At 41.1% G+C, this 60,948-nt stretch overlaps 3 protein-coding genes and 1 long non-coding RNA gene across 6 annotated transcripts; 2 read left to right on the forward strand and 2 right to left on the reverse strand.

Annotated features, from left to right (window-relative positions):
• Positions 1 to 21,152: 21,152 nt before the first annotated feature.
• Positions 21,153 to 22,956, forward strand: C1GALT1C1 (C1GALT1 specific chaperone 1). 2 transcript variants are annotated; one of them, XM_040572402.1, is made up of 2 exons: positions 21,153 to 21,297; positions 21,574 to 22,956. In XM_040572402.1, the coding sequence occupies exon 2, from the start codon at positions 21,579 to 21,581 to the stop codon at positions 22,533 to 22,535; it is 957 nt and encodes a 318-aa protein (XP_040428336.1). In that variant the 5' UTR covers positions 21,153 to 21,297; positions 21,574 to 21,578; the 3' UTR covers positions 22,536 to 22,956. The 2 variants fall into 2 exon arrangements, with proteins under 2 accessions (XP_040428336.1, XP_040428337.1); XM_040572403.1 differs by lacking the exon at positions 21,153 to 21,297 and adding an exon at positions 21,442 to 21,460.
• A 2,834-nt stretch (positions 22,957 to 25,790) lies between these two features.
• Positions 25,791 to 32,788, reverse strand: MCTS1 (MCTS1 re-initiation and release factor). 2 transcript variants are annotated; one of them, XM_040572404.1, is made up of 6 exons: positions 32,580 to 32,788; positions 31,222 to 31,374; positions 30,487 to 30,584; positions 29,255 to 29,388; positions 28,151 to 28,218; positions 25,791 to 26,013 (listed from the first exon to the last, which is right to left on the reverse strand). In XM_040572404.1, the coding sequence occupies exons 1-6, from the start codon at positions 32,771 to 32,773 to the stop codon at positions 25,932 to 25,934; spliced, it is 729 nt and encodes a 242-aa protein (XP_040428338.1). In that variant the 5' UTR covers positions 32,774 to 32,788; the 3' UTR covers positions 25,791 to 25,931. The 2 variants fall into 2 exon arrangements, with proteins under 2 accessions (XP_040428338.1, XP_040428339.1); XM_040572405.1 differs by lacking the exon at positions 32,580 to 32,788 and adding an exon at positions 31,799 to 31,957.
• On the reverse strand, positions 28,263 to 29,247 carry LOC121077289. The gene is made up of 2 exons (XR_005823972.1): positions 29,096 to 29,247; positions 28,263 to 29,016 (listed from the first exon to the last, which is right to left on the reverse strand). It is a non-coding gene; the product is annotated as an uncharacterized LOC121077289 (long non-coding RNA).
• Positions 32,789 to 33,013: 225 nt separating the features above from the next.
• Positions 33,014 to 56,537, forward strand: CUL4B (cullin 4B). Its single transcript, XM_040572390.1, has 20 exons — positions 33,014 to 34,342; positions 36,881 to 36,996; positions 41,298 to 41,401; positions 42,324 to 42,393; positions 42,886 to 42,959; positions 43,899 to 44,061; positions 44,156 to 44,245; positions 44,516 to 44,598; positions 45,184 to 45,251; positions 46,369 to 46,487; positions 47,038 to 47,230; positions 47,505 to 47,609; positions 47,915 to 48,025; positions 48,772 to 48,857; positions 49,717 to 49,824; positions 50,006 to 50,119; positions 50,690 to 50,795; positions 50,870 to 51,042; positions 51,561 to 51,713; positions 52,882 to 56,537. Exons 1-20 carry the CDS (start codon positions 33,817 to 33,819, stop codon positions 52,975 to 52,977), a joined length of 2,658 nt encoding a protein of 885 aa, XP_040428324.1. The 5' UTR covers positions 33,014 to 33,816; the 3' UTR covers positions 52,978 to 56,537.
• Positions 56,538 to 60,948: the final 4,411 nt, after the last annotated feature.

Below are 60,948 nucleotides of genomic sequence, written 5' to 3' on the forward strand. Positions count from 1 at the left end.
ATTATAATAATATTTTGTTTTAGAAACAAAACTATAAGAAGTTACTAAAACAACTTCAGTAAAAAATAATCAGGAGTATGCAATAGGAGGGAATAGACTAGATGACTCTTTTAATGCTGCAGTAAAAGAAGCTAGTTTGAAACGCATGATCCTGACTATACAAGAGCTATGAAGGGACATCAGAAGGCTCATTAGAGAAAAATGCCATTAAAATGATGGCTTACCAGGGGAATTTGAACTATGGGACACCACTGATCGGCTCTAAGGGACAGCTCCTTCCTTTGTGATCTAGGCAGGGCTCAGAGTGGAAATAAATGAGGATATATATACAGCCCACCATCCATTCCCTCAGATGTGAGAAAATTTAAAAAATTTCAATAAATTTAAAAAAAAAAAAAAGGAATGAAAAAAAATTATCAAGTCTTTCATTACAATGAAAGAAGAAAAATTTTACTGTATCCCAAATTGGCCCTTGGGTCTAGTGCTGTGAGCCAACACCTGAGCAAATGCTGGAATCCCAGCAGCCATATGAATACAGACAAGTCACTTAATCAAGCTGTGCTTCCATCTCCTTGTGGGAATAATGCACAGCTACTTCACTGGGGTAATGCAAAGCTGATTTCATTAGCATTCACAAACTGCTTTCTGCCCAGCAGAGGAAAGTATTAGGGAAATCTAAAAATCTCTACTGCTGGGCTTCTCTTCTAAAACTAGCTCTTTTCATAAGTTATTTCCTACCAAGCATGCAAAAAATTTTTAGAACCTTCTTAATCAAGAAAGCAAACATATCCTCATTTGCCAAACACAGGCTTGTAATTATGTGGGAATGAGGCAGAAACAGCGCTTGCATGCATTAAAATTGACGTGATCAAGAGATAACAGCACCATTAATACATCCTCTTGGAAATGACAGTTTGCAACCAGGCAAACAGTTGGAAGATCATGATTGGGGCTCATTACATATTTTATTTTGCAAAATGAATGAAACAAAGAGGAGGCTTAAAGGATGCTGTAGTAACTGAAGGGAGAAAGGGGATAGTGGTGTTTTAGTGCACTAAAAGCTTCTGAACTAACAAACTGAATGGACCCATGGACTTCAGGTATCCAGAGCAGACATTTAATGGACTGCTGGACAGCTGTAAAAAAACAGCTGACCTTGTACAAGCTCCTTCATCTGCTGCAGGCAGAAAAAATCTCAGTCAGAAAAGACAACAAAGCGCAAAGCACATGCTGCTCAGTAATTGATGCTAGCACCCAGAAATGGTTTAGGGTCAGAAAGGTGAGTGGCAGAACTGGGCACAGGAACAGAGCAGTCCATAAAATAGGTTGCCTGAAGGAAAGCACTGGAGAAACATCTAGATCTGTGTTGAAATCCAACATAAACTCAGGGTAAAATACATTCCAGTATCAATCTGTAACACAGAAGCTGCTCTTACTTTTACCATAGCATAGACACGAAAGCAACTTCATACCATGCTGGGTTTTTTGTTTGTTTGTTTGTTTGTTTGTTTTTAATTAGGAGAGGTTTATCTTTCCAGTTATCATTTTTCAGCTCCACAAGTCAGCATACTAAATCCCATTATCCAGCTGTGCTGACTTTGGGAAATACTGCAACAATCCCATGGTTGTTTCTTTACTTCCAGAGTCCATGAAGAACAGCCTGACACATAATGAACCTGGTGCATGATTTTGCTATATATAATGTCAAGTCAAATGCCTTCCAGTTATTTCATCTGCTACAGACAGTCAAGAGATTATATATATGTATATATGTATATATTAGTACTACTAGAGATAACAAACATTAGTTCAGAAGTTACAGATCTAGCTCCAATCTCAAAAATCATAGAGTCACAGAATAATTGAAGCTGGGAGGGACCTTCTGAGGTCCTGCTCGGAGCGGACTGAATTAGAGCAGGTTGTTCTGGGACCCATCCAGCTCAGGCTTAAACATGTCCAAGGACAGAGATCCCATAACCTCTCTGGTCACTATTGTGGTAGAAGAGTTTTTCCTTATAATCAACTGGAACGTCTCATGTTCCAGTGTGCACCCATTGCCTCTTGTCCCATCACTGTGCTCCTCTGAGAAGAGCTTGGACCTTTCTCCTCCATGTTCTCCGGTCAGGCAGCTGCAGACAGCAATAAGGTCTCCCCTGAACCGTATCTTCCTAGTAATAGTTTAGATAGTGAACAGTTATAAGACTTCCAGTGGTTTTTAAATGAAATGAACCTATATGAAAGAGAGTGGATTTCTTATTTTGGAGAGGCCTATAGTGTCCACAACTCCCATATTGTAACCACAAATGACCGTTCTCTTCCAAAAGCTATATATTTGGTAGATTTTCCTCTATGTGACATGCAAGACCCTTTCATTTTAGCAAAGGTTAAGACTGGATTGGGCTAAACAAATGCAAAGCACTTGGATCTTTTTTTCTAAAACAAATTAAGGATGCAATATACTTTATTAGATCTGGGAAATACAGCATATTTCTCTAGACTAAAAGCTATATTGCTTCAGTTCTGTGATATTGCTACAGCTCAGTTGCTCAGACTTTGTATCAGCACCTTCTAATATCTTTAAAGTTCCCACATGTTGTAAAGTAAAGCTTTAATTATCTTCTTGTCATTTTATTGTTGTTGATCTGCTGTTCTCATTGCCATATCAAGTCACAGAACAGAGATGTGACATGGGCAAATACTACTGATGGGGAGTTCTGGAGAAAAAAAAAAGAGAGAGAGAGAAAAAAAAAAGAAAAAGAAAAAATCACCTTAGTTACATTAATAAGCTTTCCCCATAAGGCAAACTCGGCTCAAGCTGCTGCAGTCTTAATTTCTAATTTGTTTGGAATCTGTTTTGATTTTCTGTCTCCTGTTAAATACAATTCTTTTCTAGGCTCTGTTTTATGCATTGATTTTTGCAATTGCATCCATATTACACTGGGACCCAAATCCACAGTTCTCTAATTCAGGTTATACAGAAATGTTTAGACAAATAAAGCCTTTTATATTGTTATTATTTTTATTTAGAGAAATACTTTGCCTCTTTCAACAAGAATGGGACTCAGAGTAGTTACAGTACAATTTGTTCTCACGGTCAAGGGTACGCATCAGGAAGGGATGGGCTGTTGACTTCTAAAGAGTATACTAAAAATACTTCTCTCTGGACTACACTTTCCATTGGAGAAACTTAGAGTTTAATGAAGCCATCAAACTATTATTTTAAGTAGCTCTGCTTCAAAGTAGCCATCAGTGCTGCACTGAGACAGAATAGAGAGAATCTCCTAAAATCTCTTTCCCACAGGCCTCATCGTCAATGCACATGACGACTTTTTCCTCTTAAATAAGACCAAGTGGGTCTGACATTTTTATTTCAAGCAGGGTAATTTTTACTGATTTTTATGGCTAGCGGGTTAGTTTTAGCATGTATTCATCTCAAAAACACATGCAGAGAGCAAAAAGATCATTACCACCACGCAGACTGTGTTTCTATTCCTGGCAAGTCATCTGGGGCTTTCTGGAAAATGCAAGTGCAGACAGAGCACAAGTCTTCTACTCCATGCTAAGGCCATACCTGTGTCAGCACAGTACCATATCCAGCCTAGTCTGGTTGTATCCTCTCTTACAAGATGCCTCTCCAGCTACCCCTGCCTTCACCTGGATCTGTAAGAAGGCAATAGCTCCAAGGATTACAATTCAAAATGAACCTGAGACTGTCCCATTTGTAAGGAGCAAATATCATTAAGTGCATTGGTACTTAACACAATCTGAAGTTACTCAGAGCTTGTAGGGTTTGGAGGGTATTTGGAGGATATGAAACAGAGGATAATATGTAAATGTTCAGAACCATTACAATGGTAGAGATTTTTTTTCCTGTTTTAAATAAAAAAAAAAAAATAAGAAGAATTTTGGCTAGCAGCTGGCAATTTCTACTGCTATAGGAAATGCTGTCTCAAAGGCAGTGAAATCCTTGTACCTAAACAACTTCCTTCATCCCTCTTTATTCACCAGATGTGATAAAATAGTTTTGATCTTCCCTTGCATTCTTCTCAAATAAATATTTGCAATCACAAAGACTTAGTTTACACAGATGACCAGACTATCGTCAAGGAGAAAAGTCTCCCTCCTCTTTCTTTTCTCTCCTCCTGTTTCTTCCTACAGTGAATACACCATAAGATAGAGATGCCCCTGGGACTATTCCACCATTCTAATATAAAGAGATTTGGTTTCCTTTCTCTCAGAAAACAGGCCTAGATGCCTGGTAGGTTGCTTTTTTTCAAAATAACCACAAAATAGCCTGACAGACTTTTGAGAGTTGGTTTTGGTGTGGTTTTTTTTGCGGGGGGGATAAAAGCATGGACTCCCTTCTCATCCCTATTCAAGCAGAACGTAATCTGTGTGCTTTTGTGATATACTGTTCATGGTCTGAGTTTACTCACCACATTGATCAAGGAGCCTGTAGTCAGTTTAAGTACCCTCACTGTGTTCTCATATTCATTTCAGAGATTGCCTTCCCACTGTCATCTCGGATGGAAGAAAGCAGAGCAGTCAGTGTGATGTGCTATCCTATCATTGTGCTGACCAATCACACAGGAAAAGGCACTTCGTACATCTTTTAAGAAGATGGGAGTTTTCTATTGCTCCACCACAGTGATTATTTTTATGTCTCATTATTCCAAACCCTTTCCACTTCATTATAAAAACAACACCATTTGCTAGAGGTGAGGTAACCTGCACAATAGCATTTCAAGGCAGCATGAATTAATCAATACAGCTGAGGAGCACAATGCCACTCTCAATGGCAAGGTGTAGGTTTCATTTCAAGCTCTCCACCCTCCTAATTAAGCACTTTATAACTCATCTTCTACAAAAAGCCTCAGCTCCCAGCTATAAAAACAAACATCTTTGTTTCACAGAGATTGACAGATGTGAATATAACTGGACTCAAGATAAAATAAGCCGTCTGTAGGAGAAAAAGAAATAAAAGAAAAAAAAAGAGTGAAACATGACAGTCCCTTCTCCAGCTAGAATGGTTAGGCTTGACCTATACACACCTGCTATTTCTGTACAGTGTTCCCAAGTATCAGGGTCATTTTTTCAATCTGACAAGAGAAAAGGAAGCAAGGGACAAAAGAGGTTTCCTACCCATCCTTTTCACTGCTTAGCACCCCATCCCATTGCCAAGGAGCATTTGCTCTGGTACTGGTGTGTTGTGAGAGCACAGTGTGCAGCCCAGCACTCAGCAGAGCTCAAAAGACTGAAGCATTTAGGAGGACAGCTTATTTCTAAGACAGCTATTGAGCCAGGAACCTGTTAAGGTTTAAGTCTCATGATGTTATTTCACCATCACTGAGTGATCTGTGTGGGCTCTACATCAAACATTCAGTCCATTAGCTGTACTTACAGAAATCTGACTTTTGTTCTTAAAATAGAATACCATGTCCCACTGCATCTTGTGAACGGAGATAATTTCCACCACCCCCAGCCCATCCAGAGCAAACAAGGTCTTTCAGAAAGTGCTGCAGAGCTAAGAGGTAGGCTAGGAGTGTCACTAGGAGAATGAGTGCTTTGAGTAGGGAAGCTTTGTGCAAATTTTTGTATTTATTTACTTCATGGGAATGCTCTTCACAGACCAAAACTAATATTGTGCCAAGAGCCATATACATACAACCCTGCTGTTTATTTTGTATCACGCTGCTAGTTTCCCAATTTAATTTTAATGCATGGTATTTTATCACCAGTCCTTCAACATCAGATTTCAAGCAGTTGGAATGAAATGACTTACAAGATCCCTTACTGGCAAGAGTTTAGATATGTGCTTGAAGGGCAACTGGAGTTAAAATATGACAGGCAATAGAATAACCCATACCTGAACAAAGGATGAAGCTTTCAGACAGTTCTTTCTCTCCCAAAACACAGCCAGCTCCTTTGGGGTCTGTTTTGCTTGCGTGTTGCAAGGGCTTCTAACAATGCACTCATCCAGCCCATGGGACTGGCTCAGAACAAGCTGTGGTATTGACTAGAAGCTTGGGGAAGAGCAGTACTCTTTTTATTGAGGTGAATCTATCTGTTACCTTCCTGCTTTCAGAAAGAGAGATGCTTAAAAATAAACGCACCTCCTCTCACCATGCTGAGCTGACTGTGCAGCCCTGACACCTGCTAGACAAACAGGCTTTGCTCTGCAAGTGCAGGAGAAGAGCTCCTGCAGCTGAGGAAAATGTGCTTATTGCAGAGCTGAAGTGCCGTAGTCAGGCGCAAACTCTGTGGTTGCTTGCCAGCATGCAGAATGGTTCCTGCGAATGCACGGCCCCTGTCGTGGTTTAACCCTGCTGGGCAGCTGCACTCCACTGCAGCTGCTCTCTCGCTTCCCTCAAAGGGAAAGGGGGAGAAAATATGATGAAAAGGTCTCAAAGGCTGAGACAAGGACAGGGAGATCACTCATCAGTTATTGTCACGGGCAAAACAGACTCAGAGTAGGGAGATTAATAAAATTTATTACCTATCACTAGTGGACTAGCACAGTGAGAAACTGAAAACAAAATAAAACCACCTTCCGTGCCATCCACCCTCTTTTGTGTCCTCCCTGAGCGGCACAGGAGAAGAATGGGGTCAGCCCCTGCTTTGTCTCCACCACTCCTTCACAGTCACTCTCTGCCCCTGCTCCATGTGGGGTTCCTCCCACGGGATGCCGTCCTTCCCGAACTGATCCTACATGGGCTGCCCACAGGCAGCAGCTCTTCAAGAACTGCTCCCACATGGCTCCGTACCACGGGGTCCATCCCCCAGGAGCAAACTGTTCCAGCACGGGTCCCCCACGGGCAGCAGCTCCCCCCAGACCCCTGCTCCTGCATGGGCTCCTCTCCATGGGCTGCAGCTCCGGCCCGGGGCCTGCTCCTGCAGGGGCTCTCCAAGGGCTGCAGCCTCCTCCAGGCCACATCCACCTGCTCCACCGGGGACTCCTCCACGGGCTGCAGCGTGGAGATCTGCTCCATGTGGTACCCATGGGTGCAGGGGGACAGCCTGCTCCACCAGGGGCCTCTCCACAGGCCGCAGGGGAACTTCTGCTGTGTGCCTGGAGCCCTTCTTTCTCACTGCCCTTGGTCTCTGCAGGGCTGGTTCTCACTCCTCACTCTCCCAGATGCTGTTCCCCAGCAGTTTTTTTCCCTTCCCTAAATCTGTTCTCCCAGAGGCCCAACCCAGCCAGCCACAGCAAGCCTTCAAGCTGCAGCCTGAGCACCCCTGCCCTAAAACTGGGACGCACCTCTCTAGCTCATAAGGATGCACAGGCACATGCCAGGCAACAGATCTACCCTGCTAACAGCAGGCTTCCTGGTGCTAGACTGCGTGAGCTACTGAGGTGAAATCCAGTTTTAATCCCCTTGTTGAGCAAGTCCACATGGGTTCAGGAGGGAGCTCTCTATCATTGTTACAGGCCTCATCTCCTGAGACAAGGCAAGGCAAGTAAATCAACAGAAGTATCGTTACTAAACCATAGGAGAAATGGGTGTATTGGGGCTGAGTTAGTATTCCACCTTCAGCTTTGATTCACCTATTCTTCTTTAGCCTGTCTCGTCTGTCAGGCTTTCCGAACCGGTACCATTTCGATGCCTAGCTGAGCCATAAAGCTCTCTTTCAGCTTTAATGTAGCACTCAAGCCTCTGTGCTAAAAACTGTGGTGCCACATGGAGAGAACGGATACATTTAGGTTTAATGCTCACTACAGCTAACAGCCATTTATGTTAACAGACAATTTTGTTTCTTGGAATTAATCTTCCTTTGGGATATTTTTTTTTTTTGGTGACATAAATCAGGACAGATTATTTCCGTTGCGGTTTAGAATACTCTCAGATACTAAGAGCAGAGAAAGACAATAACAAGCAATCAAATTACCATATCCTAATGAACTACCATTTGTCAGCTGAGCTAGAGTGACTATTTCTTTGCATATAGCAGGTAAACATCAGAAAGACTTGAGGAAGGTGATTAAAGCCAGTACGTTTAATTCTGCATTTGCAGGATGCTGAGAGAACGCTGTCAGCTACTCAAAGGTGGTGCTTGCCTTGAAATCTCCATCAGCTCCAATCTCTTATCCTTACCCTACTTCACCCTTTTATTTCAGCCTTTTCCAACCCTCCCAACACTAGCTGCTCTGGCCAGGTCCTGCTGAATTGCCTGCTGACTTCTGAGTGCTGCAGAGAGCCCTGTTCCTGAGCAATACAGGTTTCTGGACCACCATCCAGGGAGGTGGAGAGGCTTGCTGGTGTCCTAGGAAGCCAGAGGGCAGTTCTGTTCTCAGCTCTGCATGAGACATTGTGACATTTCTTATGCCTCCTTTTCCTCTCATCTGAATAGAGAATAACTTTGCAAAATGTCCTCAGACCATCGGTGGGAGAGTAAAATATGTAACACCCTGGGAGAAAGGAGATGCACACAGGTGACATCTTGAATGACTCTGGCATAGACACATTTGAAGCCTCGACTACTTAAAAAAAAAAGAAAAATCATCCTCTCCTGTTCAATAAAGTGTTAAAGGTTCAAAATAAATCGTTTTAGCAATTCAGGGTGCAATATTAGCTCAGATACATGAGTTGAATCCATATGGCATATTAACGATTCCCAGCAAGGAAACAATTTGAGGAGCTATTCATTTAAGCAATAGTTTTCATTCTATCTAAATACTTGAAGCAATAAAGGCTCCTATGCACTCAGTAAAATAGATGAGGAAATGGCAGAGTATGAAAATCAAGAACAGGAGAGAGATGTCAGAGCTCCAAGGAATAGAAGGTAATATTTTTATTTTTTGTACTCTAGCTTTGTGGGCATGAAGGGGCAGCCTGTTTAGGTTTTCAAAGCCATATCCAAAGACAGAAGTTTGTATTCCCTGTGAGGAAAATGCAGGGGGAGAGAGGGGAATGCTTCCAACAGAGGTTGTGATTCAGAGTGCCAAAAGATTGCATGCCTAAAACATGGAAGGGGTGAATAATCCCCTCACCTGTAAAGCAGCTGGACTTGTCTCAGCACTGTCCCTTTAGATGCTCCACCATTGTTTTAAAACTTTGTACCAATCAGGAGAGAATCATGAGATTTTTTCTTAAGCAGATGTGATCATCTGCTCTCACTGATGTCTGTGAAAACAGTGCACAGGTAGCACAACATACTTTGGCAACAAACATTATGGATCTGATCTTTATAGAGATATATATTATAATAGAAAAGTTTGTGAGTGTTTTTGCATCATATTAATAGCAGCTGGATCAAACCCAGGATGAAGGCCAGCATTCCCCACTGAGACAAAGGGCAACAGTGACCTGGAGCCATTTCATTTGATTACTGTCACACCACCTCCCTAGTTACACCGGCACTGCACAGAGACTGAGGGTTTGTCCTGGCTCCTGTCATCCGGCATTTGATTAGACTTAAGCACTGCAATTGCCTTTCCAAAAAGACTGTCACAGGCAGGAATAATCACATCTCTCTTCAGGAGGATGTATGCAGATTGCCAGGGAGTCATAGAGGAGATGCATCCCACTCCTACGGCAGAATCAGCTAAATGCTTTACTTTGTTCAGCTTGCTGTTGAACCCTCCTATTTGGCCGCATCCAGAGGCAGGTACCCAGATGCTGCTACTTAAGGAACGTATATCTACCATCTTTCCTCAAAAGGAACAGTAACAAATCTGCAAATATCAAAAAACTCTAAGGCTTTTGGGAAGCCTATAGTGGTGAATCTGGCATAGTTCTCTGAATGCAGCACTGCTAGTGTTCCGTGTCCTCTACCTTGTCCCATTAGATGTGCTGTGTCCTTACCTGAGCTGTGCTTTGAATACCAGCTACTTCTGGGATCACCTTTGGTATTTTTCTTGTTCAAGCACCTCTGCAGCACTGCTTCCCTCAACAGTATTTCAGCCTTGCCGCAACCTAATCAGACTAAACCAATCAGTGCTCAGTTTCCCCAGGGTCTGTAGAAATGGGGCTTATTCTAAGAAAATGCTAAGGGTCCCTGATAAGGGCTGAAACCTCCTCTGTCACCAACCTCAGGAGGGATTAAAACCATTGAACATCCTGCAGAAATATCTGTCTACATTCACCCATCAAGTTCTGGAGTAGGATGTGCATGTGGTACACAAGAGTCTAATAAATTCACTTGCAGCATCTTTAATGCTGTCATTGCAGGGGGGAAAGAACATTTTATCAGAACATACTACCAGAAGTCTTTTTTTTTTTTTTTTTTTTTTTTAATATTCCCTGCAAATTGACAAAAACAACTACCCACAGCCACTGGAAAGGCTTTCCTTCAGGAGCCATGAAGACCTTTTACTTTTCTTTAAGGCTGAAAAGCTATCTGCAGTGTCACCTTCATGGCCTATTTCTCACCATCTCTACTCTGTCCGCTCCTTCTGGGAGTCTTCCCTGCTTCCCTCCTCCAGATCTGGGCCCTCTTTGAATGGTCTTTCCGGTCTAGCAGTTGGGGGAGGAAAATCACACTCTATTCTTACATTTTCCCCTTCCCCACCAGCAGTGCTCCCATTTGCCCAGCAAAGTACCGATGTGGAGCTGCCCTGCATGTCTGGGAAGAGCTGCTCCTGTACCTGGTGCTGGTGGGAGAGGAGACAGGAGACCAGCCCTCCCTTGTGGGGCTGCACTCACTTACCTCCAGCACAAGGCGGGTCTCAAAGAGTGTGTCCTGGCACCTCAGCAAAGGAGAGCAGCAGGGGCTGGGGGCAGCTAAGGAAAAGGAACATATAGACACCCTGTCTGGTGAGCAGGGTCATCCATACTAGTGAGATGGTGTTGTTTTCATGGCAAGTTCAGCTGGCATCACCTTGCAGTGAATGAGTAGCTCAAATGCGCACACACTTGCTGCTCTATACGCACCGTTTGCGATTCTGCAGCACACAACAACCAGGAAGAATGGGCAAACAAGGAAAATTAAGACTGACTCCCTTGCTGACTCTATAATGGTGTTCTTAACGCTGTGGTTATGCTCCCAGGTCTTCCAGATTTAACTACATATGAGGCACGCTCTGTCATGCTGACGTGAGACATACGGGCCTAGCAAACAGACTTAAGAGTCTCCAGAGCAAAGGCTACCTCTACAGCAGTGCTGATTTCTCTGTGCAGGTTTCTGTTCCTAGCTGACAGTTACAGGGATGTTGTCAGTATATTCAGGCCATGAAAGCAAAAAAAGAGAGAGAGAGAGAGAGAGAGAGAGAGAGAGAGAGAGAGAGAGAGATATTTTTTAATTTTATTTTTTTTTAGTTGGGTTTTATTAAATATTGTACAATAAACCCAGTGTAGACTTACTGCCTCATACTGAAAGTTTTGCCTAAGCTTTAGAGATCCTATTGACAAATACAGCAAATGTGTTCAGGCAGCAGAGAGTTAGGTGTTGTCGAGAAGAACATCACCTTCTAAGAAACTTGTACCCATAGGACTTGATATTAGTGGGGTTAAAAGGCATCACAGGCTCTTGTGTCCTTGGTTACTTCCTTTGAGCCAAGTCATGCATGGTGACACAGCACTGAGCATGTTCGGTTCCATGAAACTCACTGGCTTGATTATATTTCTTGCTGAATTGAGTCATTTCTCAGAATTGTTAGAATTTCACAGGAACCCTGGGCACAGGGTTGAAGGGACCCCGTGGACCACTGAATCCAGCCTCCTCTTCTTGAAACTCTGCCACAGGAGCTCACACGAATTGCAAATTCAGGCTGTAGAGTAGCAAGGTAGTTTGTTCCCCATGCTCTGTGGATACATCTTTTCAATATAGTGTTCTGATGGTTAACTGGTTCTGCTGTGTTTTTTTAGGAAGTTTTATATAGCATTTACTCTCTTTACAGCTCTACCTGCAAAATACTTGAAAAGATTCTCTGTTAAGGCTGCCACAGTAAACCTGCTGACTCCATAATACAAATTCAAAGTAATTCCAGGTCAAACCTTTAATCAAAGAGACCTCTCTAAGCTTCTCCTCACCCTTATTAAAGAGATTTACAAAACTGTAAAGGAGGTTGGAGAGTTAACGATGTGCCATTTTAAAAAGCTCCATTAAGATTTGGGTATTTTTATCTTTTAGAAAAAAAGCATTTGCAGATTGTAACTCTAAGGAGACAATTATAAGAGCATTCTGAGAGTCTTTTCACATGATCTATAAGGGGGAGAGATAGTACAGCAGGATATAGGAAAGAAAATACACTGCCTAAGCCTTTTTCTTGAATAGGATCCTAACTAGCCATGTTGCAGCTGCACTGAAGCGTCTTATGTTCCTGTGATTTATTACTTTAAGGGCCACATCATCTGCCAAAGTGTGCTTGTAAGAAATTAAATGGTTTCCAAAGGAAACATTAGAGTAAGACAGATTTTAGATTTTCATTTTTACCCTGATTAGTGTCTGTGAAGTTCTTTTGAAAACTTTTGTATCAAACACAAATAGGAAATTATTGCCCAATTCAGTTTGAATTTGGGAAGGCTTCAGAAAGGAAGCCCAGTTACACACAAAAAGGGGTGAGGAGACTGTTTAAAAGGAGTGAGAATGCAGAAGAGCACTGAAAAAGAAAGGAAGTGGCAATCTTCCAACATGCTGTGCCTTGGGCCAAATTAGTTTCTGTCTAACATGATGAGTTGTTCACAGGCATGAATTATTCCCTTAACCTTTTAGCTTAACCTTGGACACTAAGCTTCAAATCAAATGTAAGTAACAAATTAAGGGCTTGATCCTGTATTCCAACCTACCTTTCACTTCAAATCGAGGAGGGGGAATGACGTTGGGACCTATATTCACGTTGATCATGGTGGTATTCCTGATGGACTTCCAACCAGAAAAATCACCAGAGAGGAGAAGTCCTACAATTAGCCTAGCTACCCCGACAGACAATTTGGGATCATAGAAGATGAAAAGGCAACATATCCATTGATCCCAATAACATCCGTGAACCTCAGAGTCAGACTTGCAAGATGGTTACTTGCATTATAAGCATTTCTGTCAACTTATAGCAATTTCTCAATTTCAAAGGGAAAGGAATTCTATCTCACAGTATTTTTTCACAGTTAAAAGACTGCTCTGCTGTGCTGCTGAAAGTCAGGAAAATTGAGTACCACTGTAAAGGAGGTCCTGATACTTCCATCAGAAAGATCTTGGGAACATACAAGATACATCTTTTACATTTTTTGGTCATTAAAGCATGGAAAGAAGCAAAACAAAATACAAATACATGAAAAAAAAAAAAAGTAATAATCCAAATAAGCAAGCTGTAATTGTGGGTATTCTGTTTACTATTACTAACAGGCCTAGCAAGCCTCTTAGTCAGTATCAACTTCAGTCATATTGTTTAAAATCCTAAAATACTACCAGAGTGAAGGGACTGACATCTTGCTGGCTCAAAGCGATGACTTCATTTTCAGATGTGTCACGAAGTTGCTCCTAGCAAATTACTGTTGTCCCAAATAGCACAGCATTGTGGAGTATAACTACTAACTTTAATTTTCCAGGATAGGAATCATAAAGCACAAACAGCTGCCATTAAGCACTGAGAACAAAGCAGCTTTGGTAGTTAATCTCACTGAGCAAAAACCTGCCTGGATCTCCACAGAGTTTATATCCCCTTCAGAGGGGATGGAAAAAAATCCCAGGGAATAATCGGATGCAGCTGCAGCTGGAAATATGGGACTAACCATGAAACGGGACAAGTTTTTTAATTGGGTCATCCCACCATTATCTGGATTCTTCCTAGAGAGTTTTGCAGATTCTTCCTGGGGATTATTCCTGGTTTTGAATTTGCAATAGCAGTTATAACCCAGAGCAGCTCACTATAAGCCATGAATGTCTCCATCCCCACTCACGGAGCCTGAGTTACACCTCAATCCATTTGCTTAAGCACCAGCCTGTAGAAGGGTGAGCCACCAACTGTTGGCAGTCTTCTGCCTGCTTTCCTCTCTCATTCCACAGTCAAAACAAGCACTTCACCTAAACTACAACACATTTCTTTGGGTAGACAGGACCCCATTTTGACAAAGCCCATCAGATCTATGTTAGAGCCATGGATTCGACCACTGCGAATCCTTTCAAGTATATGCTGTAGTTCTCTTCCCATACATTACTCCTACAATCCCATTCCAATTACCACTTTCCAAAGCCTTTTTCTCATACTGTGAAGCCAGATAACACATGAGAATGCACTGAAAATGTTTCTGTTTGATAGATGTTCAAGACCTGCTTTTGACAGTATAATTTTAACTGCTTAGGATTAATGTCTAAAACTGATTCAGCACTAAGAATCCTCTAACTTTGTTCCGATTGGGAAAAATCATGTTCAACTCCAAGATGACTAGTATCATTAAAATTCCATTTCAGAGAACTGCTGTTAAATGATAATTTTGCTCTTCAAATTAGGAGAGAGGATTAATAATTGAATTCAAAGACCTAGTTATGTATTTTGGTAGATTTGTTTCCTAATAGGAAGAACGACTTGAACAGAAATCCATTAAAATTTTTAGTATTCCCATGCTAGTCTGATTCTAAGCTTTTCCATTAAGCAGCAAAGTCTTAATGGCATTAAACCACTTAAGCAGCAAAAACAGCACATAATTATCACTTTTAATTCAATCTTTTAGAGTGTGAATTGATACTGTACATCACTGACAATTCACACTCCTAAACATATTTTTCTTTTCTTCCATAGCAGCCTCACAGCCTCTTGTACTGAGATAACTGACCCAAACATCCATAACTTGTTCTCATGAAAAACTCTTCAGAATAATGGGTAACAAAATTAAGCCCAGGTGAAAGAAGGCATAATAAAGAGCAACTGTGTTATTCTGGCCTTAAGGTAGATGTGTAGATATGAGTGTGAAATTAGGGCACCATCATTCATGACTCAGCTTATCAACAGCTGAAACTATGAGTGTGCTCTCCATGGGCATGTTAAATTATTGAACTTTTTTTTTTTTAAGTCCACATATAGAGGATAAAGTGCAAGTAAGCTATACAGAAACGAGGTGAGAACAGAGCAGACTATGAAGCACGTAGCATCCCCTCCACCAGTGCTCGCTGCTGTCCAAGCTGGCAGTGCTGCAGGGAGCCAGCAGCAGCACCGAGCTGTAGGGTCAGGGATCCCCCAGGCACACTTCTCCCGGTGCCCCCTCCTGTAGGATTAGGCTGTTGGCATGCTGGAGAGATTACCATAGCGCTAAGGAGCAAAGTGGCACCTTTGTATATGGAAAAGGTTTCCAAAAAGGCCGATAAAAGGCAAAGCTCGGGAGTGCTGTGGTTGTTGTTGACAGCAGAGCCTCTGCTAAAGGCTGCAGCACAGAAGCTGCAGTAGCACAAGGCTGTGCAAGTCAGGAGTCTAGAAAAGCTCGTTATTTACAAACCAGACTGAAAGAAACCACACAGCACGCTTGGAGTGGCCAAACTGAGCACCCATGAAGCAACACAGCACTGTCAATATCTGTTTGAAAGGGAAAGAAGCTAAAATCTGACATGACTGATCTCAAATGCAGCAATCTCAGACCCTCTGTGCCCTCCCCTTTTGCCTGCAGTCTGCATTACTCCCTGCTCACATCGCACACTGTTAGCACTGCTTACATCCCTGCTTCACCTGAAAGCATAAAGCATAAAGCTTCTGCATCTGATCACAGTCCCAGAGCAACACAATCCCCTCCTGGACAGAAACAGCTCCCTCTTTTTGGGTCCTCACCTAGCAGGTAAAGATGAAGCAGTTTGTCCCCTAACCCCAGGACCAGGCATATAATGTTCCTGGTACATCTCCCCTTCCCTAAATCACAGATCTACAGCTGCAGAACAGTTGCTGAGTTGCTGTTCTAACATCATGAATAATTCCAGCTTGCTGCAAATACGTGTAGCTAGCAGACACATTTGTTTGGCCTCTGCACATATAGCTCAGGAGTCTCCTCCTTCAACATTGGTATAGGAAAGCAAATGTCTGCTTGGAGAATCTATTTCACAACCTCACTTTCCATGTCAGAAGGAAAGGATGTCAACATTTAGTTCGGGAAAGCATCTCATGGAAGCTATTGACATTCAGGCCTGCTAAAGCTGTTCTATTTTCACCCTTTCTCTTCTTCCTCTTCCCATAATACGATAACATCAACAGAAATTCACAGGTCTTTCCATCTACTAGCAATAACTATTTGCTATTTACTAGACTATATACTAATACTATGCCAGAAACACTTGTGCATCTCCAGGCAACAGGTAACCAAACTGAGGCAAGGTCTACAGGTTTTCTGACCCAGGCCCAGAATTCCTGTAAGCCAAACCACAAACCTACCCCTGTGCTCAGGCACGACGAACTGTCTGTAAATCCTATCAAGGTAGTGCCCAAAGAGCAAAGCTCCCATTCTGGCTTGTCTGTGTGCCACGGGGCTGTCTTTGTCACTGCTGCGCACAACAGGGCTTCTTACCTATGTGATCTTAGCCTGAAAAGCTCTGATGAGACCATTATTTTCTGCAGAGGTATTTTTCCAAGTGCTAGGGGCTCAGACTGGCAAAAGCAAACTCCTTAGGGATGCAGCAAAATAACTTCATCACTGCTTCATGCATTTTATTTTAAAAGACTATTAAGAACCCATTCTTTCTGATAGAATTCTATTTTCGTCATCACTTTTTTCTTTTCTTTGGGAGCTTGAAAAATAAGATTTCTCTGCCTCTGGCTTTTTTTTTTCCCCTGTTTCTATTTGATCAATAATGATTCTTTTTTTCCTGTCCTTCCAAGAGAGATGTCATTAAATGGCTACTTCGTATTCTCTTTCTGTTGTATTTGCACATTGGAGCCATCCACAATGATGTCAGCTCAGCTCTGGGCATTGTCTCTGTTAGTTCAATTCCAGCAGAATTGCTGCAGCTAGCGGGACGTTAGCATTCACTTGATTGATTTAGCATAGCCAGAAAATAAGATGTTTTTTTCCATTCAGCTACACACAGTAAAAACAAGAAACTATATAGCAGTCCAAAGTTGGTAAGTTCCTCTGGAGTCTTTTGCTTCTTATATATCTTCCTCTGCTTGAGGGCATCATTTAAATAACGGCTAGTTCAATGCCAAGACCTTCCTTGACAGTGCTCATGGATGAAAGAGGAGAGAAAAGTGATTTAAAACTATTGTTTAATACAGTTAATCAATTTAAAAGATTTCAAGGCTGAAAGAGTCCATTACGCATTATCTCCTATATAATACAGCCATAAAATTTCAACTGGTAATTCTGGCATTTTGCCCAACACTTGGAGAGAACACGTTTTCAGAGGTAAATACCTCATCATGGAGTTTGAAATTAGTATTAAAAATACGACACAAATCTCTTGTTTGCATTAAAACTTTATTCCATTGTCCAATGCCTACCCCTGTGACAAAGTCTTTGTGTCGAATGTGGCTGTGAACACTCACTGAAGATAGAAATGTCTTACAAAAAGTCCCTGTCCCTCCTTTCCCCCACCTATCTGGCTGGATGCTGCCAATCCTTGGTCTCACCACTTGGAGATACATGAAGTTAAGAGGCTTTCTTGATCTCTTGGCCAGCCAGGGGCTTGCTTAAAACTGACTCACAGCGATCAGGGTCTGTTACCGCATCACTCTTCAGCTCAGCCTGCATGGACTCCATTTGAGTGTGAAATTAAACTGGAGACAAGGATGCAGGGCAAAAATTTCAGAAGAGGGAGCTAAAGTTTGGCTCCGGAACCCATACTCCTCCAAAAGAAATACTGAGCTGGGAAGCTCCCTGTGAAGTGAATGAAAAGATCTGGCTTTTCCTACCTGCTAATTAGAATCTCCACCTAACTATTTTGAGATTTTAAAACAGGGATTCCCAAACCTTTTCCAACAATAGGATCAAAGACCTAAGCACATATGTTTGTTCATTGTGCACTCTACATGCTGAACAAAACTATAGAAAGTACCAGGTGTGTAACAGGACAGTAATAGTTGGTCTCTTCACAAAAGCCCCTCTTTATCTGCACTGGCTCCGTTGGCTTCTGTGGGAGTTCAGATCTTCAAGATGAGAGTTTGTAGGCCTTGCACCATAACCATGTGTGGCCTTCTCTTCTGATGGAGTCAGATGGACTGGTATAACTAGAGGGTATGCCAGTAGCTTCAGCAGCATCATAGAATCACAGAATGGTTTGTGTTGGAATGGACCTTAAAGCCCATCCAGCTCCAAACCCTGCCATGGGCAGGGATGCCACCCACCAGACCAGGTTGCCCAGGGCCTCATCCATCCTGGCCTTGAACACCTCCAGGGCTGGGGCATCCACAGCTTCTCCAGGCAGCCTGTTCAGTGCCTCACCACCCTCCAAGTGAAGAATTTCTTCCTAACATCTCATCTAAATCTCCCCTCTTCTAGTTTGAAATTGTTCCCCCTCGTCCTATCACTAAGGCCACAATGAGGTATCCTTAGAGACATCTCTTCTGCAGGTTGAAGGTCCCCAGCTCTCTCAGCCTTTCTTCATAGGAGAGGTGCTCCAACCCACTGATCATCCTCGTAGCTCTTCTCTGGACCCACTCTAACAGGACCCTTCTTGTGCCGGGGGCCCCAGACCTGGACACAGTGCTCAGGTGGGGCCTCACAAGGGCAGGGCAGAGGAGGACAAAGTTCTCAAGCTTGTCCAGGTCCCTTCAGATGGCATCCCTTCTTTTTGTCGTATCAGTTGCACCACTTAGCTCGGTGTCATCCGCAAACTGGCTGAGGGTGCACTAGATCCCACTGTCTATGTCATTGATAAAGTTATTAAACAGATGGGTGATGTGATGACAAAGTCAGCTGTCCCAGTCCAACCATACCTCTGCACTTCTCGTAATTTCAAGTTTCTTTCCATACAGCCAAGAGCTCATCTGTTGTTTTAACTACCCAGAAACATCCACAATAGCTCATTTCTAGTTTTGGTTACCCTTTCTGAATGTTACCGCACTGCTCTAGCCCGGCCTCTCTACTGCACGCATAGTTAAGAGAGAGACAGATGCCTCTGCTTCCAGGAGAGTGGACAGCAGTCATTTGTGATCATTAACAAGCAGTCACTGTAAAAGATGACAACTCATGTGTCAGCTGAAACATTTCGTGTTAATTGGAACAAAGTTCCTATCAAATATGTTTTGATAATAGCCAATCTCTCATGGACATTTTGCACCACACAAGTGAGAACATAACATCTTGATGTCTTTCCCTGGCGGCAAGAAAGAGCCTCAGAAGACAGTGCAGCTACAGCCAGCGAAGAAAGACAAACAGAACATAGCAGGGGATCAGCTGTCTGTCAAGACAGGCAACGAGCCATGGAGCTCTTCAGCTCTGTCAGCAGTTTAGATCCTGGCACAAGTCACAGGTTTCAAAAGCTGCTATTGTTGGAGAGTGTGGTAAAGATACCACAAATGATCAGAACATCGCAGTGGACAGCAAGCCGGTACTCAAAGCTGAAATCTGGCTGATATTCTGTGGGCACGTGTTTCAATACAAAACTAATGCACATCCATTTGCGGCAGTCTTGGAGGAGCCAGCTCCTGCTTTGGTCCTTGTGGCTCATCATCTCCCTTGGCTTTCCTCCTGTAACCCCCATCTTAGGGCTGTGCCTTGCCTGTTTCTGACATTCGGCTAGTTCCCAGCCCATGGCGGAATGACTTTAAACATTCACCTCCTGCAGTTCTTAAAAACAGCTTCTTGCAGGGATTTGAGGTGGTTTCAAGAGTACGTGTGCGTCTGAATGATCTCTAACATAGCTCCAGAGGAACTAACAATGGCTGCGGTGAGATCTTACGCATTCCTATGCCTTTTTACTCCTTTTAACACCCAGCAACAATTTCAAGCAACATAAGAGCCAGAAGAGTCTTTTCAGGACTATAACATGCTTTATATGCCACTTAAACTTTCTCGTCACTGATCTGCTGTTGGATAAAGGCAATGTTGAAAATATATTAAAGTGACAGGCAAAATCTGTGGCTACATTAGCCATTCTGTCAGAGCCTTGGAAAGAACCTCACTAAAGTCAATCAGGAAAACAATTTATTGAAGCATCAGCTGAAGCAGCAAGTCGCAACTCATTCAAATCTCTCTGAAGAACGTGATCAAGCAAGTGCTGAAGCCCTGAAAGCCACAATGGGTTCTGCAAACAGGAGATGTATAATACAAACTTTGAATTGACCTCCATTTTCTGCTGTGATAAGCACCTGAGAATCGTCCTGCTTATACTTTAAAAGCAGCTGGGTGGGAGAAGATGGGATAAGTGATGTTTCTTTAGTGAGGTAACAGGACTAGGAGAACATGCAAACTGACAGTAGGTCCCTCTCTATCACAGTGTGTAATTGGGGACCAGCTCCACTGAACGGAGCCATTCTGGACATATACTGAACTAGCCAGAATAGCTCTTTTGTATTATTTTTTTACCTGAACCACAGGCACTGGTTCCCCAAGCCCAGAAGAATCAAGCAACCAACATTCTTACGTATCTTTTTGCCAAAGATAACATCTTTAAACCTTGGAGTCTACAGCCAGTGGCCTGTAAAGAAACTTAGCTGAATAGTGAGGCCTTGGTGGATCCCAGCCAGATGCCAGAGAATCCAGAGCAGCTCAGTTGTAAACAGCCTTCAGTAAAACCCACTAAGTTTAGCCAGTCAGGGCTAAAAATGAAATATGTATCTTACAATACAGGGAAAACCCATACGGGACTTTATCCTGATCACTAAGGGTACACTGCCAGCCGCTAATAAAGGGCCTTCAAGTCAGATGTCAATGGTAAACTCTTGAGAGGTGATGTGTACAAAGGGATTCTGACATGCTTCTTTCAACCTGCAGCTCAGCAGCACTTAACCACAAAAGGAAAAAAAAAAGTGGGGGGGGGGGGGGGGGAAGTCTGCCTCTGAAAAATGTTTCTGCTTTTTTTGTTGAATTTTTACAAATCCTGTGTGCCCTGGGCCGGGGGCAGGAAACCAAGCAAACACCGCTCGCAGCACGGGGCATTTGGGGCCGGGCATTCAGTGAGGGGGGCACCACCAGGCTTGATTCTGGGTGTGGGTTGGGGGGTTCCTCCTTTTCCTCCTGGGGCTCGGGAGGTGACCGGGGCGAGGGAAGCAACCCCTCACGGGGGCCGCCTGCATCCAGCCTTCCCCACACGGCGCAAGGCCGCAGCGGGCGGCGGGTCCGACAGGGGGCGGCCCCACAGCGGCGGGCGGCGCCTGGAAGGGCTGCGCCGTGCTTCCGCCGGGGAAGGGGAGGGAAAGGGGAGGGAAGGACAGGAAGAGAAGGAAGGGGAGGGAAGGAAGGGGAGGGAAGGGGTCCGGGGGCTGGGCGCAGGTCGGCAGCGGCGGCAGAGGTGAGTGGAGGCCGGGCCTGAAGCCGCGGCGCGCCCCGGGGAGCGGCGGGGGCTGCCCCGGAGGCACTGCCACGGCTCCCGGCGGCTCCTTGCAGCCCCCCCGGGGGCAGGACCGGGGGTCGGGCATGGAAAGAGCCGGTGGGTTGGGGGCTTGTCCCGCCCGGTACGTGAGGGGAGCGAGGCTGGGCTTGCGGGTGGGAGATGGCAGTGAAAGGACGGGGAGTCTGCGGCGTAAACGTGTTCCCTTCGAGCTGCTGAAGTGTGCTTCTTTTCTAGGGAAAATGATTTCCGAAAGCGGTTCGTTCATGAAAGGTGTGGTGTTAGGAGGAGTCTTCTGCGTGCTGGTTACACTTCTCGGACATTTTAAGATGGGCCATGGGACTAGAGCACATCACCATGAGCACCATCACATCCAGGCTCCCAACAAAGAAGATGTCTTGAATCTTTCGGAAGATGAGCGTCTGGAGCTCAGTCAGAGTATCCGTGTTTATTGTATCATCCTTGTGAAACCTAAGGACCTCGGGCACTGGGCTGCAGTGAAAGAGACGTGGAGCAAGCACTGCGACAAGGCAGAGTTCTACAGCTCCGAGAACATCAAAGTGTTTAATTCGGTAGTCCTCGACACAAACGATATGTGGATGATGATGAGAAAAGCTTACAAGTTAACATATGAGCGCTACAAAGATGAATTCAACTGGTTCTTTCTTGCCTATCCAACAACGTTTGCTATTATTGAAAATCTCAAGTATTTCTTACTGAAGAAAGACCCTGCACAGCCTTTTTACATAGGCCATACTGTGAAATCTGGTGACCTGGAGTATGTAGATAGCGAGGGAGGAATCGTCTTAAGCATCGGATCGCTGAGACGACTTTCCCGTATTTTTGAAGACACTGACAAGTGTCCAGAGCATGGAGGTATGATTTGGAAACTTTCTGAGGATAAACAGCTAGCAGTATGCCTGAAGTATACTGGAGTGATTGCTGAAAATGCCGAAGACTCAGAAGGAAAAGACGTCTTTAATACCAAGTCAGTCAACGCCCTCATCAAAGAAGCAATGGCTAATCACCCTGAGCAGGTGGTAGATGGCTGCTGCTCAGACATGGCCATCACTTTCAACGGACTGACCCCCAACCACATGCACGTGATGATGTATGGTGTTTACAGGCTGAGACCCTATGGCCACACTTACAACGATGCACTCGTCTTCCTGCCACCAGAAGGTTCAGACAATGACTGATGTCTTTCAGAAAGGACACAGAACCAAGGAGTTAACTGTGCTCATTGTACAGACACTCAATTTTCGTATCTGATGGTACTGGTGTACAGTTTTTGCACACAGATTTGGTAAAGCTCTTAATTTTAAAAGTGGAAGGAGAATGTTCTTTCTTAATCTTTTATACAGAAATGATTGAGTTTTTTTTTTTTTTTACAGTGTTAGAAGGAAATAAAGGACTTGTTGATGTTTGTGATAAAAGGAAATTAAGTTTATATGGGTGGGTTGTATTATCCAACTATTTATTAATGAAAACTCAGAAGAGCTTTAGTCTGTTACAAATATATTTTTGCAAGATTTCGATTCTCTCACTTCTTTCAGGCACTTCTCGAACGTCTTTATATCTTTCTAGGACGTACCAATAAAACTGGCCACAGATTCAGTCTCAAAGACTATTAAGTGATTTCCTTTACTCCAAACTGCACATCAGCTTGAGCTACATTGGTTATGCACTGCAAAGGGTGCACCCATCGCTTTATGTGGTCTCCTAACCCAGTAAGAAGCTAGCAGGAAACAAGCCAGCAAGAAACATCTGTTAGGAAGTTCCTGCAGAATAATAAGTGACCTTTGGACTGCCATTCTCAATCACACAAAAGAAAGAGATAACTAAATTTGAATAAGTATTAACACGGTCAGGTAGCCTGTTAGCACAAGAGTAATTGCTCATTTAAAAGTATTTTATAAGCATATTTGAATAAAGGTTCCGTCTAGCAGTTTTCACTGTTAGTAGTGCTAATAGTATTTACAAGGAAGTTGGTTAGCTGTCAATGTAAGTGGAAAGTACAGCTGCATTTACAGGTATTTTTGAACACTAATATGCAGAAAGATCAATGCACCTGTACACTCACCCTTTCTTTGTACATGATACAAAACAGCAATGTGTAGAACTCTCCACTTTAAAAAAAATTAAGTGCACTTGAAATCCCAAGTTTTATACATGCCACCTGGTCACAACTCCATTCCTGCACCAGTCACAGTTACATGGTAATGAAGTGGTAATAAATAATGGTGTTTACGCCATTTAAAAGTCACTTACCTGACCTAGACATTTCAAGATTTAAAGTAGGTATTGCATCTCTGTGCTACATCTAGCACTAGCACAGGCTTTACTGGTACTACAGTTACCTATAAAAGAGCTATTAGGTGAGGACAACTTTCTTTTGACACAGCATTTGGAGTATTTCATCCTATCATTAGCCGCAGTAAAGGAGAAAAGCTGATGTGAAGTAGCTGATGGGTATGAAGTAGCTGTTTCACAACGGGTACTCCAGAGCTCATGAGAGTAGCAACTTCTGTGTGCTGAGCATCATTCAGGTCCTTGATTTTTTGTAAGAATGGGAAGAGAACTGCTCAGACCCCAGGCAAGCTACCACAGCTCAGCTGTTTCAGAAGGCACACCTTACCTCCTGTCAGAGGTCAACTGACAGCAACACAAACATGCACATAATTGCTGCCAAAACCTACATACAACTGAAATTACTGTTTCTGACAGCTTTCGGTATATTTGATATACAATTCAAGCATGACTTAGCTTTTATCTTCTTACAGAAGCACATTCAAAAGGCTGGGTCCACAGTTGGGTATACTCTGAAACAAAGCCTGACAAGGTGAGAAATGAAATTTTGATTTCAAAGATGTTTCTGATATTAGAAACAACTGTGATACCACTACAACAGCAGCAGTCAGAGCAGGTCAAGAAAGAAAATTGGCATTAACAGTCCAAACCAGAATATACCTCATTTATCCCAGATTTGAGAGATGCTGTAGCAGAACAGGGGGAGGAAGGGACAAAGAGAAGAGACAGAAGAGGAAAAAGCAAACCATTGAATTCGGGCTAGCTCACCTCATACCCAGAAGAGCCACTGAGGCACAAACTGATTCCTGTTATAAATATACTAATTTCTTGTTAGTGCTAAGTCTTTGATATGCGTAATAATGTCTGCTATTATTGTGAAGGGACTGTGTGAGATTTGACCAAACTTTGTGCAAAGTGTTAATCATCTTAGTTTTTGTATTCCTACATCAATAGTTTCAGACATACCCTGTCATTTTCAAGAGTAGTCTTTTAAATAACTTTACAGAAGAAATCTAAAAGTAGCACATGTTAAGTAATACGGTTCATCTCTCATGTTGTGTTTTAACTTCTGAATTAGATTGAGAACACCTCTGCCACTATCTGCTGAAAGGTCCCAGAGTGCAGAAATTAAACATGCAGAACAGCACTGAGACAAGGCACTGCATACAAAATTAAGCTCTAGGATTAATAAAATATAAGTGTTAGAATAAAGACTTGAAATATTAATAAATACTTCCAGAGACAGAGTTATGAGCAGTAGACCTTAAAGTTTCCTTAGTTTATTAAATAATTCCATGGCACAGGCTGTTTTCCATCGGCATAGCTTTGGGTATGCAGTCACTAAACAGAGTCAGATTATCCAGGTAAACACCGTGCTCTTTAACCAGTTCTGTAGATGTGTAGATGTACGTGCACGTGGCAGTGCGCACAAGCTGCCATCTCCACCTGAAGAAGCTGCTCCTGGCTACACTGATAACTAGGTTTTGCTACCGTGCCTTTGTTGAACAGTGATTTTGTTCCTGCTCCTAAAATATGAAGGTAAACAGGGAGTAGAGCATCAGGCACCAACTGGCACATGCTCCATTTGAAGTATGCCCACCATCGCTGTAAATTCCACTACAAGGAGTGATATCAAACAGTGTTGTCAGGTAGAAATCGGAACATAATATATATTCTTAAGATATGAACTAGCATAAAAATTTATAGTCCACGTATGACTTTAAGTTCATAAATCCTATACAGATAAATGCATCTTAAAAAGAGAAATTCCTGATGTAAAATATTTAAAGTTAATGCCATTAATAAATTAAGTTTAAAAAAAAGTTAGAAAAGATCTCTCCACATTCAAGAAACAGGTAAGCGAGTGAGACGTTAATCAGAAGAAAAAAATCTGGAGTGTTTGAGAGGTTTTAAAAACCATACTACTTATATTTCATATACACTTTAAATTACTCTTTTAGAAGAGCATAACAATGTAAACATTTCTTGGCTTTTTCCTCCTTGTCATTCAAAATAGTCTACTCACAGTCCATGCAGGATCTCTCCATCAGGTATCTTCAGTGACTGAAGATGAGGGTTTAAGACAAAACAATTAAGAACTGTAATAAAAAGAAATCTAGAAAACTATTGTAGCCTAACAGTACTTTCGCATTCATTTGATTTATTTTAGCATAGCCACAGAACAAAATAATTTGTACATTCAGTCACATTAAAAACAAGGAATTACAAAGCAGTCCACATTTAACCTAAGTGCATTCCCTTGGAGTAACACAGTTCCGTTTGTTTCACTTGTATGTCTTCATATGCCAAAGACCATCATTTAAATAGTGGATATTTTCGATGCCAATCCCTTTGTTGACCTTCTCACTGTTGAAGAATGAAAAGAGTACAAAAGCATTAGGTTAAAGATTAGAGCAGTACTAGACTCCATATGTAAAGTAAAAAAAGTGTACTATTTGTCAATTAAAAGGGGAGACGCTATCATCCACAAGTCATAGACGACATATGGACAGGAAACAGTGTTTGTTATCATTCAGCAATGTGAGTCGTGTAATAATATGACAATATTTGCCTCCCATATTTTGTCAACCACCTTCCACAGTATTTTTAACTGCTTCTTTGTGGGAGACAGTTCCTAAGAAAGTCACCAGAAGGGTTGTATGAATTGCAGCATTTCTCTATCAAAGAAGCACAGGGGCTGTAAATGACTCTTCCCCTTGTAGCACAAGTGGGGGGTGTAACAGGAAACAAGGTAAGAACACAGAGCCTGACATGCTCTGGTTCCAAATATGCCACAGACGATCAAATACAGGTGAGCTGGTTTGCTTCTAGTTGCAGGTCATCTACCCACTTAATAAAGGACTACAAATGCTAAATTAATGTGGAACTTGCAACGCGTTACAGACATCCTGTCCTATATTGTTTGAGTCAAGTCAGCTCTTAAAAGTGGTTGTTTTATACATCTGCACTGGATTTGTGTTCATCTTTTTTCCAGTAGATTAATTCCATAGAAAAAAATCCAGTCTTGTCACAATAAAACAGACAAAACTAATCATTCTAAAACTGAAAAGTTTAATTACCCTGGTGAATATAATTTACCCTCTTTACACCAAGTACTCTATTACTTATAGAACTTGTCCAAACGTAATCAGGAAGGAAAATACTTCTATGTTAATTGCATTAATGCATCGTGTATCATAATCATACCAAGTGACTGAAATCATACTGAATAAAACAGAAAACTGTGAAACAGTATCACAGAAAACAGTATGCTAACATGCTGCATAGATCAATATCAATTAATTTTTCCTCTCCAGTTTATGTCGCTCCTTGTAAGGACAGGACATTCAACTGCAAGGCTGCTGAATTTGAAGTTAGGATTAGGAATACAGATAATCCAGGCTTGCACATAACTGCAGGTGTAGGACTGGGACATAAATAGCTACACATTTCCCTTCTTCCTACATGCTCTCAACCTCTCAAAAACGCTACAGATAATCCTGAGCAGTAATTCCCTACCAGCTAGAGCAGGTGCAAATCCAGGCTGCGGCAGTCCCATTCTACCCCTGTCCATTAGCACACATTGCCACCTCTCCCCCTCATGCTCTCATTACTCCTTATGACTGCACAGTGACTCTACAGAAGATGACCCAGATGAGAATAACCCCACAAGAAAAAGTGGCTTGTTTTCATCAGAATCAGCTTTGTCACCCACACTACTGCTGGATGGGGCTGCAACCAAAGCAACCCAGACCTACTGGGGCTGCTTTGTATGATGCAAGATCATGCTGCTGCCAGGTGCCACAACTTAAAATGGCAAAGTGTTTTAATTCCTCATAATTTAGCATTTATGCTAGGAATAACTAACGCCCATTTTAGTTTTCTGCCTCTTTCTTCTGAAGTAGTTTTCACTTGATGTTTATCCCCAAACGGACCTCCACATTTCACAAGCAGCTTAGCTAAGCTACTAAGCACATCAGTAAGGAATGCTGCACGTGGGTACAAGGCAAAGAAAAAGAGAAGGCCGCAGAGTAAATGCCCAGCTGGTCAGCCAAGTACCAGCAGGACTTTAGTCTCTGTTACTCCTGCAGACAAAATCACTTTAATGATGCCAACCCACACAGATCCAAATTACACTTCTTGCCCAGCCCAGGCAGCAAGTACTGTAACAAATATTTCTTTGTTCGGCAAGATCTTTGAAGAAGTATGATCAGAGCACAAGGAACAGTGACATTCAGAGGCACTACTGCTGTTGTGCATCTTAAAATCCACATTTACATAAATATTTTAATTTCGTAAACAAAAATCTAGGGAAGGGATTCCTTGCCTCCTCTTCCTCTCAACTTAATATTAATTAACAAAAGGACAGCTTGAATAAATGCCATACTTGAAACAAATATGATACAACAGTGATTCAGTAACCATGACAGTGGTGCTTAAATTCCAAACTAACATAGGAATTATGACACGGGACAGGTTACATTTCAATTGTCACAACACTTACATGTCCTCAGCTGACATCTTCATTACTCCCACACATAATGCATGTTGCTTTCCCTCTGCCATTATTGCCTACAAGTTACCACTAAGGAAAACGGATTTTTTTTTTTAAACTATTTCAGAAAAGTAAAAGCAATAACATAAAATCACCTTTCAAAAAGCAACAAACTCCCTAGTTGAACTGTTGCCCCTTTAGTAATTGTAGGGCACTAGCTCTTGAAGATAAGCAGAATCACACACTGCGTTTAACAATTGAATCACAGTGCACAGAACATAAAGCATGTATTTATGAACCTCAAATAGCAATTACAAAATAAAAAGACCTCCCAGCATTACATTCTATTTCTTCCTTTATGCCTAGCACAGAGAGATGACAGTCTCTCCCTTTCTGGAACAAAGCTACAACTATACATGAGGCCATTTCAGATTCCGACGTAGAGAATAACTGGGACAAATCTGAAAAAAATATAAGCACTGAAATCAGACATGGCCTTTTCAAAGTTCAGTAACATGTAATGCCAACTGCTCATCTTTTCCCACAGCTTCTGAATAACAACAAAAGCAGCAGAGGTCGGTATTGTTACCGTTGTATTTGCTCAGTAATACAATTAGCAGAAGTGAATTAGCACACTTTCCTCCTTTCAGATATGCTGAAGTTTGCCAGATGCATGGAGCAAGTCCTGACTACAGCAGAGCTGCTCCTAAACCTCTGTCCAAATGCCCTGAGAACAGGACCACATCCTTCTATAACTGAAGATGAATTGATTAAGAAGGCAGGTTACAAATTAGGCTGTACCTCATCTCCTTCCACAGTTCCAACATCATGAAGGAGCTCCAATTACCTATTAGATTAATGGCAGAGCATCCCACCTAATGGAGCAGAGCAGAATTAATTATGTGGGGGTTTGGAACATCACGGTAAGTGAAAGGAATTAAGAACAATTTTCACCTTGCCAAATAACACGTGAACCCCTGCAGGTCTTTTCAGATTGCTAGTTATTCCATTCCATACCATTCAACTCCAGAGTAATTCAAATTACAATCAGCTGAGAACACATGAATAGAAAATTAACTCAGCAAGCAGTAATCCATAGATGAAGAAGGATACAACAACAGTATCAACCGCAGCAGGGTAAAGTTTGGCTCCAGGAGATGTCAGGCCAGGGCACATTATATTAGCTCCACTTAGTACAAATTTAATGGCTCCTTTATCAACCTGCTGATGTGGTAGAATAAATGGATCTATGAGGGAAAAGATACAGCATTACAATTAATACGTGAGGATGACAACATGAATAGCTCATTACCAAGTCAGTTTAAAAGGGGCAATTCGATGCTTAACATGCTGCAAGGGTAGGAAGGCTGAGAAACAATTATCAGAGCTCCTGCCGGACAGCACTGTCCTGAAAGGACAGGAGGACAGTTTTCCGTGATCAAATATATATATATATATATATATTTTTTTTCCCTCTGAGAAACAGAGGCTGCAACTATCAGAATCAAACACTGGGCCTAAGCCTCCTGCTCACTCACGGAGCCCACATACTGAGCAAGTTTCAACGAGCTTCACCCATGAAAACAATTGCTCAAGTGCCCACATGCTAAGGGACCTTAAATCCCCCAAATAACATGTATAATCTCTTCCGTGAAAAACAAACACTTTAACATTATTGAGACGAAAGAGGCAGAGACAGCCAAAATTAGGAAGGCCGTCAGCTCTCAATGGCATTTTTCAAGCATGTACAACCTCTTGAAACATTTCAAACATTGAGACTTACTGTCACCTAAACTCATCCAATCATAACAGAATTGAGCAGAACAGTAAGAACAGCAATAAAAATAACTTAAGATATGACACTGAAAGAAGTACAAACCAGGCAGCCTAAATACTGAAAGGAGACAAGCATCCATTGCATCATTAAATCCACAATTAAAGACTATTTTTGCAGTAAGAACCTACAAGTATTTGAAGGCAGCAAGAAGGGTTTAAAGAAAGACTTGGAAGAACAAAGACAGGGCAACAGGACTAACAACAAGAAATTTAGACTCTGTGCTAGAGAATTCACTGTAAAGAATTTGTGGGACTTTATGCAATTTATTGTTTAAAAAACAAAGGTTACATTATTTAATATACAGAATTATATTAATTCTGGAGGAATGCAAATCACGTAGGCGACTGCAAAGGCCATGCAATTACAGCTTGGAAGGTATAGGACATTTTAAAGATCTGTTCTGTAACGTGTAGTAGGTTGTGGGTTTTTTTAAACCTATTTATACAGAAGCCCTCTTGAATCACGCACTCACCCCTCTCCCCACCTCCACTGTCCTCAGCGAACTTACATTTGTGAAGCAACCTTAGCGTTGGGTAAAAAATCCCTTCTCTTTGTCTGAAGAACAGCAACTCCCCATTCACGGTGAGGATTTCTATATGCTCATGACTACAAGATAAAAAAAAAATAGAAACATAATTCTAGTAACTCCTTAGCCCTTTTTTTGTTTAAGTTAAATATTTCACTTTGCACATTCTGGTCTACCTTGGCATCTGAGAAGGCAGTCAACTATCAAGAAAGTTTAAAACTAAAAATATTATCTTGTATGCCTTGAACACTGGTCCCATGCATGCTTTCTTCCCCTTAAAGATCCAGAAGCAGCCAACCAGCTGTTCACAACGATTAGCAAGAATATACTACCCTCCAGTTAAAAAAAAAAAAAAGGAAAGTCATCCAAACAATACATGGAAGCCCAATATTAAAAAAAAAATGCTACTGGAACTGTCCAAACAAGTTTGACCTTTCACATTCACAAAGATGAACGTTTCCCTTCAACGAGCTAATTCCCAGAGCCACCGAATATGCTGTACATTCACTACTAGCCAGCACTTTTGTTTTCAGCAAGCATCCTACCAACACACCCTCAAAAGCACAACAAGCACGTGTAAACTTTCTGGTTTGCTGATAACATGCACTATTATCTATAAGAAACGAATCCCCTATGTCCTTCTGCTATGAAAAGTAAAGAGAAGAATGAAGCAATCCAAGCACTTTAGAAGTGGAGGTTAAGAGGAAAGAAACTTACCATCGTACTATTTTGACAGGGTCTTTCTTCGGCATAATTTGGTTCAGCCATGGTTCAATAACAGGAAATTGGTCTATCAGCTGGTTCTTAATACCTTTAATAACTGAAGTCTTCAACTGGATGCAGTTTGATACATTTTCCTTTTCATCAAATCTGCCAAGTGAGAACATTTCAGAAACAGAACCTGCTGCCCAAAAGGTGGCTTATTTGAGAGGCATTATTAAGAAACGGTTGTAAATCGATAGGGGAATTAACAGGGTAACATCTGTACAGCTTTCAGCGTAGGACTTCACGAGGCTTAAACCTAAACCTATCCCCCGGGAACGCCCGGCTGGCGGAGGAGAAAGCTTTCCCAGCAGCAGGCTGGCTTTGTCCCTACGCACCGTGCGTACCCCTGAGACGCCTCTTTGGCGTCCCACAGGCACGCAGGGGTATTCCAGGGACTCGTGGAGCAGATTTTGCTGACGGCACCCCCCCCTCAGGCCTGGCTCCCCCGGAGCAGCGGGCAGGGCCAGACCCGGGGAGCAGCGGGCCCGCGGGCGGCCCCCCTCAGCTTCCCGAGCGCGGCCCCACTCACTTCTTGAACATCCTGGGGGCGGAGGGCGCCGGGCGGCGGCGGCGGGGCCGGGCAGGAGGCGGCGGCGCGGGCAGCCACAGCCTCACACGAGGTGCCGGCCCTGCCCTCCGCGCCAGCCGGAAGCGCCGCACGCTTTACGGCGTGTCGCGCCGCCTCCATGGCAACCCAACGCCGCGCTGGGCGGGACTACAGCTCCCAGGGGGCCGCGCGGAGACTCGGCGCATGCACATAGCGGGGATGCGGGCAGTGCCTGACGGGCCGGGCGGGAAGCGGCTGGGGGCGCTGGAGCTGCAGTGTGCCCAGGTAATAAATACATCGCTTCCAACACGAAACCAGGGTCGTAGCTATGAACGTCAGCCCGTCATAGCTAATGATGCTAAACACAAAATGAAAAAAGTATTGTTTTTTATCTCTGTGAGGAGCAGACGCGAATGGTTTTGCTCTTTATGCAGCTGACTGCTATAAAAGCTTACAGACATAGACAGACAACAGCACAATTTCGTTTTAGAGCAATGGAAATATTACCACAGGCATAAAGAAGACAAAAGGTCATCGTTTATGATAACTACTGAGTTATTTTTCCATACCAAAGGAATTAATGAACTTTGCTACAATAGCTGCTAATTGGAACCTAATACAACGGCAATGCAGCTACACAAAGTAAAATCCAGCTGTTTTACGTGGTATCATTTATTCCTATTGTAAAATACAGAGTCAGGAACACACTAATAGTTAAAAAAGGGACAGGAAAGGGCTGTGGTATCCGAGCTCACGCACTCACTTGGGCGCAAGCAGGAGCCTGCCGCCCTGACAGGCCGTCCCAACTTGTCTCCCATGCTCCCCAGAGCAGTCTGCCGAGCGCTCTGCCGAGCCAGCACCCCCCGCAGCCGCGCCGGCAGTTTGAAACCCAGCGAAACTCCCCCCGCGGCGCCCCGTCGCCGCCGGAGCCCCCCCAACACCCGGGGCACCCCACATCGCCCGCCCGCCGGGACGGGCCCGTGAGCGCCCAGAAGAGCCGCACGCGGTAGCTCAGCTCGCGCGGCCACGTTTAAGGACGGGAACTGCGGGTCCCGCCGGGCACGGCCCCCCCCCCGCCGCCCCTCAGCGCCGCGGCCCCGCCCCCCGGGGACCGCCTGAGGGAGTCGCGGCCCCGCCCCGCCCCCCGCCCGCTCCCGCCACGCGCGGCCGGCCAGCATGATCACTTCCGGTGGGTCAGAGGGCGGCGGGAGGGCGGCGGGAGCGGACGCGTGGGGGATGCGCTCCGGCGGGGCCGGGCCTACAGGGTCGAGGTGCGGCCTGCGGGGCCGGGGCGGGGCCCGCCGCATCCCCGGGCCGCCCCGCGGCGCTTCCGGGCGTCCCCGCCCCAGCATGCAGAGCGAGCGGATGTGCCGCCATCTTTAGGCTCCCTCTCTGCCGTGTATTGACAATAACAAGCCCCGCGCCGGGCCGCCCGCCCCAGGCAGCGCTAGCAGCCCGCAGAGAGGGGCAGGGGGCAGTCCGAGCGGAGCTGGGCCGCGGGGGAAAGGAGCCGGCCGGGCGGCGGAGCGGGAGAGGGAGGCGCGAGGGGCTGGAGGCCCGGCGTGAGGAGCCGCGCTCAGCCCTCCCCGGGGCTGCTCGGTGGAGAGGAGGCGGCGGGGGAGCGGGAGGCAGAGCCCGGGGAGCAGGCGGCCCGGGGGAGGCGGGGGTGCCGGAGAGAAGGACCGGGAGAAGACGGTGGGCGGCAAGAGGCAGGAGCGGAGACACTCCCCTGAGAAGGGAGTGCCGGCAGGAAAACGGAGGCAAACCGCGAGGAGAAGCGAAGCGATAAAGGAAGGGGCGAGCGGGGAGACAGGGCGATCGCTCCGAGGAAGAAGGCGGCGAAGGAGGGGGAACACGGAAGGACTCTGCTGATAAGAGGAGGAGAGAGGAATTAAAAGACTCCTTGAAGAGACCCCGGAGACTGACCCTAAAACTCTCTCCCCCTCTTTGTCCCATCACAAGGATTTGATGCCCCTCAGCCTGTTCACTTCTGTGTGTTCATGTTTCCCACAGGTTTCTCTTCCCCCAACCCCCCAGCTGCAGCTCAGGAGGTCAGACCTGCCACTGATGGTAATAGCAGCAGCTCCTCCTGCAAGAAGAGAAAGTTAAATAACAGTAGCAACAGCAACTCTGAAAGAGAAGAATTTGATTCTATTTCCTCCTGCTCCTCTTCTCCTTCCAAAACCAACTCCTCCTCATCTTCCGCCGTCATCACCGCCTCCTCGTGCTCCTCCTCAGGGGTTGCCTCCTCCAACCATCACCTCCAGAAGAAGCTGCGCTTTGAGGACTCCTTGGATTTTATTGGACTCGATGTGAAGATGGCTGAAGAGTCTTCTTCCTCCTCCTCTCCTGCCTCTTCTCAACAGCAGCACCAACAGCAGCTCAAAAATAAAAGCCTTTTAATTTCTTCAGTGGCTGTAGGGCACCACGCAAATGGCCTGACCAAAGCTGCCTCCTCTACCGTTTCCAGTTTCGCCAACAGTAAACCTGGGTCCGCTAAGAAATTAGTGATCAAGAACTTTAAAGGTAACAGGCCATAATTCCTCACCACCCGTGCGGAGCTGCCACTCAGCTCTCTGTTTTGTTTTCAACATGAAAACCGGTTGGCTTTCAAATAGCTCCAGGTTTTACAGGAAATGCTTTTCTGTGGTAAACATTTCTAGACTTATGTGAAGGGGGCGATAATACTTATCATGCATACTTGCCCAGTCATGCACACGTCCTGAGCTAGTCTTCCCAGTTTGGGATTATTTTTCAGGCTGCTTTCACGCTGTTGGGGAGAAGGCCTTAACCTGCATGTTAAACAAAATATTTTACTACGTAAGAGTGTAAATTGCTTTTGTTAAACTTTTAACGTTTCATGGCCTTTTTTTTAAAATTGGACCTGAATCTATGTCTTGCCCCTATCCATTTTGTCTGTTAGTAGGTTATTCTGCCTGTGCTTAGCTTTAAATGTTGAAACTAAGGTGATTATTGGGCTATTATGGCAGATCTCCTTTCTGCTTCCCCCACTTACATTCAAAGAAGGTAGTTCAGATTTCTGCTGGATACTTTCCGCACAATATCCTTGCTTCAGCTCTTATTGCTTAGCTTTTTAATGTCTTTTTGCTCTCTGAATGTGCTCTTTTTTCAAGTTTACATTATTTTACAGTTTCCCAACAAACGTGTTTGAGCTTTTCCAGCGTTGTTACTTGAGACCAGCTGAAGCAGGGAGATGAAACTTTCTGCTGCAGTGCTGCATAATATTCTAGTAAACAAAATTACAGTAGGTGTAGACAGCTTACTTAAAACTCTGTAGTCTTTATCCTATAAAGATGGGTAAATTGTGAGATTTTTTTTTTCTTCCTGCCTCTTGCAATCTTTTACAACAGTCTGATTAAAAACAACTCGAGAAAGAAACTTCTTTTTCCTCATGTGTTTGAGTGTAGGGGTAGAGGGGCTTAAAGATATTAAGATTAAAACTAATTTTGAAATACACAACCGATGCAGATGTGCTGTAGAGATATCCCAGGAGGTAAGGATCAGGATCATTTTAGTCACTGTAGTGTTCCAGTGTAACTTTTTGTTTTGAGGGCCTTGTAATCCTCAAGAATCTTCTCCACCCATTTCCCCTGGTCACGTTGTCATTGTTTAGTTTGGCTGTTTGAAAATTTATACTTGTGATGCACGATGGTGAAAAAGAAATGTCACTCTTCTGCTGCATGTACCCTGTTGTTATCTTTAAGGAAAGTCAACTTTTTCTGTTCAAAATACTAGCTAAGTGTCATAGATTGCATGGTGCTGCAATCCTCATTGCTTAGGAATTGGTATTCTAGTTGCTGGCTTTAAAAGGATGTCTTGAGAAGCTGCCAGCTTTGCTTTTTATTTACTCTCAGATGCTAAACTGAGCAATAGTCTTGGCGTGCTTTTGTGTGTGATAGCAATAACATCCTTTACAACTTCCCAAAACCCCAAATCTTGGTATTTACTGCTGAGTAGCGTACTCGTTTCTTTCTAGTGAAAGTGGGCAAGTCCTGCTTGTATGAGTTGTCCCTATAGATTCTTACAGCACAGCAATGTTGAGATACTGCCAATACTGTAGGGAAATGTATGAGGAAAAACAAAAAGAGAGAAGTGGGGTTGTTTTCCTTTTATTATTTTTTTCAAAAGAAGTCAAAAAGCTTTGTTTTTTTACCTTTGGATTTGCAGAAGTCCATTTGAATAGAGCGAATACTCTGGATCAGTTCCACTTGTTGGTGGCATGGATGTGCATGTGACTTCCTAATGTTTCTCCTCCTCCTGTTTCCATTTGAGAACTTGTGTATTACAACAAAAAGGGTTGTTTTAACTAGCTTGAGAACACACAGTTTTAAAATAGTTACAGTTTTCTGGGTGTGTGACTTGGCTAATCTTTCTCAGCCTTTTTTAAATGGGAGAAACTTAATGGAAAGCATCAAATCTGCAAAGCTTGAGCTGTATGAACATTAAAAGAGGGCTTCACTCACAAATATTCACTGGCCAAACCCATGAGACATATAAATTGGTTAGTTCAAAGTTGGAAGGTTTTCCTTGTGACTATAAAGCCTTACTTTATAATAAAGTATTTCCGTGTATGTGTCTTGGGGTTTCTTTCCAAGTACTAATACAGAGTAGAATTAATGAACTTGATAAGAAATAATCTATACACAGCTGTTAATCCATCATTTTCAGCTTTTATGTTCAGTTTTTTACTCTTATCTATGATGTTCTTGTACGAAAAGGGAGCGTAATGAAGATGCAGGTCTGTTTTGCTGGGTTTTAGGGTTTCTGCCTATTAAGCTGCTCACGTATGACACATTGTGATTTTTATTTTTTAATAAATCACACATAGAATTTGGGCTACTGATGTTGCAATGTGTATGTGAAGAGTAATGCTGAATTTTTACGATGTGATATCATTTCAAACATAAGGTACTGCTTTTACACTAATGTATAAGTACAACCTAGAGCATCAGCCTATGTCTTCTCTGAGCTATGTCTTTCTGTAAAAAGTAAAATGTTTTACTTAATACTTTCTCAAATTCTATAAAATAATTTCTTTTCAAGATAAACCCAAGTTGCCTGAAAACTACACAGATGAAACCTGGCAAAAACTGAAAGAGGCTGTAGAAGCTATCCAGAACAGTACTTCAATTAAGTACAATTTAGAGGAGCTCTATCAGGTAAGCGCTTTAAGTACAAGCGGTGGGATGGGGTTTTGGTGATTTGGGTTTTTTATTTAAAACAATTTTGAGACAACGTTAGGAATATGATATTTTGGTTGATATTCTCACTCGAAATCTTTTCATAGAACAGTTTCTCGAATCTGAAATTGATCAATACAAATCTCAGGAGACCTAACATTGAACCAAAGCTTTTTTTACTTGCCACAACATAATCCAAGGTGTGGTTTCCCTTGCAACAGTTGACAAGAATTAAATAAGGCAAGGAGCTGTATTTCCTTTACTGTTTGAGGTTTTATGGTGTTGTAGCTGCTAAAGGAGAAATGTGAAATCCTAAGACGTTGGTGTTTAGATATGAAAAAGATGATTTATATTAAGATATAATCCTTTGTCTCAAGACAGTATCTGTGATTGAGGGTTATAAGTAATTCATTTAAACACTGAAACTTTTCGTTTGCCCCTTAAAAAGTAAATAGAATACCATTGTATTATGTTGGTTTGATTGCAGTTGCTTATCATTGAGCGTTATGTCTTAATTGAGAATTAAAACTCATTTATTTCCAGCAACAGCTTTGATTGCTTTGCCCTAAACGTTTTAGGAAGTGATCACACTCGAACTGCATTTCCTAACATGTTTTTCTGTAAACTCAACTTCTGCTTTTTCAGCTCTTTCTCCTCACCTGCCCCCTCCTAACATCCTAGTGCTTGTGGTTTTAGTGGTGTAGTAGCCATGCTGCTCTAGCTGGGTATAAGGAAGCACTCTAATTACTCCTAAAGTTTTTATTACCTCGTTGGTTGGTTAGTTTCTCCATGTGTATATATAAATCCTTCTCTGTCTGTTTTTAGTGTTTCTTCTTCCCCATTCCCTCCCCTTTTCAAAAAAAAAAAAGTCCCATTTGGTTATACTTAATTTCTGTGAAAAGTTAGGGAGAAAAATCCTGTTTGCACAAGGTTTGGGGTCAGATTTAGGGAAAGATAAATTGCCATTCCTTGTAGAACCTGGAACCTCACCGGTTGAGTTCCTTGGTCCAGTGCATTTTTGAGGTTATGATAATTCTTTATAATGTTCAATTAATTTAAAAATAGCTTTTTCTAACAGTTGGTCAAGATGATATATGGTGTTGTTAAAGTAACTACAGTATTGTTAATTCTGCAAAACCTGATGAAATTAATAAATTACAATACACTATATTGGCTGGTATTTTAAATAACTCACTGTAGACTGAACAGCAGAGCAAATAACAGTTAATCAAGTACTTGAGGATATTCAAGATTGTTTAAAGATGCAAAGTTGTATTGAAAACTTTGCCTCTGCTACAAAATCAGCAATGAAAAATTTCTGTTCAGTTTTACCACAGCCTTGCTTTTTAATGGTGTTTATGCTCAGAAAACAAAAGGATAAGATTTTTTTCTAAATCTGTGTTAGCATTATAATAATGTAGCTAGGTTTTAAGAGAATAGAGTGCAATCTAGTATGAAATCTTTGTATTCTTTTTATAAATCTAATAATGTCTTCATTTAAAAATAAGAATAGCAATCAGCGTTTTTAAATGCTTACTTAACTAATGTCGTTTCTGAACAGCTGTTTGGTAAATGGATCTGGTTCCAAATATGCCTTAGCAGACACCATTATCCAAGCACAGAGGGGAATTGCAAAATAACCTGCAAAAGTTCTTGCCACACACTTCAAAATAACATACTTGATAATTGAGTTAAATTTGAATTTGGTTTAACTGTTGTCTGTGTTGGAAAACCTCTCTGAGCAAACATTTTGAGGCTTTATTTCTTTGTGGGCCATAACTTTATTACTTACGTTGTTCCCCACCCACCCCAGCAAGAGAAATAATACACATCTGTGGTCAGCTGAAGTGCTACAGAGTTGACAGTTTCTTTATCAAAACAAGTTTCCTTCTTGTAGTACCAGGAAGAAATCATCTAGGTCTTTGGTACTAGATCCATTGTTAATTTTCCTTTTCTAATCCATCACAGATGTAAGTACTTCTGGGAAGTTCTGTTGTTCTCTCATCAGAGCCCTTTCCAGTTTTTTTCCTAACAGAGACCCTGGTGTGGATGCTGCAATTAAAAATAAAAAAAATGTTACAGAAAAGAAGTACAACACTTTGCTTTCAGGTGTTCTGACCATCCTTAAGACACTGATGTCCTGGCCAAAAAGTTATATTCCACTAATTCTGAACAAAGCAATTTTTTGAACTGTAGCTCCTAAAGTTACCAGGAATTTTCTCTCTATAATACAACTATTGTTTTGTAGCACCAGTAGTTAAATTTGCTGCACATAACATTGCAATATTGTTTTGCTCCACAGAGCAAATCTTAAAGTTTTGTTTGTGTCCTTGGAATGTTTGCCCTCTTAAAAATCAACATAATAACGCCAGTAAGTTGAGCAGAATTCACAAACTAAAACATTATTACAGATGTTCTCAATGAGGATGCAGAAGCTTTGTACCTGTTGTTCAAGCACTCAGATTCTAGCACATACTTGGTGTTTAACATCTAGGAATTTCTGATACACAGATGGAAAAGCACAGCTTTACATGAGCTGTTGAGATGGGGGAGCTGACCGGTAGTTTTTACTGATGAAGTACAGCGAAATGGCTGCTGGTGTCAGGCTGCTAGTTAGAAGTGAGGCTAAGTGGGATTATGCAGGTGACTAACAAGTCGACAGCATTTGTCTTTCCAGCTCTGTTTCTTCTCCAAAATAAGTGGGAGAAGAAGTCTGTTTATTGCACTTACTACAGGTCTAATCAGCCTCTCTAAACTTGGTGTTTAAAGAACTATGAAGTAGATTATCTCCTCCTATCGCATCTTTGTATTTGTTTGGGTTTTCTTAAGTGTTAAGGTTGAGAGTTGAATTTTACTGTGATTTCCAGCTATTAAGATCTGTATACTTTCATGTCTGTGTATGGTGACAATCAATTTCTGGCTTTCCTAATCATGACTCAGATGTCACATACCTGGTTTGTATTTGTGTAGATCAGTGTTCAGAGATGCTGCTTTAGTGTTAATTGGTGTACTCACTCTCTTGCTGTACCTGTCTTTTTATGACAATAAGCTTATGCAGGTTTAGTTTTCTTTTTTGGTTGTGTTGGCTGGGGTTTTGTTTTGTTTTGATTCAACCTCTCTGTCATAGAGCCCACATTACCAGTAGTGCAGTTGCAAGCAAGCTGGTGCTTCCACCCCAGGAACGATGATTGGTTTAGCTGTTTTGATTATTGCTGTGCTTGCAGTGATAGCTGTTAACTGTGAGAAGCTGATGGCTTCTATGTGGACTGTCAGGAAGTATTTGGGGATGTGGGGACTTCAGTGTAATGGAATAGGGATGCTCTGTACACATCTCAACTGTTTTCACTGCCTGGCTGCCCATGGTTGCTGGGGAGCAAACTTGATTTTCCAGTACTTTGTTCCTATGAGTTGGTTGTACTGGCAACTAAAGCACTTTCCATTAAGAAAACAAATAAGATCAGGAAGCATTGGTTGAAAGCCATATATGTTTTTCCTTTCTTGCTTGTACAGATGTTTTCCAGAATATATACACATTGTGACTTTGTCTCTCAAGGAGTTAGAATTGCTCTGTTTCTTGCCAAATCTGGGCAATAGGCATACATTTTGGAAAAGTCTTCATTGTGCTTATGGACTGTAGAATGCTTGTTTCCATAATCAATCTCCTAAGACAAGTCCTCATTAAACTCTTCTCTTCTTGCTATGAAGCACAGGCACAAATCTTGTCATACTTGATTGTGATCTAGAACGTTTGCCACTGTAAACACCTGGAATGTAGTTATACTACCAAAAATTGTGCAGGATTCAAACTAAATATAGCCAATGGGTAAAGGGACGCACGCACACTTAGTTTTGTGGGTAAGGGGAATTTTAATCAAGGAAAGGACAAGCAGTGTGGTTTTTTTTAACCAATATTGGTGTGACTTGCAGAGCATGGCAGTTGATAAAATGAGGACCTTAGTGTCTGCTTTGAAGTATGAAACCCAGCAAGCTGCTTGAATGTACTAAACCAACATCCTTGTTCTTTGTGTTCCTTATTAGCTATCGACACTCCAGCTGAAATTAATAAGCCCTCATGTTCTAAGCTGTTCAGGGCATGGCTCTCATTTTGTCTCATATTGCTGTTAGTGTCATGTCTCTCTCTTGCATGCAGCTGTTAAGTGTTACAATTAAAAGCAGGTAACTTTTGAATGAGAAGCAGAAGAATTCCACATCTTTCTTTCCTTGTAAAACCACGTCAGACTATAAGCAGACTGCTTAGTATCTGTTTCTCTTTACTTCAGGCTGTTGAAAATCTCTGCTCCTACAAGATTTCTGCAAACTTGTACAAGCAGTTGAGACAGATCTGTGAAGACCACATTAAAGCACAAATTCACCAATTCAGAGAATATCCTTTTTATTAAGCTGTTGACAAGCCAGAATGTTTTTACCTGCCAGTGTGTGGCGATCGATTTCTTTCACTAGTTCGTGACATTAGGCCATGGTGATTTGAATTCCTATTTTTTGCATAACTGGGTCTGTTTCCATTTTTTTGGGGACCTCACAAAGAACACTGCTAGTTCCTTTATCTGTAATCATGTGATAACTTCATGAGAAAATGTTCTTGGTATTTATGACACGTTTTGACATCTTGGAGAAGCTCATAAAGTAAGGCTTAAAAACGGCTGTGTTGGCTGCATCAAGTACCAAACCTGCCGTGCTTGGGTAAACAGAAAAATTTTGGAACTAGTTCCTTTTTTTCTATTTGGAAAAGTGCTAGTGGTTTGGAAATGTACGATGGTACCAGTTCTGAGGATCAAAATGGTGTATCTAGAAAAGTTTGGAGTTGCATCAGAATGAGATCTTGTAAAGTGGATGTTAATTAGTACCAGAATTACCCTGTGAACTGAGTACAAGTCAAAATTTGCGAACAAAGTTTTTCTCTTAAGGTTCTCTCTTAACATGACCTGAAATTACAGAATCTATGTAGTGGCAGGCTGTTAGACACATTGTGAATTGTTGGGTTTTGAGGTTTGCTTGTTTCCCATGCAAGCCCCTGCCAGGATGGAGCATTGGACAAAGCATTCAGAAGTGTATTTCCTTTTTTTTAAATAGTTCAAATTGTTTTGGTTTGTCATTATTGAGAACGCTTTGTTTACACCAGGACCCTCATTAAAACTAAACAAGTTGGAAGAAATTAAGTGGTCTTGTTTGGGAGTAGGTGAGTTCGTTGTGCTGTATGTTAAGTGTCTTTCAAATAAAACAAAATGCTGCTTCATTTCGCCGTTAGTGCTGCCTGTTAATCGTAATTTTCTTAATGATTTCTTCATGGATTCATTGGATAGTGTTCTTTTTCTAAAGAAAATAGACAAATGCTGGCAAGACCACTGCAGACAAATGGTAAGTGTTTTTTTTTTCCTTTTAAAGAAAAACAGTTCACTAGTCCAGCTGATACTTTACTTAATTCTGTTCCTTTACAAACACAGTGTGCTTCTGAAATGTTGTCTTAAATTTAATAAGGCTTCTTTGTGAAATGCAACTGTATCTGGTACGTTAGAAATTAAGCCTTGAAAATAATGTAGTATATTTTTTTTTTTAACACATTGGTCTGACCCTGGGGCTGGGTGGGGGTACACCACTTCTGAACAGCTGTTTTTATGCAACCTTTTTTCTGTTCATACCTGTTATGAAAGGAGCTATTTTTTTTCTAGAGAAAAATGCTAAATGTTTACTGAGCAGCTCACCGTAATTGGAGGAGTGTTTTAAATAAATAACAAAGCACTGCCTAAAGCCTGTCACTGGGATTTTTTTGTTGTTGTTGAGCATAATTTGTTTTGCTCTTCAGTTTCAAGAGTAAAATGATTGTGGCTTTTTTTCTTCTTCTCATACCAGATTATGATTAGAAGTATCTTTTTGTTCTTGGATCGAACTTACGTACTTCAGAATTCAATGCTGCCATCTATTTGGTAAGGGCACAAAGGATAAAATTGTGAGGGGACTATTTAAATTATCCCATGTTATCTTACTAGCTGCATTCTAGTGACCTGTAGATTAGATGGTGAATATGTACCTGCTTATTGCAAAGGGAGGTCACATTTTTAATGTACTTACGATGAATTGTAGGATTCTTCTAGAACTGTGATAGCAAATCTCAGCTAAATATATATCAGCCACCAGTTTGCACATTAAAAGGAGAGGACATGTTCAACAACTGAAGTGCCAGGGTTTGGGTTGTCCAGTTATTGCCTTTAGTAATGTAACAGTAACATGTATAGTATTTGAAGTTCTTTGAACATTTTTGAAGGGGAAAAGTTACCTAAAAATAAGAGCAAGTAGTTTTCTTATGAACACAACTCCTCCTTCCCCAGCCCGATTTTAGTCATTAGCAAATGCCCTACAGTGCCTTTGCCATACAACATTTGGCTCTTCACTAGGTGCTAAGCTACCTGGATTACTTTGCCACAGAGATCCTTCTCTTTCAAATCACTGAGATCTTCTGATGTCTGCCTAACACACTTAGATCAGTAAGTGGTGGACTAAAAGGAATATTGTCCAACAGTTTAAACTTGGAATTGGGGCCCAGAATGGCATTCTCCTTTCCTAGTTGAAAGCTATTGTTTATTTAGTTTCAATCAGCCTGTCAACTGAAAAATACTGCAAAAGTTAGGGGGTTATTTAAAAAAAACGTGTTGGTCTTTAAAATCTGTAACTTACAGGTGGTGCTTTGTCATGGCTTATTTTAATATGTATGTGCTTGTTCATCATGAGTGATTTGGGGACAAAGGAGCGAGGAATTCAGAGAATGCAAGTTATTTATTGGGCTCTGTTTGATCTAGATCAAATTTTAATAATATTTGGGGCTGATTCTTATGCGATATATTAAATAGTTTTTATTTTCTTTTTAGGGATATGGGGCTAGAATTGTTCAGAACTCATATAATAAGTGATCAGAAGGTTCAGAACAAAACTATTGATGGCATTCTTCTACTGATTGAGAGGGAAAGAAACGGTGAGGCTATTGATAGGAGCTTACTGCGAAGCCTTTTAAGCATGCTTTCTGACTTGCAGGTGAGTAAGCTTGTTTCAGCTTTCAACCAATAAACCAGCTTATTCTTATTTAGTGCTCATTAAGCTTTACCCTGGATTGTTGTTATTTCCCTAGATATATCAAGATTCTTTCGAACATAGATTCTTGGAAGAGACTAACCGCTTGTATGCAGCAGAGGGCCAGAGGCTTATGCAGGAAAGAGAGGTAGTTTGAATTTTCAGTTATTTTTTTATGCCTAATGACGGAACACTTCTCAAGGAGAGGAACTATTCTGTTGCATTAAATAGTGTATTGGGCAATAATGTGCCTTGTATGTTTTATAGTACTCTGAGAAAGCAAATTCAGATGAGGCTTCCTTCATTCACAGTGTAATGATTTGTGCTTTAAACTGGAGCTGCTGGAGCTGTCAGCCAGCATTGTCATTTTTTTCTCTTTTGATTTTTAAAACATACAAAACTACTCTGGCATTTTCAGGTTCCAGAATATCTTCACCATGTCAACAAGCGCTTGGAAGAAGAAGCAGACAGGATAATCACTTACTTAGATCAGAGTACACAGTAAGCGTAATCTCTCTTTGCTTTGTATCATTAGTGGTTTGGCTCTTTTGTTGAGAGCCATCTAATAGCTACAGTTTATTTCAGTTATTAAACTATCATCAAATGCTTTTCATTTCCCAAAATTCTTTGGTTATGAAGAAGTACTGTCTTGGTTCACACAGCTGATAGCCTTTTCTTGTAAGTCACTATTTTGACGTAAACATTGTTGGGCATCTCTATTTAGAAATACAGGCTGCCACTCCCCGTCCAAACATCTTCCTGAAATGCAAATAATCAGCTGTCATACTACCTGAAAAAAAATAGGACAGAGGATAGAGAATTCTCAAGTAAAAGGCTCTTAATATTTACATATTCTTAATGGGGTGTGGAAAATTGACTAATTTTACTCTTCAGTCTTTTCTACTTAGAGTCAGGATTTCTTCAAAATCAGGTCGAAAAAAGGACAAATGTGTATACTCATTTTACATCTTTGGCCACAGATAATTAGAGCACTCCCAATGCTGATAGTAGTTAGTGTAATCTCAAAATAATTAAAACTGTCAATACTGGGAAAAGGAAAAGTAATTCTAAACATTTTTTCTATAGGAAGCCACTAATTGCAACTGTAGAAAAGCAACTTCTAGGTGAACATTTAACAGCCATTCTTCAGAAAGGTAATCTTTCTTCTTTATAGAAATGTTTCTAATTACTGCTTCGGGGCTTTCAATTCCTCTGCTGAAAAAGAAAGTGACAGATTCAGGTGCTGGGGGATGACACAAGCTACATCATTCTTTAATGCCCTTTGCTACTCAGTTCATGAAATAGCACTGAGCGTTTTGCAAGAGGGCAAGTACCATTCTCCTTGTCAGAGGTAAGAAGCCACAGTGGTGTCTTCAGATACATAACAAAGCAAAATGAAAACTAGAATAGGGGACTCTTCAGCTCAATGTGTTGAGTAGCATTCTGAAAACTTAGAGGTAAGGGAAAAGCCTTTGAATTCTGGCTGCACCAGAAAAGAGAAACACTGATTGCTTGCTGTTCGTAAAATAAAGCTGGCTTTTTTATTTAAAAAATAAAAAAAATGAAAAGTGAAATTTGAGCAGTGATGTACATTAACCTCAGCTCTTCAACAGTCTCTGTGGAGTTAGTGACCATTTGTTACTCTGAGGGATAGCCTGGAGATAAATATGGGTGTAGCAAAAGTTGGATAATAAAATGATCAAATTCTTATCTGTTTTGTCCACAATCTGGCTAGTATGTGAGCATCTTCCTGCACATCTGGAACAGACTGTTTATTGAGAGGAGTATCAGGTTTGCAATATTTACCCATGTACTTTTTAGAACCTTGCTCTAGAGTGTCAGGCCTTCTGCCAGAAAGTTTAAAAAAGCGGAAGGTGAAGATATTTCTTGAAGTTGCTTCCTTCAAACATCTGTAAAATGCATTTTTTTTCAGCTGGAATTTAGACTTAGAGCTCTGTATTGCCAGGGGACCTTTCCTTCTGATCAGTAGAGCATAGACCTCTCAAATTTTTAGGGCAGAGTAGAGCAGAAGTAAGCAAAGCTGTTGTGATTAACATGTTATGTAAAGTAGCCTAAGAACCAGTCCAGATAGCTCTTCTACATTTCACCGGATTTCTGTTAAATCGGGTAGCGTTCCAATTAAAAAAAATACAACCTAACAGATTGATAAGAAATGCTAGTATTGAAGAGGTCCCTTACTGTAGTAATATGCTGTGCTCTCTGGGGATCACTGTATGTTTTCAATTTTTACTGAAATTCTCTCATTTGCAGGTTTAAACCACCTTCTTGATGAAAATCGAATTCAAGACCTGTCTCTTCTGTATCAGTTATTTAGTCGTGTGAGAGGTGGAGTGCAAGTTCTCTTACAACACTGGATTGAGTACATAAAGGTACCATTTCTAGAATTCTGGTATTGATGGGGTTTTATACACAGATATTTAAGTCATCTCTAAAAACTATTGCATTTTTGTAAGAAATATTTGCTTATAAGCATCTAATGAACAGCCTTTGAAACTCTACTGGGAAAAGTACAGTAACTGTTCAGGTCTTATTGAAGAAAATAGCAAATTGTTCAACTGAATTATTGAACTCCAAATAAATTTGGAGTTACCTTGTTTATAGCTAGTTGTGGGAGACAACTATATTTTTTCCAATATGTGTTTTGATAATGACAAAACATTTGTATCATCTCCCTTCTGAAATTTCTTGTCAGAAAAAAGTTCTAAATTTGTTTATCTATTGACAGTTTGGTTTTGAATCAACATACACGGTCTGAGAATGACGGTGTATAATTCCTTTATGATGCTGTTACTTCTGTTGTGTTAGTGGAACTAATAGGAATATCAAAACCAAAACATTGCAAAGATAACTTAAGTTTTAAAAGTGTTTTCATTTAAATTCATTGTTCAGACTAATTGAAAGACATGTTTTATTTTTCAGGCATTTGGTAGCACAATAGTAATTAATCCAGAAAAAGACAAAACCATGGTCCAAGAACTGCTTGATTTTAAAGATAAAGTTGACCATATTATTGATGTTTGCTTTCTCAAGAATGAGAAGTTTGTAAATGCCATGAAAGAAGCCTTTGAAACATTCATTAATAAAAGACCAAATAAGCCAGCTGAACTCATAGGTATTTTCATTTGGTCTCTTCCTATGTGAGAATTTGGGTGGGGGGACAGAAGGGGGTTGCTGATGCAGCTTAAACAGATGTGGTGTGATACGGAATTGTGTGTTGAGATACAACATACACTACATCCTCAATTGTGGTATCTTCTGCGCCTTGTTATGCAGGTGATTTAAACAATTTAGATTTTAACAATATTAAATTTAAAAACAAGTACATCTTTGTTTCCATTGTGATACTAGGCATATGATAAACTTGTTATACCTTAACATTCTTTTAGCTAAATATGTAGATTCAAAGCTCCGTGCAGGCAACAAAGAAGCTACCGATGAAGAACTTGAAAAAATGCTGGATAAAATTATGATCATATTTAGATTCATATATGGTAAGTGATGTTTTTGTGTGTGGATACAGTTGTTTAATCAGCAACATAAAAGTACTTTGAATTCACTTCTGCAATCTTTCTACATTTTTAAGCATTCATTCTCTGTACATGCAGTTTGCTGGTGCAGTGCTGTTTAACTAGTATTTATTAAAATGTCTGTAGTGAGACCTGACTCCAACTCTGTTTAAATCTTAACGTGAAGGTCCTTGCTAGCTTTACTGAATTTTGAATTGGGCCCCTTAATATCAGTAATGTTTATAAGCTCCCAATGACTTGTGATCACTGTAAAATCTCATCTGTTCCAGGAAAAGATGTGTTTGAGGCCTTTTATAAAAAAGATCTAGCGAAGAGGCTATTAGTTGGGAAGAGTGCATCAGTCGATGCTGAAAAATCTATGCTTTCCAAACTCAAACATGGTAAATATCTCTCCCTTTTCCAGCTTCCTTTTGAAAATAGTCATTTTAATGAGACCTCCCAGAAGTGCTGTTTGTATTTCATGCTTTACATGAGGCCAAAAATCTTTGCATGCAATTCTTGAGTGATTGGTGTTTTTTGGGGAAAATCATTTGCTTTTATTTTAGTAACTATAGCAGAAATAGCCAAAACCCAGCAGTTTAAAGTTCACTGTGTCTCGTGGCCTGTGGGATAGAGTTGATGTTCCCTGCAGAATAAATCAGTGATGTGTTCAGAGAACTTGAGGGTGACTTTTCCTCTTGCAATTTACTCTGTATAAGGTCTGAACCATGAAGCTGCCAGTTAGCAGTCTTGTAGTCTGGTCTTCATTGCTTCGTAGTATGGCTTCTTTGGGTGGTAGGAGCAAGATTTTTAGAGCTCAGTGCTGTTCCACCATCAAGAGAGGGTTTGGTAGGCAGCTCATTAAGATTAAGATCAAAGTCTGAGTGACAAGCTGCCAGTGGATTCCTAGGAAGAATAGTCATGTCCACATGGGGGAAAAAAATAGGTAGCAAAATAGCTGCCACATTAAAAACACTTTTCCCCCTCTTGTTTATAACCTTATTATGTTTCATAATTAAGTCCGGGTCTTTATTTGCTGAACATCTACTGAAATAGGTGGTCTTGCTTCAAAGTGCATCCTAATACTTACAATAAATACTCTATGTTGTTGATCTTTTTTTAAAGAATGAAATTTTCTTTTTTATAGAATGTGGAGCTGCTTTCACCAGCAAACTTGAAGGAATGTTTAAAGATATGGAGCTTTCAAAAGACATAATGATACAATTTAAACAGGTAATGCTGGAAAGTCTGCCATGGCTCCTTCACTTACTTGGTTTGTGAATGAGTTATTTTCAAAAAGGCTAATAAGAGAGTGCAGGATGTCTTCAGTTGTAAACATTTCTCTTGTAATTGATTTAAACTCCTTTTGAATTATTCTAGTTGTCTGTAATGTTCTTTCACTACAGAGAAAAGGGCTTTGTTAGTGATCACTTTCAAAGGGAGTGGGCAAAAGCCCTCACTGAAAATCAGTGAGTTTTCTTAATTTGTTTCTCTACTTTTAGAAAAATATGCTGCATTTATTAGTTGTTTTCCTGGAACAAGAAGCTTTAAACAAAAAAAAAAGGAAAGAAAAGAAAACAATAAAAGGAGAATTGTAAACTTCTAAAACATTTCAACACCAGTTAGTAGCACTATATTCTGATGGGACTGGCTCATAAATTTAGTCATTTAGGCAAGTAACGATGCTTCTCAGACAATGCTTTTGGACATCAATTACAGCAGTCCTGTAACTGTTTGACTACAAGTGAAGTGCAACTTAATTTCTTCAATTGATGTATCTTACATGAATTGTGGTGTGAAGATGTACCTAGTTATAAGTACATCTAGTTATAGGATATAACTAGGTACATCTTCACATCAGCTTGCTAAAGCACTTCTTTTGCTGTTTTCTTCCTGAAAAACACCTGTAAAACACCTGAAAGTGCTTTTTCTTATCCTAATTTTCTTTTATGTAGCTCACATTTTACATAACAAAGGCATCACAAGGTTACTTGCCTTCTGTGCTCTAATGTCTGCTCTAGGTAGCTTTTCAGTTCTACCTGAAATGTGTTTAATAAACACTTGTGTATTTCAATTTGTTTTCTTTCTGCAGTATATGCAAAATCAGAATGTACCTGGCAACATTGAACTAACAGTGAATATCTTGACTATGGGTTATTGGCCAACTTATGTGCCTATGGAGGTCCACCTACCCCCAGAGGTAATGAATAGAGAGTCATGTTACACCAAATAGCAGCCTAATAGTAATGTATCTTGATATCAACTGCAACTTGGTTTTATCATCAACTGCTACGTAGTTCGATTGTGGAGTACGAAGGGATGCTTTTAAAGTAGAAATTGTGTATTGGTATGTGCTTTTTTTGTTTTTCTTCCATTTTTAGATGGTAAAACTGCAGGAGATTTTCAAGACCTTTTATTTAGGAAAACACAGTGGTAGGAAACTTCAGTGGCAATCAACACTAGGTCACTGTGTACTAAAAGCAGAATTTAAAGAGGTGAGTCTCTTGTATCTCTTATTTGTGTTGCTTTGTCAGTTCCAAAATGTCAGTTTTAGAGAGCTTCTATTTCCCTTCAGCATTTCTTCATGGTCATGAATATATTTCAAGAAAATTTATCTTGGAATCCAGGAATGTTACCAGTTAGTTGTATTTTTCATAACAATGTTAATGATAAAACAGGAAATATCAAACATGGTTATTGCAAAGATCTTATGGTTGCTGATGCTGTATTTTTAACTAATGCATGTGTTACACTTTGGATTAGAGGTCTTTCAAACTGTGATTTTAAGCGCTTAATGGATTTGAATTTGTCTCAAGTAGATGTATACCTTAGCAAATTTGGTATTTGTTAGTCTAACCTTCTAACCTCTATCTTATTCTGCATTTCATAGTAAAAACAAAAGGTGACCAGTAACTTTTATTCTTTTATATTCCCTAATGAATAAAGGAGCAACTGCATCCTTTAAGTGAAATAATTGATATAGAATTGACATAGAACAGTGACTTGATCGTTTTTTCTCCCCCGAAAAAACACCCTACTGATGTCTGTTGTTTTCCCCGTGACAGGGGAAAAAAGAACTTCAGGTCTCCTTGTTCCAGACACTGGTGCTGCTCATGTTTAATGAAGGAGAGGAGTTCAGTTTAGAGGAGATAAAGCAAGCCACTGGGATAGGTTGGTGTTGAAAACAACTGAGTACTTCCAAGTGTTCTTGACTAAAAATACTAAACAACTTGTTTCTGCTATAGAGGATGGAGAGCTGAGAAGGACACTTCAGTCTCTGGCTTGTGGCAAAGCCAGAGTACTGACTAAAAGCCCCAAAGGAAAAGACGTTGAAGACGGTGATAAATTCACATGCAATGATGATTTCAGACATAAGCTCTTCAGGATAAAAATCAACCAAATTCAGATGAAAGAAACGGTATTTTTGTTGTTTGATTGTTTTTTTGTTTTGTTTTTAATGCTCTGGGGTTTTGATTCTTGGTTAGGTATCTTGTTGCCTGCCCATTTACAAGCTTTTTTCCCTCTCAGTTGTAACATACATACTGGTATCTGTGTGAAACATGCACGTATATTTTGGATGTTAGCACAAACATAGCAATGAGGATTTAAATGTGAGCTTCCAGACTAACTTAGATACCAATGATGCTCTATAAATGAGGTTGATTAGCAAAAGTTCCAATTAGTAACTGTTCTTTTTCACACTTAATCATTCTCTAGGGCTTTACTGATTTGTGAACATAGAAACCAATTCAGTGAATTTACCATCCCTTTTGCAAGTTCTTCTTAAGAGCAGAGTTTCGTCTTTAAAGGATTTATGTCAAATATATGACAGTAAACCTTTTATTGTCATAAACTAAGAATTGTCCTAGATACGAAGATGAATTGATTCAACAGTTCTAGTATTCTCTTTAAAACTCTTTTAAATGGATCCATCAGGTAGAGGAACAGGCAAGCACTACAGAGAGAGTATTCCAGGACCGGCAATACCAGATTGACGCTGCAATTGTACGAATCATGAAGATGCGCAAAACGTTGAGTCATAACTTGCTTGTGTCAGAGGTCTACAACCAGCTTAAATTCCCAGTAAAGGTGTAGTACTGATTTTTTTCTCTAAAAATGTGTTACTGCTTGTTACATTCCCTGGCCTGTCCTCAGTTAAACAGTGTTTCTGTCTAAAATGTGCCTTTTTTTTAACTGTTAGGAGAGACAAATAGTTAATTTCAGAAATTTTTTTAAGTGCCAGTTGCATTCATTCATTCATCTGAATATTGCCTCTGGCTTTTGGTAAGTTAATAAAACATTAATAATGGTTCTCAGAACTGTGAGTTTGCTAGTACTAATTGGAAGCTAAGCCGTCTTTGTTTACACATGGATGTTCTTGCATTGCTTATGTCTTCTGGCAATGCTGTTTTAGGGGTGAGAGAAAAATGGTTCAGATATGCAGAAGTGTTTTTGATTCTTGACTTGATTTGATAATTTTTAATAAATTAGTAGCCAATAAATGTACAATGTTTTTTCTAGACAGATTATATTAGCTGATATATACAAATATCTATGGAATGAAAATTAGGTATTGGTGAATGTCTCAAAGCTAAAGCAGCCCACAGTTGCAATATATGAATGAATAGCTTATTGTGTACAAATGCCAAATGGATTTTCAAATAGACAGTGATGTATCTGTGTTTGAGTTCAAATATACAGTGCATTCTATCAATGGGAATTTAAAATTAAAGGTATTGCCATGTTACTCTGTTCTGTTAACATGTTAAGCTACTGCAGGCCTGTAAGTTTTACATAAACTGTAGCTGAGCTTGCTTTTCCCCACTCCTCCATCTTGAGACGTTTGATATAAGTTCTTCACTGAACAAAGTCGTAGGGCACCCAAACTCTTGCAAAACTTATTTGCATCAAGATAAAATGACTTACACCATCTAGGTAAAAGTCACAGATAAAACCGCTTCGATATGAAATGTATGAATTGCAGTTGTTCATAGTAGAGTTCAGTTTAAACAGCAGCAGATATCTTTCTCTGCTGTAAAAAGACTATGCTTAGTTGCGAGTAACAAGCTAATTTTGTAACTTTCTCTTCAGTCAGTTATACACTGAAAATTTAAGAATCTTTAATGCTCTAAGGGATTTAAGTGATGATATTTGTTTCCTTAGTCATTTTGAACAGCATGGTATTTGGCTTATGTAGAAAGAGTTAGAGAAACATTGACCACAAAATCATAATACTGACATCTGCTTTATTTTACAGCCTGCTGACCTTAAGAAGAGAATAGAATCCTTAATTGACAGGGACTACATGGAAAGAGATAAAGAAAACCCAAATCAGTACAACTATATTGCATAAACATATGTTGGCCTTTGTTTTACTGCACACTTGGTGTCATACGCAATTGCCAGTGGATAAACTAGCCTGTTGATCCTGTTAATTGACTTTTTATACTACCGATGACTGAATGAAAGCAGTGTAATGGAGAAGTATAGTAAAGTGGACGACTTCTTTCAGTGGTTAACATGCCCATTTAAAGAGTACTATTTACATTTTAAGAAGAATGCTGTTGAACTCTTTGCATGTTATTTAGTAAGATGTGCAGAAAGCTGCAAGAAAGTATCTGGTCTCCGTGATTCCATTTGTCTCTGGGTCTGAAGAGGAGTCCCTTGATAAGACAGATGTCTTTCACGCCTTTAAATGGAAACAGAAGGTTAGTTAATGTAAGAAAATAGCCTTTAAAATGCTTAAACTGCATGCAAACTTTTAATTTACTGTACAGAATGCATTTCAGTTAGCAACATACCATTGATCTGATTGATACCCACACCTGGATTTTTCTCGAGGGAGGGGAAATGGGGAATAAGCCAAGCTATGCTTATTGCTGATCTAGTGGAATATATTCTTGGTTGCAATTAAGATAAAAATGATACCAATATAAAATGATGTATAAAGTTTGCAGTGTGGGCATATATATTATATATACAAATACCATTCTTAAATAACTGCTACAACAAAACAAGTTCAGGTTTATATTTATATGGCTTGCCTGTAAGACTTGGTGTTCACCTTCGGGAATTTTAAGCATAAAACAGCCATAATGGAAACAAAAGTGACAGTTTTTACTAGTCATGGGTAGGAGGCCTTCACCTCTTGGCAGCAATACTCTACAAAAGAGAATCTATTTAAAGGTATTTATGAAAAGCCACACTGTTCTTGTGGTACAGCTATAAGAACAAAAGTTACAAACTAATTTTAATACTTGTTTTGCTTTGCAACATTCTGAACTTGAACAAACCTCAAGGTTTAGACAGGGTGCTTACAAGACTGCCCTGCTTTGGATTGCTTTAACTTAAAGCTTTAAGAACTCAGCCCTAGATGTGGCAGGCCTCCTAGAACCCAGAAGCCTACCTCTCATACAGAAAGATAGTTAAGTATTGCTACGAGGCATCTAAAACATTTTCTTAGATGACCAGAAAGCATTCTTTGCATCTTGATAAGACATGGGAGAATTAAGTCACTTGAATGTAGAGCTTTTTTCAACAGAATGCATTTTTTTATTGCTATAGCAGTGTATGCCAGGAATACATGGGGAAAAAAAAGTGTCAGCAGAAAAGGTAACTCCTCCACATAACAGTTCTTCCTTACCCAGCCAAGCTTTAGACCTACAATCAGCTGTGTTGCAAAGTACAGTGAAAAACCTCATCCTCTTTCAGGCACTGATAGTCCTGGAGAATACCAGATATTTCTTGAAAGCAAGATGTTACTTTTTTTAGTGACAGTGTAACTTAGCTATCTAGGATCTATAACTTTTTATCACTGTGATACCACATTCAGGGGTGTGTAGGTGTGAGAGAGGGAGTGCGTGCGTGTCTGTTTTGCATTTGACACATCCCATCCTTGCTGCTTTTTTGTTCCATTGTTTAATTCCATGTTTTCTCCAGCTGTGTTTTGCTCAAGCTCTTTTGTATGCAGTTCTCAGTTGTCAGATGAAGCAGATGATTGTTGTTTTTTTCTCCCACTAAATTATTTGCTGTCACCCTCCACTAACTGTCATACAGCTCCTTATATGATCTGCAGAAAATGTACCTTATCTTCTGACACTATTGCAGCATAACTTCTGGTAGGCATCCAGGACCACCCTTGCCTCTGTAAGAAATGCTAATACAATTATTTGGTAAGCAACTTGAAGATTGCTCCAGCAAACAGAGGCAAATCTTTAAGTATTAGTTCAAATAGACATCCACTGGGGAGGAAAACATGTCATCCCGCCCCCCCGCCCCCCCCACCCCCCCCCAAAAAAAAAATTCTGTATTTTCCATTCAGTGTTCCTTTTTCTTGTATGTGTTTTGTATCTTTAGCCAATAAAAGATTCTTTTTAAAAAGGTGTTTGGAGAAGGAGCATAAAACTTCTCTCTTTGTGAGACAGGAGATGATGAAATCGATGTTGAACTGGTTCCATTCAATCAGTTGTAGCAAATCAAACACCACCACATGTTAAAAACGTCTGCACTGGTAAAATCCTCCCTCATCAGACAAGTGTGTTGCGTTCAGTCAAACCAACCAGAAAGGTACAAAGGCTTAATTAATTTTTATCCCATCCTTTTCAGTAACTTAAATGCAAAAATTAGTACGTAGAAAAATGTCCTCAACTCTCATGAGACTTCCATGATCTGAGGCAGACCCTGAGTGGCAGCCTAATTAAAGCAACCCGAAGAATGGATTTTGAGAATACTGGCTAGGCTGAGCAAAGGGGTGAGAGAGGGGAGGGGAGAAGGCTTCTCATTCTTGGATCTTCACGGCTTTTCCCCAAGAACTTGTTCATCTCTTCTGCTAAGGTCTCACTCATTCCTGGTTAATGACAAAGCTGCAGCCAAGATTTCTTGTCCAGCCGTATAACTCTACAACTTCTTGCTGGGATCATGTGCCTGCCTATTGAGCCATATATATATCTCTATATGAAAAAAAAAAAAATAGGAGTGGGCTTGGACCACAGTTCATCTGGCTATAACACAGCTTGTCTGTTTGGCCACACATTTTTAATCTTGACTCTTGCATGCAGTTTATAGCACCTTGTTCATAAGAAATTGCAGTTTATTCTTAGAAATATATATTTTAGGTTTTTTAATCTTTATACCCATAAATGGACTATTTTTTTGTCTTGGCTGGTTTAAAAAGTGACCATTTTGTTTAAATGCTGTAATTGCAAATGTGTTGTAAACATTGTTTTGTTCTATAGTTTACACAAAGGTGCCAAAGTAAATAGTTAATAAAAAAAAAAGAAAAAAAAACTAGCAAATTGTTAAGTTGCTTTAGCTGTGCTTCATATTTTGGTCTCTGCTCTTCTTTTTTTATCAGTCAGACTTTTGTTTTTTCCTAAGCATATCATTTGCCCTAATGTCTTTTTCTTTTTTTAAAGAAACAAAAGTGCATCTAATGAAATGTTCAGATACCACTTTGTTTTTTTTAGTGATTTCATACAGTAGGAATAATATTTTCTTTGAAAAGTTACACTAAAATTGTAAGAGTACAGCAGCATTCAAAAATGTAATATACTTTTTGTATAACAGTTCTTCAGAATATGTCTGGAGTGGGGAAAAAAAAAAACTAACCCTGTTACTTTTCAGAAGCCTCTTCACTCGGCTACCAGAACTTAAAAAAAAAAAAAAAAAAGTGCTTTTTCACTGCATCAAAAAGTTATAGTTTATGCAGACTTGCAAACAGGGCATGTGTCATCATTGCATCCTTCGATGCAAAAAGCAGCAAAACCTTTTTAATGTTTCATAACAAGTCTGATATGGATACAGAGAGTCTTTCTTAAAGTTGGTAAATAATGTAAATACATGTCCTTTCAGAGAGTGAGTCTGTTATCTAGGTATTTTGTGTCATTTAATAAATATTAAACAGTTTTGTGTTGATAAACTCTTGTGTAAAATGCCTTCTTACTCAAATTTCTGTATGTTGGGCTTACTAATGTTTCTGGCTTCTTTAAAATCTTTAGCTTGTGCTTTGATAGCAAAATACCCATTTGCTATTTAAATATAATGAGTAGTTCCTTTTTCATTCAGTCATTAAAATCCCTTGAGTTTTCTAAACCAGAAATGGTACAAAAACACCAAATGTGGTGGCCTGTTGCTAGTAGAGGAGGCTACTCTCCTGGTGTATGTCTGGCCTTAAAGGTGAGAGCGCTATTCCTGGTCTCCCAGTGCGTTTAGTGATTTTTCTGATGGTTCTGGCACAGACATTGGAGTACAAAGGCCAGGGCTTCTCTTGTTGGTGATGGCTGATTGGGCCAGCTCCTATTTTTTCTTCAGCCATTTGGAACTGTCAGACTAAATCTGAGCAGAATTTGCTGGGAATATCTTCAGCCCAGCCTCTCCTAATGCAGGTGCTCTGGGGACTGGTGGGGAGATGCGAGGTGGTTTTGCTTTTGGAGCACTTGAGAGGTAGTTTGAAAGCACAGATAACTGCAGGAAGGCAAGTGATGATTCTTCCAAGCAGTTCTCTTGAAGATGCATATACTGTAGGGAGGCTGACCTTGCACAGCACTGCCGTGATCACAAAACAGTCCTAGTGGGTGGCATTTTAAATTAGATATGGTAAGTGTCTTCCACTAATGCTGCTCAAGTGACTTTTTTTCTGTTACAGCTTGGAGACATCTAAATGCATGGCATGTTTCTTCCACTAACAGTTTCTTCTTAAAAAGAATATTTCCTACTTCCTACGTTCTCCACAATCCTACAGAATTTTGTTTAAAAAAAAAAAAAATAATAATCCTACAAAAGCAGATTGGTAGTTGGAGACTGATGGATCTTCTGTCTATTCCCTCTGAACAAAAGCAGTAAATACTTCTATTACAGTAAACCATAATGCATTTCATAAAGTAATCTCTCCTGATTTTGAATTAAACTGCGAAGAGGAGCAACAGATGTTGATCTACCTACAATGGAGCAGTTATTTCTTCTGGTTAAGTAACTTTGCTTCCTCATACAAGGCTGTCTTTCAGATCTGTTTTAGATCTTGCCTTGCTGCTGCTTACGGGACATTAAGTATTAAGTACACACGAAGTGTCAAAGGTAACTTTCTAAAATGAAGTAGCATGTGGCAGTGCCATATAAAGCTACTTTTTTAAGGGTGGTAGCTGATATCCAGCAAATACTACATTTTCAGTGACGACTGTTTAGCTTAACTCCTGAAACCAATCAGATGTTTGTCAACTTGAAATATCTATGTTTTATAATAGGGACATCACTAGGTGTTCTGTGTTAAAAGTTAAAATTACTTAGGCATTTTATTATGAAAGATTGTCTTTTCTAAACAAGTGTAAGTCTAGAAGCTCTGCTCCATCTAACAATGTTTTCAGTAAAAAGGAGATTGTAGGAGGCATAGCCTTGGTGCAGCATAGCCACTGCGCCTCTGCAGCAGGGAGAGAGCATGAGCGTATGCTGCACCTAAGACTATAAGGAATGGATTTCTTTTTACCATGTGGAAAGGGGAAGTGGTTTTAATACCTACTGAACTATTGGTGCTGGATTCTTAGCAATATGTTCACTTTGTGTTGCTTTTTTCCCCCCCTCTCAGAGAAAGCCTCACATGAAATCACAACATGCATTCTGCTCACACTTGTGTGGTCTCTGAAGTTTGAAGTATATCTGATAGCTGTTTTTGACAATGTTCACAAAAAGGTTACCTTTCTCTAAAACTGCCCCCTGTCTATGGGGAGGAGATGTTCCCCTCAGTGCCAGCTGCAGGCTCCCAGCAGCACAGCTCTGTTCATTTCTGCTGAAGGCCGTGTCTGGCGCTGCGTCAGGCCCTGCTCAGCTGGGTGCATGCTGGGAAGGAGGCATGGGCTGGGAACAAAGCTACAAGGAGTGCCAAGAGCTGCCTGCTCCCAGGTAAGCTGGAGCCTGGCCCCAGCACCAGTAGAGCCTGCTCTATGCTGCATCGAACTGGTTTTGCGAGCGGAGCGTTGCGATGCTGCCACTCACCCGCGGTGGCGATGTTCTGCATGGCCCTTGCCTCCTTTCTTGCTGTTTCTATTCCTGCAGCAGCTGCTGCTTCAGATCCTAGCTTCACAGGCACAAAGCAGATCTGCAGCCTCAACCTCCAAGAGTATTGGTGGGATAGGGCAGTGCAAGGTACAAGCTCAGGCTTTGCCAGCCCCAGCCTGCTTGCTCTGCCGGGGCTGGGAACAGGCGTGATGGAGCGCTGGAGCCCTGTGGTAGCGCCCCCATAAGATAACAGCTCTGTGATATATAGTTTCCCTTCCAACCCTGTACTTTAGATACAACTTCCTGCTTGAATTTGAAACTTCCTGCTGAAATTTCTCTGAAAAAGTTAGCGTGTTTTCTGTAAGAGTGGAAGTGGGAGATGCCCTCTGTGCAAAGCCGGGCTTCTTCACAAAATAGTTTCTTCTCTGAAGCTGACGCACGTATCTCCAGAAAGTCAGCCATCTATGTAGATAAAAACGCAAAAGAGAGAGTACTGACATTTGCTCTACTTTGCTCTTACAAGCCCAAAGAATACACTGAGTCGTTAGTCCATCTATTGAAAAACAAGTTTGTTTTTCCACATCAAACAGATTTAAATCTTGAAAGCCTCACAAAATGTGTAAATCTCATCTCCTGCCACCTCCCAACAGCCGATCACTGTGCCACTCATCACCAGCAGCAGCTGATGGGTGCTCCTGTGTGTAACTTGGTACTGCAAACCAGTGACAGCAGCAGCAGGGCTGGCAGCAGTGGGACAGCAAAGCAGCACCTGCTGCACCTGCACCCTGCTCCTCGCTTCCTAAAATCTGCTTACAGGCACAATATCCCAGCCAGCGCAGGATTCAAATGATGTTTTGAGTGTGTTTGAATAACATGCCTGTGGCCAAGCGCCTTCTCCCCTACCTTTGCTTCTCCCTGTGAGCTGGGAATGTGCTTTCCCAGCAGTGTCACAACACGAGCTGGCAGAGGGCTTTTGCAGGAAGTTTTGCAGCTGTGTGCTGCAGCCCGGTCTCTGATCCCTTCACCTCAGCACAATGGTTTCTTTTTTTGGCATTCCACGTGATTGCCCCAGTCTTGACTCAGCAGTTTGCTGGCGCAGCAGCATTTAATAGTTTGGTTTCCTACCACCACCTCCTCCAGAAAAGGAGCCGCTCAGAAACACCGCCATCTGCTCGGAGCGAGACTGAACCGCAGCTTTCTTACATTTTTAGATAGCAATCGATTGTTTCAGGGCTCCAGCAACAGAGCTCCTGGGAGTCACACGTTTCCAATACCATACACAGCTGAAGCGCTTCAGCTGCCAGCTGTGCTGGACAATGTTTATTCTTCATTAAAGTGCCCAGGCGCAGCAAATCCCTATTCCACTGCCCAGCACAAGGAATGGGGCTGCACGAGATGGAAAACCTCAGCAAGCAGCTGTATCCCTCACAGTGGTCAGCACAGCCCCACATTTCATCCACCCACCAGTGGCTCTGTGACCTCCTTGCCGTGCCAGCCTCTCCCTGCTCTGCTCCCTTGCACAGCAGTGCCAAAGCCTTCCCCTGCCTCCCAGAGAAGCATCTCTGGAAAAGACATGCAAAATAGCATGTTGTTTAAGCAAGTTTCTAAAAGATTGAATAAAAACACATCAGAATAAAGCAGTAACTACTGCATGTCCTAGGTATTTTTTTCTTTTTGCACAAGCTGTACTCTTCTGCACCATGGATCAGAAGCATTAGGTTACTCGGTGCTCTGTTAAACTCCAAACACTTTGCTTCCACCATCCATCGATTTTTGCAAGTCTCCAGATTAAGAAAAATCTGATTACAAACCTAATATCCAACCAGCTGAAACTGCTAAAGGATTCCCACAGGATGAAGCAGATGCTGGGCATCAAGCATATGACGTGAATGAAAGCCATAAAACAGCCTATATGTTTGAAATTAGGCATGAATTTATATGCCTTGATGAAACAAATTCTAAATACGAAATCATAACGTATCGCAGATGTCTTCAGTACATGTCAATACCTTCTTAAAACTACTGACATCAAACTTGCAGTAAAAATGTAATGCTGTACAGAAACATTGCAGTCCTTGTGTTCAAATCCAGCAGTAAATGGAAGGAATGTCTTTCAAAAACAGGATCAGCTTGCCATCCACCAGTGGCTCCCAAAATCATGCCAAATGCAAAATCATTTCTCTAGTAAGCAAAAGGGAAGGCATTTTTTTCTGCATCATGGTCATAATTGTTCAGGCCTCTACCATTAAAGGAAAACCGGTGACCACAAGAGCTGGATCTTGTGTTACTGGGGTCCAGCTATCACATAAATGCCACCATCTTTAAGTTGCCACGATGC

The sequence above is a fragment of the Cygnus olor genome, chromosome 13 (assembly GCF_009769625.2).
Source record: "Cygnus olor isolate bCygOlo1 chromosome 13, bCygOlo1.pri.v2, whole genome shotgun sequence".
In the NCBI taxonomy this organism is placed as follows: domain Eukaryota; kingdom Metazoa; phylum Chordata; class Aves; order Anseriformes; family Anatidae; genus Cygnus; species Cygnus olor.

Bases quoted from the DNA above. Each gene is read 5' to 3' on its own strand.
- C1GALT1C1 (XM_040572402.1), top strand. From the start codon at position 21,579: ATGATTTCCGAAAGCGGTTCGTTCATGAAAGGTGTGGTGTTAGGAGGA.
- MCTS1 (XM_040572404.1), bottom strand. From the start codon at position 32,773: ATGTGGGGTGCCCCGGGTGTTGGGGGGGCTCCGGCGGCGACGGGGCGC. The intron at 30,585-31,221 runs GTAAGTTTCTTT...TTTATCTTGTAG, and splicing joins CCTGTCAAAATAGTACGATG to TCATGAGCATATAGAAATCC. The intron at 29,389-30,486 runs GTAAGTTCGCTG...TTTCCCTCATAG, and splicing joins GCTAAGGTTGCTTCACAAAT to ATCCATTTATTCTACCACAT.
- CUL4B (XM_040572390.1), top strand. From the start codon at position 33,817: ATGTTTCCCACAGGTTTCTCTTCCCCCAACCCCCCAGCTGCAGCTCAG. The intron at 47,231-47,504 runs GTATTTTCATTT...ACATTCTTTTAG, and splicing joins TAAGCCAGCTGAACTCATAG to CTAAATATGTAGATTCAAAG. The intron at 50,120-50,689 runs GTGAGTCTCTTG...TCCCCGTGACAG, and splicing joins TAAAAGCAGAATTTAAAGAG to GGGAAAAAAGAACTTCAGGT.